The sequence below is a fragment of the Gadus chalcogrammus genome, chromosome 8, assembly GCF_026213295.1.
Source record: "Gadus chalcogrammus isolate NIFS_2021 chromosome 8, NIFS_Gcha_1.0, whole genome shotgun sequence".
NCBI lineage: Eukaryota > Metazoa > Chordata > Actinopteri > Gadiformes > Gadidae > Gadus > Gadus chalcogrammus.
This window is the reverse complement of record NC_079419.1, coordinates 21,755,446-21,826,217: the sequence shown is the minus strand read 5'-3', so window position 1 is coordinate 21,826,217 and position 70,772 is coordinate 21,755,446. Positions and strand designations below refer to the sequence as shown.

Genomic DNA, 70,772 nt, shown 5'->3' with positions numbered 1-70,772 from the left:
ATTAAAAGCCCACTAGATATTGAAATATGAGACATTAGATATGATTTAGATATGATTTTGGATTAAATTTAAAAGGAAACGCCCTGTTATTCCACACTCATTCCACTTCAGGGTCACAGTTTACGACACCATAGTGTCACCCAAGAAGTTTCAGGATATTCTGATGTGTAGTTTCAAATTAAAAGCCCAATAGATATTGAAATATGATACATATTAGATAAGATTTTGGATTAAATATAAAAGGAAACGCCCTGTTATTCCACACTCATTCCACTTCAGGGTCACAGTTTACGACCCTATAGTGTCACGCAAGAAGTTTCAGGATATTCTGATGAGTAGTTTCAAATTAAAAGCCCACTAGATATTGAAATATGAGACTTATTACATATTTCTTTGGTTTCAATGTAAAAGGGAAACTCCCTGTTATTCCAGACTCATTCCACTTCAGGGTCACAGCACAGTTTAAGACACCATAGTGTCACCCAAGAAGTTTCAGGATATTCTGATGTGTAGTTTCAAATTAAAAGCCCACTAGATATTGAAATATGAGACTTATTACATATTTCTTTGGTTTCAATGTAAAAGGGAAACTCCCTGTTATTCCAGACTCATTCCACTTCAGGGTCACAGCACAGTTTAAGACACCATAGTGTCTTTGGATTAAATTTATGAATTTGGATTAAATTTAAAAGGAAAAACCCTGTTATTCCAGATTTATTCCACGTCAGGGTCATAGTTTACAACCCCATAGTGACACCCAAGAAGTTTCAGGATATTCTGATGTGTAGTTTCAAATTAAAAGCCCACTAGATATTGAAATATGAGACATATTAGATACGATTTTGGATTAAATTTAAAAGGAAACGCCCTGTTATTCCACACTCACTCCACTTCAGGGTCACAGTTTACGACCCTATAGTGTCACCCAAGAAGTTTCAGGATATTCTGATGTGTAGTTTCAAATTATAAGCCCACTAGATATTGAAATATGAGACATTAGATATGATTTAGATATGATTTTGGATTAAATTTAAAAGGAAACGCCCTGTTATTCCAGACTCATTCCACTTCAGGGTCACAGCACAGTTTAAGACACCATAGTGTCACCCAAGAAGTTTCAGGATATTCTGATGAGTAGTTTCAAATTAAAAGCCCACAAGATATTGAAATATGAGACTTATTACATATTGTTTTGGTTTCAATGTAAAAGGGAAACTCCCTGTTATTCCAGACTCATTCCACTTCAGGGTCACAGTTTAAGACCCCATCGTGTCACCCAAGAAGTTTCAGGATATTCTGATGTGTAGTTTCAAATTAAAAGCCCACTAGATATTGAAATATGAGACATATTAGATACGATTTTGGATTAAATTTAAAAGGAAACGCCCTGTTATTCCACACTCATTCCACTTCAGGGTCACAGTTTACGACCCTATAGTGTCACCCAAGAAGTTTCAGGATATTCTGATGTGTAGTTTCAAATTAAAAGCCCACTAGATATTGAAATATGAGACATTAGATATGATTTAGATATGATTTTGGATTAAATTTAAAAGGAAACGCCCTGTTATTCCAGACTCATTCCACTTCAGGGTCACAGCACAGTTTAAGACACCATAGTGTCACCCAAGAAGTTTCAGGATATTCTGATGTGTAGTTTCAAATTAAAAGCCCAATAGATATTGAAATATGATACATATTAGATAAGATTTTGGATTAAATATAAAAGGAAACGCCCTGTTATTCCACACTCATTCCACTTCAGGGTCACAGTTTACGACCCTATAGTGTCACGCAAGAAGTTTCAGGATATTCTGATGAGTAGTTTCAAATTAAAAGCCCACTAGATATTGAAATATGAGACTTATTACATATTTCTTTGGTTTCAATGTAAAAGGGAAACTCCCTGTTATTCCAGACTGATTCCACTTCAGGGTCACAGTTTAAGACACCATAGTGTCACCCAAGAAGTTTCAGGATATTCTGATGTGTAGTTTCAAATTAAAAGCCACAAGATATTGAAATATGAGACTTATTACATATTTCTTTGGTTTCAATGTAAAAGGGAAACTCCCTGTTATTCCAGACTCATTCCACTTCAGGGTCACAGCACAGTTTAAGACACCATAGTGTCTTTGGATTAAATTTATGAATTTGGATTAAATTTAAAAGGAAAACCCTGTTATTCCAGATTTATTCCACGTCAGGGTCATAGTTTACAACCCCATAGTGACACCCAAGAAGTTTCAGGATATTCTGATGTGTAGTTTCAAATTAAAAGCCCACTAGATATTGAAATATGAGACATATTAGATACGATTTTGGATTAAATTTAAAAGGAAACGCCCTGTTATTCCACACTCACTCCACTTCAGGGTCACAGTTTACGACCCTATAGTGTCACCCAAGAAGTTTCAGGATATTCTGATGTGTAGTTTCAAATTATAAGCCCACTAGATATTGAAATATGAGACATTAGATATGATTTAGATATGATTTTGGATTAAATTTAAAAGGAAACGCCCTGTTATTCCAGACTCATTCCACTTCAGGGTCACAGCACAGTTTAAGACACCATAGTGTCACCCAAGAAGTTTCAGGATATTCTGATGAGTAGTTTCAAATTAAAAGCCCACAAGATATTGAAATATGAGACTTATTACATATTGTTTTGGTTTCAATGTAAAAGGGAAACTCCCTGTTATTCCAGACTCATTCCACTTCAGGGTCACAGTTTAAGACCCCATCGTGTCACCCAAGAAGTTTCAGGATATTCTGATGTGTAGTTTCAAATTAAAAGCCCACTAGATATTGAAATATGAGACATATTAGATACGATTTTGGATTAAATTTAAAAGGAAACGCCCTGTTATTCCACACTCACTCCACTTCAGGGTCACAGTTTACGACCCTATAGTGTCACCCAAGAAGTTTCAGGATATTCTGATGTGTAGTTTCAAATTAAAAGCCCACTAGATATTGAAATATGAGACATTAGATATGATTTAGATATGATTTTGGATTAAATTTAAAAGGAAACGCCCTGTTATTCCAGACTCATTCCACTTCAGGGTCACAGCACAGTTTAAGACACCATAGTGTCACCCAAGAAGTTTCAGGATATTCTGATGAGTAGTTTCAAATTAAAAGCCCAATAGATATTGAAATATGATACATATTAGATAAGATTTTGGATTAAATATAAAAGGAAACGCCCTGTTATTCCACACTCATTCCACTTCAGGGTCACAGTTTACGACCCTATAGTGTCACGCAAGAAGTTTCAGGATATTCTGATGAGTAGTTTCAAATTAAAAGCCCACTAGATATTGAAATATGAGACTTATTACATATTTCTTTGGTTTCAATGTAAAAGGGAAACTCCCTGTTATTCCAGACTGATTCCACTTCAGGGTCACAGTTTAAGACACCATAGTGTCACCCAAGAAGTTTCAGGATATTCTGATGTGTAGTTTCAAATTAAAAGCCCACAAGATATTGAAATATGAGACTTATTACATATTTCTTTGGTTTCAATGTAAAAGGGAAACTCCCTGTTATTCCAGACTCATTCCACTTCAGGGTCACAGCACAGTTTAAGACACCATAGTGTCTTTGGATTAAATTTATGAATTTGGATTAAATTTAAAAGGAAAACCCTGTTATTCCAGATTTATTCCACGTCAGGGTCATAGTTTACAACCCCATAGTGACACCCAAGAAGTTTCAGGATATTCTGATGTGTAGTTTCAAATTAAAAGCCCACTAGATATTGAAATATGAGACATATTAGATACGATTTTGGATTAAATTTAAAAGGAAACGCCCTGTTATTCCACACTCACTCCACTTCAGGGTCACAGTTTACGACCCTATAGTGTCACCCAAGAAGTTTCAGGATATTCTGATGTGTAGTTTCAAATTATAAGCCCACTAGATATTGAAATATGAGACATTAGATATGATTTAGATATGATTTTGGATTAAATTTAAAAGGAAACGCCCTGTTATTCCAGACTCATTCCACTTCAGGGTCACAGCACAGTTTAAGACACCATAGTGTCACCCAAGAAGTTTCAGGATATTCTGATGAGTAGTTTCAAATTAAAAGCCCACAAGATATTGAAATATGAGACTTATTACATATTGTTTTGGTTTCAATGTAAAAGGGAAACTCCCTGTTATTCCAGACTCATTCCACTTCAGGGTCACAGTTTAAGACCCCATCGTGTCACCCAAGAAGTTTCAGGATATTCTGATGTGTAGTTTCAAATTAAAAGCCCACTAGATATTGAAATATGAGACATATTAGATACGATTTTGGATTAAATTTAAAAGGAAACGCCCTGTTATTCCACACTCACTCCACTTCAGGGTCACAGTTTACGACCCTATAGTGTCACCCAAGAAGTTTCAGGATATTCTGATGTGTAGTTTCAAATTAAAAGCCCACTAGATATTGAAATATGAGACATTAGATATGATTTAGATATGATTTTGGATTAAATTTAAAAGGAAACGCCCTGTTATTCCAGACTCATTCCACTTCAGGGTCACAGCACAGTTTAAGACACCATAGTGTCACCCAAGAAGTTTCAGGATATTCTGATGAGTAGTTTCAAATTAAAAGCCCAATAGATATTGAAATATGATACATATTAGATAAGATTTTGGATTAAATATAAAAGGAAACGCCCTGTTATTCCACACTCATTCCACTTCAGGGTCACAGTTTACGACCCTATAGTGTCACGCAAGAAGTTTCAGGATATTCTGATGAGTAGTTTCAAATTAAAAGCCCACTAGATATTGAAATATGAGACTTATTACATATTTCTTTGGTTTCAATGTAAAAGGGAAACTCCCTGTTATTCCAGACTGATTCCACTTCAGGGTCACAGTTTAAGACACCATAGTGTCACCCAAGAAGTTTCAGGATATTCTGATGTGTAGTTTCAAATTAAAAGCCCACAAGATATTGAAATATGAGACTTATTACATATTTCTTTGGTTTCAATGTAAAAGGGAAACTCCCTGTTATTCCAGACTCATTCCACTTCAGGGTCACAGCACAGTTTAAGACACCATAGTGTCTTTGGATTAAATTTATGAATTTGGATTAAATTTAAAAGGAAAACCCTGTTATTCCAGATTTATTCCACGTCAGGGTCATAGTTTACAACCCCATAGTGACACCCAAGAAGTTTCAGGATATTCTGATGTGTAGTTTCAAATTAAAAGCCCACTAGATATTGAAATATGAGACATATTAGATACGATTTTGGATTAAATTTAAAAGGAAACGCCCTGTTATTCCACACTCACTCCACTTCAGGGTCACAGTTTACGACCCTATAGTGTCACCCAAGAAGTTTCAGGATATTCTGATGTGTAGTTTCAAATTATAAGCCCACTAGATATTGAAATATGAGACATTAGATATGATTTAGATATGATTTTGGATTAAATTTAAAAGGAAACGCCCTGTTATTCCAGACTCATTCCACTTCAGGGTCACAGCACAGTTTAAGACACCATAGTGTCACCCAAGAAGTTTCAGGATATTCTGATGAGTAGTTTCAAATTAAAAGCCCACAAGATATTGAAATATGAGACTTATTACATATTGTTTTGGTTTCAATGTAAAAGGGAAACTCCCTGTTATTCCAGACTCATTCCACTTCAGGGTCACAGTTTAAGACCCCATCGTGTCACCCAAGAAGTTTCAGGATATTCTGATGTGTAGTTTCAAATTAAAAGCCCACTAGATATTGAAATATGAGACATATTAGATACGATTTTGGATTAAATTTAAAAGGAAACGCCCTGTTATTCCACACTCACTCCACTTCAGGGTCACAGTTTACGACCCTATAGTGTCACCCAAGAAGTTTCAGGATATTCTGATGTGTAGTTTCAAATTAAAAGCCCACTAGATATTGAAATATGAGACATTAGATATGATTTAGATATGATTTGGATTAAATTTAAAAGGAAACGCCCTGTTATTCCAGACTCATTCCACTTCAGGGTCACAGCACAGTTTAAGACACCATAGTGTCACCCAAGAAGTTTCAGGATATTCTGATGAGTAGTTTCAAATTAAAAGCCCAATAGATATTGAAATATGATACATATTAGATAAGATTTTGGATTAAATATAAAAGGAAACGCCCTGTTATTCCACACTCATTCCACTTCAGGGTCACAGTTTACGACCCTATAGTGTCACGCAAGAAGTTTCAGGATATTCTGATGAGTAGTTTCAAATTAAAAGCCCACTAGATATTGAAATATGAGACTTATTACATATTTCTTTGGTTTCAATGTAAAAGGGAAACTCCCTGTTATTCCAGACTGATTCCACTTCAGGGTCACAGTTTAAGACACCATAGTGTCACCCAAGAAGTTTCAGGATATTCTGATGTGTAGTTTCAAATTAAAAGCCCACAAGATATTGAAATATGAGACTTATTACATATTGTTTTGGTTTCAATGTAAAAGGGAAACTCCCTGTTATTCCAGACTCATTCCACTTCAGGGTCACAGCACAGTTTAAGACACCATAGTGTCTTTGGATTAAATTTATGAATTTGGATTAAATTTAAAAGGAAAAACCCTGTTATTCCAGATTTATTCCACGTCAGGGTCATAGTTTACAACCCCATAGTGACACCCAAGAAGTTTCAGGATATTCTGATGTGTAGTTTCAAATTAAAAGCCCACTAGATATTGAAATATGAGACATATTAGATACGATTTTGGATTAAATTTAAAAGGAAACGCCCTGTTATTCCACACTCACTCCACTTCAGGGTCACAGTTTACGACCCTATAGTGTCACCCAAGAAGTTTCAGGATATTCTGATGTGTAGTTTCAAATTATAAGCCCACTAGATATTGAAATATGAGACATTAGATATGATTTAGATATGATTTTGGATTAAATTTAAAAGGAAACGCCCTGTTATTCCAGACTCATTCCACTTCAGGGTCACAGCACAGTTTAAGACACCATAGTGTCACCCAAGAAGTTTCAGGATATTCTGATGAGTAGTTTCAAATTAAAAGCCCACAAGATATTGAAATATGAGACTTATTACATATTGTTTTGGTTTCAATGTAAAAGGGAAACTCCCTGTTATTCCAGACTCATTCCACTTCAGGGTCACAGTTTAAGACCCCATCGTGTCACCCAAGAAGTTTCAGGATATTCTGATGTGTAGTTTCAAATTAAAAGCCCACTAGATATTGAAATATGAGACATATTAGATACGATTTTGGATTAAATTTAAAAGGAAACGCCCTGTTATTCCACACTCACTCCACTTCAGGGTCACAGTTTACGACCCTATAGTGTCACCCAAGAAGTTTCAGGATATTCTGATGTGTAGTTTCAAATTAAAAGCCCACTAGATATTGAAATATGAGACATTAGATATGATTTAGATATGATTTTGGATTAAATTTAAAAGGAAACGCCCTGTTATTCCAGACTCATTCCACTTCAGGGTCACAGCACAGTTTAAGACACCATAGTGTCACCCAAGAAGTTTCAGGATATTCTGATGAGTAGTTTCAAATTAAAAGCCCAATAGATATTGAAATATGATACATATTAGATAAGATTTTGGATTAAATATAAAAGGAAACGCCCTGTTATTCCACACTCATTCCACTTCAGGGTCACAGTTTACGACCCTATAGTGTCACGCAAGAAGTTTCAGGATATTCTGATGAGTAGTTTCAAATTAAAAGCCCACTAGATATTGAAATATGAGACTTATTACATATTTCTTTGGTTTCAATGTAAAAGGGAAACTCCCTGTTATTCCAGACTGATTCCACTTCAGGGTCACAGTTTAAGACACCATAGTGTCACCCAAGAAGTTTCAGGATATTCTGATGTGTAGTTTCAAATTAAAAGCCCACTAGATATTGAAATATGAGACATATTAGATACGATTTTGGATTAAATTTAAAAGGAAACGCCCTGTTATTCCACACTCATTCCACTTCAGGGTCACAGTTTACGACCCTATAGTGTCACCCAAGAAGTTTCAGGATATTCTGATGTGTAGTTTCAAATTAAAAGCCCACTAGATATTGAAATATGAGACATTAGATATGATTTAGATATGAATTTGGATTAAATTTAAAAGGAAAAACCCTGTTATTCCAGATTTATTCCACGTCAGGGTCATAGTTTACAACCCTATAGTGTCACCCAAGAAGTTTCAGGATATTCTGATGTGTAGTTTCAAATTAAAAGCCCACTAGATATTGAAATATGAGACATTAGATATGATTTAGATATGAATTTGGATTACATTTAAAAGGAAACGCCCTGTTATTCCAGACTCATTCCACGTCAGGGTCATATTTCACAACCCCATAGTGATACCCAAGAAGTTTCAGGATATTCTGGTGTGTAGTTTCAAATTAAAAGCCATATGAGACTTATTACATTTACATTTAGGGCATTTTGCAGATGCTTTTATCCAAAGCGACTTACATCGGTTAATACACACATTGACACACCGACGGCAGAGTCAACCATGCAAGGCGACAGCCAGCTCGTCAGGAGCAATTAGGGTTAATTGTCTTGTCCAGGGACACATCAACACTCGGCTAGGAGGAGCTGGGGATCGAACTAGCAACCTTTCGTTTACAAGTCAACTGCTCTACCTCCTGAGCAATTTGAGACCTATTACATGTTTTTTTGGCTTCAATTTAAAAGGAAACGCCCTTTTATTCCAAACTCATTCCACTTGAGGGTAATGGTTCACAACCCCATAGTGTCACCCAAGAAGTTTCAGGATATTCTGATGTGTAATTTCAAATTAAAAGCCCACTAGATATTGAAATATGAGACATATTAGATATGATTTTGGATTAAATTTAAAAGGAAACGCCCTGTTATTCCACACTCATTCCACTTCAGGGTCATAGTTCACGACCCCATAGTGTCACCCGAGAAGTTTCAGGACATTCTGATGAGTAGATTTTTTAAACCCGTCTCCATGTAAATATTTCTGATGTAAAACATTTTCTATGTTGAAATATGAGCGGCAGTAGCTCAGGTGGTAGAGCGGGTTGGCTGGTAACCTGAAGGTTGTTGGCTCCCCGGCTTCACCAAGCAGAGTGTCGAGGTGTCTTTGACAAAGCACCTAACCCTGACTGATGTCGCGATGTGATGTCGAATCCAGACATCCTGCTGATGCTGGAACAGAGACTTCCAACTCTCCAGCAGAAGCCCAAGGCCATGAAATGCGCCGAGCGGGAAAAAATGATGATATGTGTTTAGAATAGTTATTCCTGTTTGATTTCCCATTTTTGCTTTTGGCCCTATTCCTCCAGCACGTGGGCTTCATTGCTGTTCACGTTTGTTAAATATTTGAATGCTTTTCTCTTTGTAGGATCACAGTGGAATAATAATATACTTGATACTTGAATAAATAAATGATGAAGATAAAGATTGTAAAAGCCAACAGGGCTAAAAGTTAGGACCACAGTCCAGATTGTGTAGGGGGGGTAGTATTAACTAAGTAGACAATCAGATGGACAGTGGCTATACAGTATAGCTAGTCTAGCTTTCCAACCCATTTTTGTGTAGCCCACCTTCGTGAAATGTGTGGGACAAAATGTGTGATAAACAGGAAAAGGCCCTGCCACACTTACCTGACACCTGGAATGGGGTAATCTTGGAATTACTTTTGAATTAGGCTATGTGTTCACCCGGCTATGAACTGAGACTTGATAAATAATATTCCATAAGCACTGACCTAGATTACATCTGACAATTTTGAAGACAAAGATGTGAGGAAGAAGTGCGAAGTGGCTTTGAGGAGAGAAGGATTCACTGCAAGTGATCGTTCAATTGTCTGCAGTCAACATTTTAAGCAGGCTGATTTTGACAGGACAGGTCAGTAGTATATACTAACCCCCCTCTGTGCTGGTTCCTATTTACAGCCACTTCCGGTTGGGGGGGTGCAGGGAGGAGGGGGGGTTTATGATGGGCAATAAAACCATAAACCATAAACCATAAAACCATAACTTGTATAATGCCTGTGTTGAGGCTGTAGGGATCGGTGGGGTGTGGGTCTGTATAAGTGCAGGGAGGTGTGGGCCTGTATTGTGTGTGTGTGTGTGTGTGTGTGTGTGTGTGTGTGTGTGTGTGTGTGTGTGTGTGTGTGTGTGTGTGTGTGTGTGTGTGTGTGTGTGTGTGTTTGTTTTGGGGTATATAAGGACAGATTTCAAGACATTTCAAAGAGTTACGAGGCCCCTCCTGTATATGAGGACAGTTTGCTGTCCTCATAAAAATAAACCTTTTTAAACCTTTTCTCAGCATGTTTTAATACCCAAAAAGTGGTTTCCTCAAAAGTCCTTATGTACCAAAAACCTGACAGATTTTGTATATTTGTGTGTCCGCCACTGCCCCTATCGGTGGTCGTGGTCCCTGCATGCTGCGACACACAAGCGCGGGAAATTATACACAACGCGGGAGATTATACACAACGCGCGAAATCAGACGCTTACTCAACACTGCGCATGCTCATTTTGATTGGCTGGATAGAAGAGAGCTACTACGTCTGTGATCCCCAGATTCATTTGCTGGGAGTTCTGGAAATGCACGTTGTGGAGAGCAGGTAAGAAATGGTAAATGGAAATAGTTTGGTAAGATTAACACTATTGTATTTAGGACATTGCTAGATTGCTAGCAGCTAGCTGAAAACGTATTTTGTTTTTGTTTGCTTTTCATCAGAGGCGTCAGACTTTTACTAACGTCAATTCCGCTAGCAAACTACATTAAAACGTTGCTATTTATGCTTAGCATTAGCTTGGTAGAACGCTTAGCCTAAACCACGAACGGCACAGTGGTATTGAGGGAGGGGGAGAGGGGGTTACAATGGTGACTATCAATGTTGTTCAACTTTATTTGAAGTCTGAATTGTTCCAGTTTCTCTGAAGAGGTAGAGGGACTCGCCCATCTAGAAAACTAATGGACTAAATATTAAGTAGCCCAACATTAACTCCCACGTGAGGAAAGTATAGCCAGAGGTTATGGCTTGTCAAGCTTAATGTCCAGCGCTAGGGTTGTGCCGATGGACAATGTCATCGTCCATCGTGATGGCTGACCGACATCACGATGGAGAGCCACCATCGTGATGCCCCCCCCGCCATCAGACACACACTCATCCTCCTAGTCTCTTCTATAGTTAAGCTAAAAACGTTGCAGGGATTGCTCTGTAAATTAAATTAAGAATATAACTAATGCATATGCATGCTATTTTAAATACGGTAGCCTATGCCAGCGACGGGACTTCCGCGGTCTGATCGCATTTCTCGAGGCAGATTACAGTGCCATGTCGCCAAACTATGACTGTGCGGCTGGAGAAGATGTACAGCGAAGCAGAAGCCTCGCTCCGTGAGATCCTGTCCATAACGGAGAAAGTTGCCATCACCACCGATGCTTGGACAGCGTTGACTACGGAGGCGTATGCCTACGGGACCGAGACCAGCATTAAGTTAGTTTAATATTCAACATTCATTTAACATTCAAAATACAAACCTATAATGCGCTTCAACCATTTTAGTGAATGATGTCTAACAAACTGCGCAACATACTGATTAATGTCCCTCATGTGCCACAAGGCTTATTTTTCCAAAAAAAAAAATTCATTGATTTTTTACTTCTTTTTTTTTTAAACTTATTATGCTCCTTGACCTTTTGACCTCAAGATGTCAAACCAACTGTATAATACAGACAATAATAACCCCCATGTGCCACAAGGCTTGTTTTTCAAATATATAATTTCAGCATTTTTTAACAATTAATATAACATTTATAAATAAACGTATTATGCTCCTTGACCTTTTGACCTCAAGATATCAAACCAACTGTATAACACAGATAATAATAACCCCCATTTGCCACAAGGCTTATTTTTCAAATATATCATTTGGGCAATTTTTCACAAATAAAATAAATAAATAAACGTATTATGCTCCTTGACCTATTGACCTCAAGATATCAAACCAACTGTATAACACAGATAATAATAACCCCCCTGTGCCACAAGGCTTATTTTTCAAAAATATCATTTCGGCAATTTTTCACAAATAAAATAAATAAATAAACGTATTATGCTCCTTGACCTTTTGACCTCAAGATATAAAACCAACTGTATAACACAGATAATAATAACCCCCATTTGCCACAAGGCTTATTTTTCAAATATATCATTTGGGCAATTTTTCACAAATAAAATAAATAAATAAACGTATTATGCTCCTTGACCTTTTGACCTCAAGATATAAAACCAACTGTATAACACAGATAATAATACCCCCCATTTGCCACAAGGCTTATTTTTCAAATGTATCATTTTGGCATTTTTTCACAAATAAAATAAATAAATAAACGTATTATGCTCCTTGACCTTTTGACCTCAAGATATAAAACCAACTGTATAACACAGATAATAATAACCCCCATTTGCCACAAGGCTTATTTTTCAAATATATCATTTGGGCAATTTTTCACAAATAAAATAAATAAATAAACGTATTATGCTCCTTGACCTTTTGACCTCAAGATATAAAACCAACTGTATAACACAGATAATAATAACCCCCATTTGCCACAAGGCTTATTTTTCAAATGTATCATTTTGGCATTTTTTCACAAATAAAATAAATAAATAAACGTATTATGCTCCTTGACCTTTTGACCTCAAGATATCAAACCAACTGTATAACACAGATAATAATAACCCCCATGTGCCACAAGGCTTGTTTTTCAAATATATAATTTGGGCAATTTTTCACAAATAAAATAAATAAATAAATAAAACGTATTATGCTCCTTGACCTTTTGACCTCAAGATATCAAACCAACTGTATAAGACAGATAATAATAACCCCCCTGTGCCACAAGGCTTATTTTTCAAAAATATCATTACGGCAATTTTTCACAAATAAAATAAATAAATAAACGTATTATGCTCCTTGACCTATTGACCTCAAGATATCAAACCAACTGTATAACACAGATAATAATAACCCCCATTTGCCACAAGGCTTATTTTTCAAATGTATCATTTTGGCATTTTTTCACAAATAAAATAAATAAATAAACGTATTATGCTCCTTGACCTTTTGACCTCAAGATATAAAACCAACTGTATAACACAGATAATAATAACCCACATTTGCCACAAGGCTTATTTTTCAAATATATCATTTGGGCAATTTTTCACAAATAAAATAAATAAATAAACGTATTATGCTCCTTGACCTTTTGACCTCAAAATATAAAACCAACTGTATAACACAGATAATAATAACCCCCATTTGCCACAAGGCTTATTTTTCAAATGTATCATTTTGGCATTTTTTCACAAATAAAATAAATAAATAAACGTATTATGCTCCTTGACCTTTTGACCTCAAGATATCAAACCAACTGTATAACACAGATAATAATAACCCCCATGTGCCACAAGGCTTGTTTTTCAAATATATCATTTGGGCAATTTTTCACAAATAAAATAAATAAATAAACGTATTATGCTCCTTGACCTTTTGACCTCAAGATATAAAACCAACTGTATAACACAGATAATAATAACCCCCATTTGCCACAAGGCTTATTTTTCAAATATATCATTTGGGCAATTTTTCACAAATAAAATAAATAAATAAACGTATTATGCTCCTTAACCTTTTGACCTCTCGATGTCAAACCAACTGTATAACACAGATAATAATAACCCCCATGTGCCACAAGGCTTATTTTACAAATATATATTTTCCGCAATTTTTCACAATTAAAATGAAATAAATAAAATATAAATTTTTAGTGAGGTGTGTGTTGTTAGTACCACATAGTAGGACAGTGATGTGTCTGCATACCCCTCAGAAAGTAGGTAGTTGCAACTTGTACGCGTGTGACGGCGCTGAAGTTGGCATCCGATTCGCAGCATCCGATTCGGCAGCTGGTCCACTTTAAATCGGTCCTGATTAAAAACCACTACACCTAGACTCTTCAAATCTGGACTTAATTTTCACAGTGAGGCTATACATTATGTAAAACATAGTTTCAGATTTGTGAAACCTTTACCCTATTTGTGAAAATGCAATACAGGCTCATTTAGGGGTCCTGACCGCATTGCATTTTCACAAATAGGGTAACGGTTTCAAAAATCTGAAACTATGTTTTACATAATGTATAGCCTCACTGTGATAATGTAGTCCAGATTTGAAGAGTATAGGTGTAGTGGTTTTCAATCAGGACCGATTTGAAGATTCTAAGTGGTTTTCAAGCCGAATCGGATGCTGCGAATCGGATGCCAACTTCAGCGTCGTACGCGTGTGTGTGTGTGTGTGTGGTCAGTGTCGTCAGCAACAGATACGTGTGTCAGACTCATCTGTTATTAGTCGCATCGTTCATGCTTAACTTGCGTAGTTTCGATTATATAGATATTGTGTTGACTTTTATTTGGACCTGATCTTATGTTTTATTTATGTTTTTGTTATAATGCACACTGTTTTATCGACTTCATGCCTGTCTACTTCCAACTCGTGCTGCGTGCATGTTGCAGCAAATGTGCAACAGCGCCCTCTGGGGTCACACTTTTCGATGGGTCGCAGAATTCAGTGTAACACCGGCGTGATGTCAGACTTAATAGTATGGCAGTTTAAAATCCAAAAAATAGTGGGGAGCCTAATAGTAGTCAGGTTCATTATGTTTGGATTTGAACTTCCGTTGGCTTTTTGTGGAGAGTATGAAAACTATACATTTTTGGAAACCTCATAGTATAAGCAATCAGAAAAACAATGTTTCCAATTGCCTCAAGTCCTATATGGCCGCAATCTTGGACTTTACAAAATGGCTGCCGTGAAAAAGGGTTTCGTCGATATCTCAGCTTCTAAAGAACCTAGAGCTTTTATTTTGACAGCTAAACTAACATTTTCAGTGCCAATGAATTTAATGGTAACACAATAAATAAGCTATAATCAACCTAAAACTTAATTGACTGAAATTTCTAGTTTTGATTTAATGTTTTACAGGTAATCAATCATGAACGTTCCACTAAGTTAATGTCCATTACAGTTTTTTCAATTGCTTGAACACATTTTGCAAATCTTGGCTCATTGTGTCAATACTCTACACACCAGAAAATAAGACACAACACTGAGGAATATGCCATTCACATCAATGTCAAATTGAAACTCTTCTAACAAAACCTAACAATCCCTTGTAAAAATGTCACTCTGATGCCAAAATGATACACACTTGTATAATATGAATACACTTTCAGATCAGCAGCAACACACTAGTCTACTTTATATAAAACACTGCAGTCTTCCATATTTACTGTTTCAGTTCCACAGGAGGCACGTTTTCACCCCAACCAAAAAAAATCAAATACTCAAAACTGTACATTGCAGTACGGTACTTTACAGTGCAATAAATTCAGTTGAATCAAAAATAAACCAAAAATACACAACTGTACTGTAAACACAGAAAAATATGGCAATTGTGCGTGGGTTGGCTTATGGTTCCTAGCCTTAGCTACCTCCTACCCTTGGAGCTCTGAGACAACATGAGAGTCCATATCCAAGCCAGAGTATGGGGACAGGCCAGCATTGCTCTGCAAGATTCTCAGATGGATCCCCTGCAGAATGGCTACCACAAGGAGTCTGATAGCCAGCTGAAACCATCCATGACAGATGCCCTTCCAGCTCCAAAGGCCATCATTGAGATGGTTAGCTGTCAATGCAAAAGAGACTGTTCTTCTGATGTTCTTGCTGAAAAAACAACTTCTCCTGCACCGATCTTTGCCAGTGCGGCAGTGCGTGTCAGAAGGATGAGGACACACAGAATAAGTATGAAACTGATGATGACGATGATAGTGATGATATAAAGACTCCTTGATTGCCTTAAACATTAAACACATTTCTGTCATGAGGAGCAGGTTGGCTCTTAATGGACATTAACTTAGTGGAACGTTCATGATTGATCACTTGTAAAACATTCAATAAAACTACAAATTTCTGTCAATTAAGTTTTAGGTTTAATCGATCTTATTTATTTTGTTACCATTGGATTTCTTGGCCCTGAAATGATGGTTTAGCTCTCAAAATAAAAGCTCTAGGTTATTTTGAAGCTGAGATATTGACGAAAACCCTTTACACGGCAGCCTTTTTGTAAAATCCAATATGGCGGGTATATCGGTATCAGGGCAAATTGAAACATTATTTTTCTGATTGCTTACACAATAAAGTTTCCAAAAATGTATAGTTTTGATACTCTCCACAAAATTCTGGCGACATTACATAGTGAAACTGACTATAATGATAGTGCTGTAAAAATAATGATTATTATTACTTACTTTGGCAAAAGTACTCAATTATGAGTATTAGTTAACTTGTTAATTTGTCAGTGTTGCTCTGCACTCTTGAGGATAGTAACTTTATTCCATTTTTATTCCATTTTGGTGTACAGACATGCCCAAAAAACGGAAAGGCAAGGGATCCTCCAGAGATGATCTCTGGTCAATAGCTGGAGGAGAGCAATTGATTGTGGAGCATTTCCTTTCATTGAATATTTTAGATCAAGACCAGTCATACTGTTCAGATGTGTGGTCAAATTTGTCCCAAAAGATTTTTGGCAATGTAAAAGAGAAAAACAAGAAATGGCTCCACTGTCTATGGACATACGATCGGCGAGATATTAGGGGAAAGGTCAAGGCAACATCATGCATTTCAAAAGGTCCAGAGTTACCCACAGATCAAGATTCTGTCGAAAGTCAGAGGGAAATGGTGGAAGAGCTAGACACAGAAGACTCTGACAGTGCAGTGTCCCCAAAAAGTGGCAGATGTGATGCTTCCATTAGCGATCAAGAATCGGCACTAAAAGAAGGATTGAGTTGTGTTAAAAAGAGGCACAGCAAGAAAAAAGCTGTTGTGTTGCAGTACACAGATGACGATTCTGAAGAAAGTCAGTGGGAAATCGCAGAAGGGCAAGAGTCAGAAGACTCTGACAGTGCAGTGTCCACAAAAAGTGGCAGATCTGATGCTTCCATTAGCGATCAAGAATCTGCACTAAAAGAAGGATTGAGTTGTGTTAAAAAGAGGCACAGCAAGAAAAAAGCTGTTGTGCTGCAGTACACAGATGACGATTCTTCAGAAAGTCAGAGGGAAATCGCAGAAGGGCAAGAGTCAGAAGACTCTGACAGTCCAGTGTCCCCTAAAAGTGGAAGATCTGATGTTTCTTTTAGTGATCCCGAGCCAGAGAAGGTGAGGCAGAGAAAGGCAAATGCAAAAGGACATTTATCTGAATTTTTTCTTGTAAAGAGTGATGGAGTGTTTAGAAAGGTGCCATCCACGGCCAAGAAATTCACAATTTCACTTACACAAAATCAGTGGAGCAACATCTCACCTCACAGTGGTGTCAACAAACTTAAAAAAACATGGACAAATGTAATTCACAGTGAATTTAAAAGAAAAAACCCGAGCTGTGTCCTGCATTTTACATACCAGCATGTCCGTGTTCATGGCAGCAGGAAAAGAAATGCACCATATTTAACTTTGCTTGCTGTTTGCAAATTCTCCACCTGTCAGGCAAGGTACATTATTAGGATGAAAAACAAGCCTAGTCGGCGTCAACCCACCATTAGAATGGCTGTTATTCGTCAGGGAGAAATTAAACATTTGAAAAATGAGACACGGTTCAGGCCAGCAACCAATATTCGCAGGGGCAAAATCGCGAAATCTGTGGTCACAGGAGTGAGTGCAGAGTACTACAGGAGACTGCGCACCACTCCAGTTTCAGAACTTGTGTCAGGCAACCTGACAAAAAGTCTCAATAAGAACATCTTGAGAGTAATCGCTGCAGAAGTGCAGAAAAGCAGAAAATTACACGACAATGTTCTCCTAGAAATGCAGCTTATGCAAGGCATAATGAGGGAATGTGACAGCAGCTATTATACCATGCCAGGATATGTACATCATCTTCAGGTGAACCCCTTGGGGATACACCTGTACACAGAGACAGGCCTAAGCATCTTGGTGCATCACCTGAGGATGAAGAAGCCTGTCTCTTTGTACCTGGATGCCACAGGGGGGGTGGTGTCAAAGCCTCCTGAAGACAAGCGGAGAGTCCTTTATTATGCAATGGCCTTGCCAGGACATGGTCAAGATGCCCCGCCCCTCCCAGTCACCGAGATGATCTCCAATGAGCACAGTGTACCTCCCCTTGCTTTTTGGCTGATGCAGTTTCTTTTGAAATTGTCCAAATATACTTCTCTCAGGGTACATAAGGTAGAGACAGATTATAGTTGGGCATTAATTCAGGCTGTACTATTAGCATTCAACAAGGAAAGCATAGATGCATACCTGAAGAGAACATTTCACATTATCCAGAGGCAACAGAAATGGGTCGATATAAAACCCTTCACAGTGCTTCATCTGTGCTCTGCCCACATAATTAAAGCAGTGAATTGCAGCATTGGTAGGAAAACCAATGACAAGTCCCTCAGAGAGTTCTCAACCTTCATTTTTGCAAGACTGCAGAACACAATTGATTTTAAGACTGCATGTCGCATTTTTAGACACTTCTGCATTGCTTTGCTGACAGAACATCTGAATGACGACGTCCAAAGCAGTTTGGATTTTCTGAAGGCACTTATCTACAATAGCAAGAGTCAAGAGCAGGAGGATCATATGGAGGCAGAGTTGTACAGTTGGGAGGATGCAGAAATCGGGAGGTCTGTCAAAACACTTGTTGGAAGCTCTCCATACACAAGAGAATTCAAAGGAATCTATGAGGAAGTAAGATCAGCGGCAGAAGGACAGCAGGAAAATGTTCACGGTTCAAATCCATACCATTGCCCCAGAATAATACAAGTTCTTCTGGACAATTACATGGCCATTTACCCTCTTTGGAGTGGTGCCATGTTGGGAGACCTACAGAGGTATGCCACAGACAAAACACACAGAGAAAACGACCTGGAACAAGGCCAAACTAGAGACACAAATTGCCATATTGAGAATTGGTTTAAGATTGTTAAACACAACATTCTCCACAAAAAACGATACCTCAGATCATCAGAATTCATCCGAAAAATGTATTGTTCACTCAAAGGAAGATATACTGAACATATCCTCAGACATCAACTTCCAGAGGACCTCCTTATCAGACCACTATGTCCCAAAAATTATGTGGATTTAGCTGAAGAGAGATGGGCAAAGCGCGGATCCCCAAGACAAGTTGACAAATCCAAATACTATGGTGCACCTAAAAGTGAACAAAAAACAAAAAGAAAAGAGATAGAGAGCAGGGCAAAAGCAAAAAAAGGCAAATTGACATCAGAAACAAAGACAAGAGCAAAGCAGAAACAGGATGGCAGAGAAAAAGGAGAAATGACAGAGATAGGGACAACAGCAAAGCAGAAACAGGACTGCAGTGAAAAAGGAGAAATGACCGAGATCGGGACAAGAGAAAAGCAGAAGCAGGACAGCAGGCAAAAAGGAGAAATTACTTCAGAGATAGTGACGAGAGAAAAGCAGAAACAGGACAGCAGGGAAAAAGGAGAAATGACTTCAGAGATAGTGACGAGAGAAAAGCAGAAACAGGACAGCAGGGAAAAAGGAGAAATTACTTCAGAGATAGGGACAAGAGCAAAGCAGAAACAAGACAGCAGGCAAAAAGGAGAAATGACTTCAGAGATAGGGACAAGAGCAAAGCAGAAAAAAGACAGCAGGCAAAAAGGGAGAAATGACTTCAGAGATAGTGACAAGAGCAAAGCAGAAACAGGACAGCAGGGAAAAGGGAGAAATGAGAGAGAAAGGGACAAGAGCAAAGCAGAAACAGGACAGCAGGGAAAAGGGAGAAATGACAGAGAAAGGGACAAGAGCAGAACAGGAACAGGACAGCAGAGAACAAGGAGAAATGACTTCACAAACAGATACAATAGGCACAGAAAAACAGAAGTGGAGAGAAGAGGTATTTGTAAACACAAAATTAGTGTTACAGTAGGAATTAAATGAACAAACTGTGAACCAGGCAAAATCACCATAAAGCATTTTCATTGTCATTTCCCATACTGTAGGTAAAGATGCTGTGGGAACAACCTCAAACAGAAGTAGTAGTGGCAGTTATTAAATCACCTCCTCATGCCTTTACTTTGAGGCATGCAGACTTGGTAACACTACGACCACATGAACTTCTTAATGGTGAGGTAAGTAATCAAATTTAGACACAGCAGAAATGATTTAACTTTTACAAATGAATGTAATGAGGAGTTAACAACAAGTGTCGTTTGCAGTGATAAAAGCACACTACCACTACCCCTTTATATACACCTGATTATCAGTGTCAGAGGAAGCAGTGATAATCACTGGCACTGATAATCAGCTGTATATAAAGGGTTAGGTAGATTCATTCAAATATTTGGAATCCTTAAAGAAAACCTCATACATGTCCATAGAAACCAATAGAGTTGTAAAGTGAGTAAACTGGAGTTTATTGACCATTATAAATGGGCTTATATTTCTCAGGAATGATACCACAGCTGACGTCTGACTGCCTATAACGGTAGCACTGGATTTTAACAATGAAAAGTTTGCTTTTAGCACTGCAAAAGACACTTGTTGGGAAGGGTGCCAATACTTTTGACCATGCAGTGTTCACTTCCAACAACAATTGGTGGCGCTATTTTGTGTTGAATTTGGGGGAACCAATTGTTGTTGCAGTTGTGTTGAGCTATTGACACTATCCTGGTTTGGTTATTTCATCAAAAAACCTTAAAGTGTGTGAATTTTGCTCAAAAACCAACACTTCCGGAGGGGTGCCAATACTTTTGGCCATGACTGTATGTATAATATAGCAATAAACATATACTGTCATCTTTCAGAACTTTCCCCCAGTGGCTCTATCTACAGATATGTAATGCTATGCACTGACGATTATTGCAGTTTTCTACACACAATATTTTAGGAATCTGTTGGAACACAGTCATTTGCTTCTTAATCATTGAAATGTTTTACATGTTGATGTGAATAACTAAATGTTTCATCCCTGCAGGCAATCGAATGCTACATTCGGGCTGCTCTTAATAAATTTGAAAAGTCTGGACGTCTGCTCCAGATGGATCACTATGTTACTGGTGTGATCCTTGAAGGCACAAGACAACAAATGTCTCGACACCAAATGAAAAAAGTATATTTTCAATTTCTATGTCAATATTAAGGTATCCCAGTAACTGTACAAACACAGCAGATTATGTCATTTTGTAAGAGTGGATTGAGCTGAATTCACTGAGCATTATTCAAATGTATGGCCTTGTTGTTTACACAGGTGGACTTTGACTGTTTTGATGGTGCAGTGTCTTTTGTAAATATCAATGACAGTCACTGGAGGTTTGTGGTGAGTAATAAGGATATAGTATGGCGAGCACCATGTAATGTTGTTCTAAAGTTCACCTGACATACCCCCAACATGCCCACCTGTGATGACATAAGGGGCAGTTTTCCGAAAGCTTTTTTCCAGGGGTAGAGTAAAATAGAACCCAGGGAAAATATACGCTCCCGTTTTAAGCGTGTTTGACCCACAACAACAACGTTTTTAATGGATAAGCGTAGTTCTAATATTGTTCTCCTTTCATGTATGATCATCAGTATCTTCATGCTCCGTCAGCCCAAGTGTTTGTCATTGACCCTGCTTCTTCAGAGATTGACCATGACATCTCAAATAAGGCTGCAATGACTTACCGGTAAAGTATTTCTGCCTGTGACTTTCAAACATACATTTTGATGAGAGCATTCACCCAAAATAACCGATATTTGCAGATTGTATTTCAAAATGCGCCAAAACATACAAGGCAGGCAGCACTGGAGCAGCATTAAGTGGACAGCAGGAACCATAAAGCACAATGAACAAAAGGACAGCACAAGTTGTGGAGTGTTTGTGATGCAGGTAGTACCGCACAACAATCAGCAGTTATCTCACGTGACCTTAAACACTATTATGTAACAAAGACTCTTGTACCAAATGTTTTGTAAATGTGCATAAAGACGTATTTCTGGATTTCCTTAGATGGCAAGAAAGGTTGCTGAAAGTTTTCCACAAATTCCTGCATCAATGACCATAAATCCAACAAGCAGCAGCATAAGAAAGCTGCGGGCTGAAATGGCAGAGACAATGCTCTCTTCCTCAGGTATACATACTACATAATACAATTTTCGTAATATATTTACTATGCACACAAAACAACAAAGCTTGTCCAGTAAAGTTCACTTGTGTCCTTTGCCACTGTAGAACCAAGAGATGAGTATTGCTCAATCTGTGGACTCAAAGATGTCCCAAAAACGGCAACAACTGAAGCAGTTGTTATTGACTGGGTAACTACTCCTGCTGTCTTTTGTGTAACATCAGGTCACATTATATCAGACACATAATATTAGATGTTTGCACTGACTGAAACATATGTGGATTGCATAGTCCAACTTAAAAACCCAAACATGCCACTCTGTTCAATTGTACGCACACTCACCCACACAAACATGTACAAAGGCACATAAGCAAACATTATCAGATTGTCTCTCAAGTTATTTTTGACCCCTAAGGCAGAAATTATTTGACCAAACATACATACATGCCTTCAAAAAAAACTCAATAAACGTAACTGGTGTTCAAATGTTTTATTTTCTAGACCCAATGTGAGACATGCAAGCGGTGGTTTCACGATATCTGCATTACCCTAAATAAAAGTAACTCCCCAGAAACTGACTTGCCATGGCACTGTCTTTTATGTTAAGACAGAATGAAAAAGGTATGTGAAATAATGAAAATAAAATCTCTGACTGCACCCTAACCCTAACCCTAACCCTAACCCTAACCCTATTGTGTTCATTAAAAATTATTTTGAGTCAATACAAACTTTTTAATGCTTTAAAATGAGTAATTACATTTTTCTATCTATAGGCACCAGGACACAAGGAAAGTAAGAAGACGGAAAGAAAACTAAATATAGAGTTACGATAGAGATCGTCAATGTTACATTTTGATGTGATTTTGAAAATAATAATAAATTAAGAGAAAGAAATGTCTGATTTCTTAGCCATTTATCGGATCTCAGGACAATCAGCCCAAATAGAAAAGGATACTTTTAAAGCCCTTTGAAGAGGATGGATAATAGGTTATTCAACTGCAAAAAATAAGAAAATGCTGGACAAAAAATAATCTTATGACTGAATTAAAGATTTTAGTAACTCAACCAATGTTTCCAAAAACGTTCTACACTTAAGATTTCACGATTACTGACAAGATCAGCCTTGCAAGCAGTTATACATGAGAAGTGAAAATTTACTGTTTCAACTTGGCATGTTCCATACTACCCACATACTAAAAAGCTGAAAAGATATATTTGAAAAATAAGCCTTGTGGCACAGGGGGGTTATTATTATCTGTGTTATACAGTTGGTTTGATATCTTGAGGTCAAAAGGTCAAGGAGCATAATACGTTTATTTATTTATTTTATTTGTGAAAAATTGCCGAAATGATATTTTTGAAAAATAAGCCTTGTGGCACAGGGGGGTTATTATTATCTGTCTTATACAGTTGGTTTGATATCTTGAGGTCAATAGGTCAAGGAGCATAATACGTTTATTTATTTATTTTATTTGTGAAAAATTCCCGAAATGATATATTTGAAAAATAAGCCTTGTGGCACATGGGGGTTATTATTATCTGTGTTATACAGTTGGTTTGATATCTTGAGGTCAAAAGGTCAAGGAGCATAATACGTTTATTTATTTATTTTATTTGTGAAAAATTCCCGAAATGATATATTTGAAAAATAAGCCTTGTGGCACAGGGGGGTTATTATTATCTGTGTTATACAGTTGGTTTGATATCTTGAGGTCAATAGGTCAAGGAGCATAATACGTTTATTTATTTATTTTATTTGTGAAAAATTCCCGAAATGATATATTTGAAAAATAAGCCTTGTGGCACACGGGGGTTATTATTATCTGTGTTATACAATTGGTTTTATATCTTGAGGTCAAAAGGTCAAGGAGCATAATACGTTTATTTATTTATTTTATTTGTGAAAAATTCCCGAAATGATATATTTGAAAAATAAGCCTTGTGGCACACGGGGGTTATTATTATCTGTCTTATACAGTTGGTTTGATATCTTGAGGTCAATAGGTCAAGGAGCATAATACGTTTATTTATTTATTTTATTTGTGAAAAATTCCCGAAATGATATATTTGAAAAATAAGCCTTGTGGCACAGGGGGGTTATTATTATCTGTGTTATACAGTTGGTTTGATATCTTGAGGTCAATAGGTCAAGGAGCATAATACGTTTATTTATTTATTTATTTTATTTGTGAAAAATTGCCGAAATGATATATTTGAAAAATAAGCCTTGTGGCACATGGGGGTTATTATTATCTGTGTTATACAGTTGGTTTGATATCTTGAGGTCAAAAGGTCAAGGAGCATAATACGTTTATTTATTTATTTTATTTGTGAAAAATTGCCGAAATGATATATTTGAAAAATAAGCCTTGTGGCACAGGGGGGTTATTATTATCTGTGTTATACAGTTGGTTTGATATCTTGAGGTCAAAAGGTCAAGGAGCATAATGCGTTTATTTATTTATTTTATTTGTGAAAAATTGCCCGAAATGATATATTTGAAAAATAAGCCTTGTGGCACAGGGGGGTTATTATTATCTGTCTTATACAGTTGGTTTGATATCTTGAGGTCAATAGGTCAAGGAGCATAATACGTTTATTTATTTATTTTATTTGTGAAAAATTCCCGAAATGATATATTTGAAAAATAAGCCTTGTGGCACACGGGGGTTATTATTATCTGTGTTATACAATTGGTTTTATATCTTGAGGTCAAAAGGTCAAGGAGCATAATACGTTTATTTATTTATTTTATTTGTGAAAAATTCCCGAAATGATATTTTGAAAAATAAGCCTTGTGGCACAGGGGGGTTATTATTATCTGTCTTATACAGTTGGTTTGATATCTTGAGGTCAATAGGTCAAGGAGCATAATACGTTTATTTATTTATTTTATTTGTGAAAAATTCCCGAAATGATATATTTGAAAAATAAGCCTTGTGGCACAGGGGGGTTATTATTATCTGTGTTATACAGTTGGTTTGATATCTTGAGATCAAAAGGTCAAGGAGCATAATACGTTTATTTATTTATTTTATTTGTGAAAAATTGCCGAAATGATATATTTGAAAAACAAGCCTTGTGGCACATGGGGGTTATTATTATCTGTGTTATACAGTTGGTTTGATATCTTGAGGTCAAAAGGTCAAGGAGCATAATACGTTTATTTATTTATTTTATTTGTGAAAAATTCCCGAAATGATATATTTGAAAAATAAGCCTTGTGGCACAGGGGGGTTATTATTATCTGTGTTATACAGTTGGTTTGATATCTTGAGGTCAATAGGTCAAGGAGCATAATACGTTTATTTATTTATTTTATTTGTGAAAAATTCCCGAAATGATATATTTGAAAAATAAGCCTTGTGGCACACGGGGGTTATTATTATCTGTGTTATACAATTGGTTTTATATCTTGAGGTCAAAAGGTCAAGGAGCATAATACGTTTATTTATTTATTTTATTTGTGAAAAATTCCCGAAATGATATTTTTGAAAAATAAGCCTTGTGGCACAGGGGGGTTATTATTATCTGTCTTATACAGTTGGTTTGATATCTTGAGGTCAATAGGTCAAGGAGCATAATACGTTTATTTATTTATTTTATTTGTGAAAAATTCCCGAAATGATATATTTGAAAAATAAGCCTTGTGGCACAGGGGGGTTATTATTATCTGTGTTATACAGTTGGTTTGATATCTTGAGGTCAAAAGGTCAAGGAGCATAATACGTTTATTTATTTATTTATTTTATTTGTGAAAAATTGCCGAAATGATATATTTGAAAAACAAGCCTTGTGGCACATGGGGGTTATTATTATCTGTGTTATACAGTTGGTTTGATATCTTGAGGTCAAAAGGTCAAGGAGCATAATACGTTTATTTATTTATTTTATTTGTGAAAAATTGCCGAAATGATATATTTGAAAAATAAGCCTTGTGGCACAGGGGGGTTATTATTATCTGTGTTATACAGTTGGTTTGATATCTTGAGGTCAAAAGGTCAAGGAGCATAATGCGTTTATTTATTTATTTTATTTGTGAAAAATGCCCGAAATGATATATTTGAAAAATAAGCCTTGTGGCACAGGGGGGTTATTATTATCTGTCTTATACAGTTGGTTTGATATCTTGAGGTCAATAGGTCAAGGAGCATAATACGTTTATTTATTTATTTTATTTGTGAAAAATTCCCGAAATGATATATTTGAAAAATAAGCCTTGTGGCACACGGGGGTTATTATTATCTGTGTTATACAATTGGTTTTATATCTTGAGGTCAAAAGGTCAAGGAGCATAATACGTTTATTTATTTATTTTATTTGTGAAAAATTCCCGAAATGATATTTTTGAAAAATAAGCCTTGTGGCACAGGGGGGTTATTATTATCTGTCTTATACAGTTGGTTTGATATCTTGAGGTCAATAGGTCAAGGAGCATAATACGTTTATTTATTTATTTTATTTGTGAAAAATTCCCGAAATGATATATTTGAAAAATAAGCCTTGTGGCACAGGGGGGTTATTATTATCTGTGTTATACAGTTGGTTTGATATCTTGAGATCAAAAGGTCAAGGAGCATAATACGTTTATTTATTTATTTTATTTGTGAAAAATTGCCGAAATGATATATTTGAAAAACAAGCCTTGTGGCACATGGGGGTTATTATTATCTGTGTTATACAGTTGGTTTGATATCTTGAGGTCAAAAGGTCAAGGAGCATAATACGTTTATTTATTTATTTTATTTGTGAAAAATTGCCGAAATGATATATTTGAAAAATAAGCCTTGTGGCACAGGGGGGTTATTATTATCTGTGTTATACAGTTGGTTTGATATCTTGAGGTCAAAAGGTCAAGGAGCATAATACGTTTATTTATTTATTTTATTTGTGAAAAATTGCCGAAATGATATATTTGAAAAATAAGCCTTGTGGCACAGGGGGGTTATTATTATCTGTGTTATACAGTTGGTTTGATATCTTAAGGTCAAAAGGTCAAGGAGCATAATACGTTTATTTATTTATTTTATTTGTGAAAAATGCCCGAAATGATATATTTGAAAAATAAGCCTTGTGGCACAGGGGGGTTATTATTATCTGTCTTATACAGTTGGTTTGATATCTTGAGGTCAATAGGTCAAGGAGCATAATACGTTTATTTATTTATTTTATTTGTGAAAAATTCCCGAAATGATATATTTGAAAAATAAGCCTTGTGGCACACGGGGGTTATTATTATCTGTGTTATACAATTGGTTTTATATCTTGAGGTCAAAAGGTCAAGGAGCATAATACGTTTATTTATTTATTTTATTTGTGAAAAATTCCCGAAATGATATATTTGAAAAATAAGCCTTGTGGCACACGGGGGTTATTATTATCTGTGTTATACAATTGGTTTGATATCTTGAGGTCAAAAGGTCAAGGAGCATAATACGTTTATTTATTTATTTTATTTGTGAAAAATTCCCGAAATGATATTTTTGAAAAATAAGCCTTGTGGCACAGGGGGGTTATTATTATCTGTCTTATACAGTTGGTTTGATATCTTGAGGTCAATAGGTCAAGGAGCATAATACGTTTATTTATTTATTTTATTTGTGAAAAATTGCCGAAATGATATATTTGAAAAATAAGCCTTGTGGCACATGGGGGTTATTATTATCTGTGTTATACAGTTGGTTTGATATCTTGTGGTCAAAAGGTCAAGGAGCATAATACGTTTATTTATTTATTTTATATTAATTGTAGAAAATTGCTAAAATGATATGTTTGAAAAATAAGCCTTGTGGCACAGGGGGGTTATTATTATCTGTGTTATGCACTTGGTTTGATATCTTCAGGTCAAAAGGTCGAGGAGCATAATAAGTACATGTATTTATTTTATATTAATTGTAGAAAATTGCTAAAATGATATATTTGAAAAACAAGCCTTGTGGCACATTGGGGTTATTATTGTCTGTATTATAGTTGGTTTGACATCTTGAGGTCAAAAGGTCAAGGAGCATAATACGTTTATTTATAAATTTTACATAAATTTAAAAAAAACGCTGAAATGATATATTTGAAAACCAAGCCTTGTGGCACATGGGGGTTATTATTGTCTGTATTATACAGTTGGTTTGACATCTTGAGGTCAAAAGGTCAAGGAGCATAATACGTTTAAAAAAAAAGAAGTAAAAAATCGATGAAAATATATATTTGAAAAATAAGCCTTGTGGCACATGAGGGACATCAATCCGTATGTTGCACAGTTTATTTGACATCATTCACTCAAATGGTTGAAGCGCATTATAGGTTTGTATTTTGAATGTTAAATGAATGTTGAATATTAAACTAACTTAATGCTGGTGGGACCGAGACCGTTCACTTTTTTACTGACTGGGTTGTGCAGAGTGCGATCCTGTAGACCCGCTCAATGCCAGAGAGGCACACTGCGGAAAACATGTTCGGCTAACATTTTTCGTTTCCAAATATTTATTTAAAAACGAAAATATCTGTTTTAGTTTTTGTGTGTTAAATTAAATGGTTTTATATCTTAAACAAATTCCGTTGCAAATAGGAGGCACGCAGCTATCGCTTGTTAGTGCCAACAATCATAACCAAAAAACAGAAGTCACTGCTTGGTGGTCTTCAATCTGGTTTTTAGTCAATCGTGTCTCTCTCCCAGATGATGACAGCAAGCTTATCTGAATGTTTTGTAGATTCCCCCTACTGTTACAAGCACTGCTGCCCAAGAGTCTATCAAAGACCGTTTCCAAGCCCAAATCATGCCACCCACAGTCCGTATTGAAGGTCAGTGACTGTTTGACTAAATGTTTTATCTAGTTGTCAATGGTGTGCTATAGATGATTGAGAAACATTTATGCCACATATGGCCATGTTTACTGAGATGTTTTTTACATTAGTTATGGTGGCTGTATAAACATATTGTGTCTATAAAGAATGTGAACCAGCGACAGTGTGGTTGCTTCTAGAGTGATGCACAACCCCACCCTCCCTGGCCTTCTTCATATTCTTTCCTGTATTCTACAGAGACCAGAGAAAGACCAGAAGTCCAGTCCTGCAATATGACATCAGGCAGCTCTGCTTGTGAGGTAAGGTTGAATACGGCTGTCCCATTGTTTTACAATGGCTAAGGAAAGAAGTAGGTCACAACACAAAGCATCACCATGTACACCTGGCATAGTTTTATTGTACGAGGGCACAGGAAAATGTAGTGAACTATTCGTAAACAACAATTCTTCCGCGAAATATATTTTCTCTAGCTGAATTGTCGGCAAGTAATTCACAAATGCAGACAACGTAACTTTTCTAAGGTGTACTAACATAGAACAAAATGCAGAGATGTGATGGGAATTTCACAACAGGATCAAATGTGATCCAGCCGCTCGTATTCAAGGGTCATTTTAAATTGTTACTCTGTTTTAGCCAGTTCAACTGTACAATAACACAATTGTGTAATTGATGTCCAGTTCCATGGAACACAATTTTCAGTGTTTTAGTAAACATCTTGCAGCTACAGTGGAAATGTCCTCTATTCAGTATGGATGGTTTACTAACCATGGTGTCCTCTCAACACAGTTTTTTTTTCTGAGTGTGCCATACACTGGGAGTTCAATAATGGAAATGTCTTCTATTCAGTATGGATGGTTTTACTAACCATGGTGTCCTCTCAACACAGTTTTTTTTCTGAGTGTGCCATACACTGGGAGTTCAATAATGCAAGACTTAGAGTTGATCAAGGATGTCATTGAAAGTCCGAAGGACAGTGTCCTTGCATACCATGAGGTTGTCTGTGTTACAAACTGTCCTCACATAACATGAATATTCCCCTGTCTCACATACAGATGTAGAAACTACAGCACTGGCTTGTAAAGTGGCTAGTTAAGGAATATCATTTCTTTCTCTTTAATGCACATTCTTACTTGTGGCATCAATGTGTACCTATATGGTGCATTTTCAGCTGTTTCCTGCGGCTTGATGCTGAAATTTTTTATGCAGTGACATGCCTCCCTTATCCAAAATGATTGCTAAATCTTGTTAAATATTCTGTCTTTGCACATACTGTATGGAGTATTCCCATCTTTACCAGTTGATGCCTGTTCATCTTTGCATATTGCTGTTCATTTTCTTAGGTGCACTGTGTGAGAGGTCAAAGTGGCACTTCTTCTGCGAAAGAGGGGATTGGAGAAGTTGGTGTCCAGCACCAGGAGGTGTCATCCCCTGTGTTCTCAGCAGACCTTGCCAGTGGTCAGTTACAGTTTTGAGTAAACGTTGTTAACTTCTGGCAATGCATGTCATGCCTGCTAAGGGGTTGCAGCATGAATAATGTGGCGAAATCAGGCCATTGTTCTATGTCTCTGCCTATATGTGGTTTTATGACTTGAGGAAAGTCGAGCACTGAATCTCCCTGTGCTCTCTTGTACAGAGACCGAATCAAGATCAGGGTCTCAATCATCCAGAGCTGCGCCAAATGACTCTGCTTGTGAGGTGAGTTTGAATTTACCTGTGTTTTGAAATTGACCAATGGTTAGAAGTACTGTGATGTTCCATGGAACACAATTTTCAGTGTTTTAGTAAACATCTTGCAGCTACAGTGAAAATGTCCTCTATTCAGTATGGATGGTTTACTAACCATGGTGTCCCCCCAACACTGTTTTCTTTCTGAGTGCGCCATACACTGGGAGTTCAATAATGGAAATGTCTTCTATTCAGTATGGATGGTTTTACTAACCATGGTGTCCTCTCAACACAGTTTTTTTTCTGAGTGTGCCATACACTGGGAGTTCAATAATGCAAGACTTAGGGCCCTATTTTAACGGTCTGAAACGCAAGTGGGAAGCGCAAAGCGCAAGTAGCTTTGTGGGCGGTTCTACGGCGCTATCGCTATTTTACAGGCGGATAAATGACACTTGCGTCGCGGCGCAAGTGTCAAAAGGGTTGGTCTGAAGCAGCCTAGTTACCCGTAGGTGTGGTTTGGGCGTAACGTCCAACAAACCAATGAGAGTGCCAGCTCCCATCCCCTTTAAGAGCCATGAGCGCATTTGAATCGGACGAGTTGATATTCTGACAGCGCGTCTGCAGTCTCCGATGAGACAGATGCACATGAATTTCAAACTGCAAATGGCTCAGTTTATTGCCAAATAATATGGCCTAATTCACACACGGAATAAGGGGTTTTCTTCCACAACTTCAGAAATACTGAGTCCTCAAATAAATTTCGGCAAAGAAAACGTAGGCTATATGATATAACATATGATAGGCTATGCGGTAACTGTGGTTCTATTGAATGATATACGCAATACATTATAAACATTGTTTCTTATCAGTATTGTATGCTATCCTAATATGCATGTGTCCCCGCGGTAATAGTCACATTGCCATTGATTGTATTATGCGTTACGTGTTTAGTTTGCGTGTGTTTAAACAGAGCACACACGCGCGCCCGCATTCATTCATTCTTTTTAACACTCACTCGCGGTAAAACAATGTTTTTCACGATCAAATACTCATCAATCCTAAAAGTTATGGGCATGTAGGCCTACACGATGTCTCTGTCAAGAAAATATGTGTTTGCTGTACGGTGTTTGCAGATGCATTGATTTAGAAGTACAACTTATTACCGCTGCATCGGCTGTTCTTTCCCAAATAATTTACCAAGAATGTGCGGCTAGGTAGATGGGAGAAGCAAAGTGTATGCGCGAGGTGCACAAGCAATCCGTATGCATGCGCCCTTAAAATAGCATCTGAACAACGCGCCACTGACTTTAAACCAGGTATTTCCTGGTCTGTAGCGCAATGGTATTCAGAAACTGCAAAATACCGTTTGCGCCAGAACACGCCTCCTCCTTCCGCCGAACCGCCCCTTGGGGCGCATGATCAATCCCTAATTTACCGGCGAGTGGCGGTGGTGGGAAAAGAACGCTCTGCGCCAGTTGTAAACTAGCAACGACACATGCGCCAGTGACTAAAGGTGCGAACACACCAAGCGCGTACCTCGCGTACCATGTACGCGCGTAACGCAGCTAAAATGTTGCTTGACCATTTTGTGTCAAAAATGGTCAGATACGCGCGTATAGATGAGACCGCCCAAAACTTTCCCCCCCCAGCCTGTGGCTGCGCTGGATTTAGGAGTCCGAGGAAGGAAACCCAAACGCCGCCGTGTTTGGGTGGATGATAGAGCTTGGATCGGGTTAGATTAAAGAATCTCGGATATAAATAACAATAATCGGGTTAAATAACTTCACATGGTGTGTCTGGTGTGTTTCCAGCATTCGTAGTGTTGATCAGCAGAGAAATAGTCCGCCAAGACGTTGAGGTTGCTTAGCAATCAGAGACTCTGTCCATGCAAGTGAACGGAGCGTTCACTCTTCGTCATAACTATCAAACCAAACATCCTTCACATTCACCGAGCGAACATTATGAAAGTAAAATGCACATTTCTCGCTGGAAATGTTTCCATAAACGCATTTAATGGCGTAACTATGCTACTATTTACACCCAGAATAAAGAAAGTTGCCGGCCGTGGCTGCCATGGACATGGCTGCGCTGGAGTCCGAGGTAGGAAACCCAAACGCCGCCGTGTTTGGGTGATAGAGTTTAGATCGGGTTAGATTAAATAATCTCAGATATAAATAACAATAATCGGGTTAAATAACTTCACATGGTGTGTCTGGTGTGTTTCCAGCATTCGTAGTGTTGATCAGCAGATATATAGTCCGCCAAGACGTTGAGGTTGCTTAGTAACCAGAGACTCTGTCCATGCAAGTGAACGGAGCGTTCCCTCTTCGTCATAACTATCAAACCAAACATCCTTCACATTCACCGAGCGAACATTATGAAAGTAAAATGCACATTTCTCGCTAAAAATGTTTCCATAAAAGCATTTAATGGCGTAACTATGTTACTATTTCCACACAGAATAAAGAAAGATGTCGGCCGTATGCTTCTGTCCAAGCTCACTACTCTCTGCCAGTGACGTCGGGTCAAGCTCAACGCTGATTGGCTATTGCGGCGCGTATGAGCGTAAAAAGTTCAATTTTTTGAACTCCTCGCGTACGCGCGTATATGTACGCGCGTATATGTACGCGCGTATATGTACGCGCGTATATGTACGCGCGTATATGTACGCGCCTCATACGCCCCTAACGCGAGTAAAATGTTGCTTATACGCATGTAACGCGTGTACGCGTCTCATGCGCGCGTAAACCAATGGTTCCCTATGGAAAAAATGGCGATTTTATACGCGAGGTACGCGAGATACGCGTCTGGTGTGGCCGCACCTTAAGTCACTTGCGCCGGATGCAAGATAGGGCCCTTAGAGTTGATCAAGGATGTCATTAAAAGTCCGAAGGACAGTGTCCTTGCATACCATGAGGTTGTCTGTGTTCATGGTTGCCGCAGGTTTTTAAAAGGTAGTAAAAGGTAGTAAATTAAATTAGGCCAAATTAAAGCCAGTAAAAAGTAGTAAAAAGTAGTAAACGTCATCTGACGAGGTAGTCAATTTTCGAACCCTAATCCAACTGGACCAATGCCTTTTTCAATTAATGTTACTTACGTGAAGGCCTAGCTTCTTCAATAAACTTGCGTGAATATATTTTTATGTTGCGAGTAGGACCTGTGACCTAGGATTCACGTGTACCCCGCGCGCGCGTTAAAGTCAGTTTGGGTACCCGCCCGGCTGGCTTGCTACCAAACCTCTCCGTGAGTTCGCATCAAAATGGGTAAATGTAAATTTTCAGACCTCTGGCTGGAGGAATCAGCCTTTAAAGACTGGCTTAGGCCAGTAGCTGGCAACAGCCGAGAGGCGTATTGCAGTGTCTGCAAAAAGACCGTTAATATTACCTGGATGGGGGTGAAGGCGGTCAAATCGCATATGGAGTCTGCCAGTCACCGAGCCAGGATGCGGGGACGTAGCGCGCAGCTACCGCTGTCGCTGTTTTGCGCTAGCACGACTGCTAGCTCTACGCCCTCAACCTCCACTGCTCCCTCAACTTCGTCTGCTCCCGCCCCGCAATCCACCGCCAGTATTCCTACGACCAGCACACAGATGCTCTGCGCTTCCACCTCTACACTGCAGGCCGAGGTACTGTGGTGTTTAGATTTAGCAGTAAAACACCACTCGTTCAAGTCAAACGATAACATAGGAGAGCTGTTCCGCATGATGTTCCCGGACTCCCAAATCGCAAAATCGTTCGCGTTGGCCAAGGACAAGACCGGCTACATCATCAAATTTGGCATTGCCCCCTATTTTAAGAAGCAACTGGTTGAGGCCATCAATCATGCTGGACCGTACGTCCTGATGTTTGATGAGAGCCTCAACCAGTCGTCAAAGAAAAAACAAATGGATATACACATTCGTTTTTTGGAAGATGGTTGTGTACAGTCCAGATATTTTGGCTCACAGTTCCTGGGACATGGAAGAGCTGACGATCTGTTGCGGCACATCAAAGTAAGTTTATTTTATTTTACTTACACTTATTGGTTACATAGGGGACATTGTTTGCATTTTAACATTTTCATGGATATTTGATAATTGTATTTATTTATTATTATTATTAAATTATTATTATTATTATTTAGCCTATCGTTGAATTTCTGTAACACAATATTGGAAAAGTGTCTAATTAAAAAGTGTTATAGCCAAACTGTTATGCTTAATCTGAAGGTTGAGCATGGCTCAGATAAAGTCAGATCTACATTATTGGGATTTTGTTTACAGTGAGCCACATTTGGAGAACCAATGATCTAACTTTGGCAAAGCAGTCCTTGATATAGGCCTAATATCTATCACTGTCAAATGTATTCCAACACCTGACTTGTGTTTTACTTTAGGATAGTAAAGCTAAATGTTTGATTTGAAGCATATACAGTATTACTGTCTGTATATTGAATGTGGTTTCAATGTTATTTAATCAAACTTTCTTCTGTGTGATAATTCACAGGAATGTGTTGCACAACTCAACATGAGGGAGCTTCTCTCAGTTGGAATGGATGGCCCTAATGTGAACTTCAAAGTCCTGGATCTCCTTCAAAAGGAGCATGCTGAGCTGTACGGAGGTTCTCAAGTCCTGATGGTTGGGAGCTGTGGACTGCACACCCTCCACAATGCCATGAAGGCAGGCTTCACAGCCTGGCAAATTGACAAACTCCTGCGCGCGCTCCATTTTCTCTTCCACAACGTTCCTGCCCGAAGAGAGGACTACACCAACATAACCGGATCATCCTGCTTTCCCCTCTCTTTCTGCGGCCCCAGATGGGTCGAAAATGTGCCGGTTGCAGAGAGATTCCTGGAAGTTTGGCCCATGATTCAGAAGTATGTTGATGCTGCTGAGGAGAAGAAGGTCCAAAAACCGAACACGGCCTCTTATGACGTCATCCTGGCAGCACTAAGAGATGCACTCTTAATGGCAAAGCTTCAATTCTTCCTCGCCATTGCGAGAAGTTTTAACCCATTTCTTGTTAAATACCAAACAGATGAGCCAGTGTCGCCTTTTTTGGCAAAAGATTTAACTGAGCTTCTGTTGGTAAGTAAGATTTTGATTAATTATTTTAAAAGTAAACCTGTATTAATTGATTGAATGGCTGGGTAACTATCTGCTTGTTATCATCATCAGAGTTTACTGAGGCGGTTCATTAAAAGGGAGCTCCTACAGGACCAAAGCCCCCTGCAGCTCATTAATTTGGACATCTCTGAGGAGAAGAACTGGGTCTCCCTCAAAAGGGTAGACATAGGCTTGGGGGCTGAATCTGCCATCAAATGTATTTTCAGTGTTTATTTGTTTTGTGAGTTGAATTTGTGAATGATGATGCCTGCACAAATCAACTAGCAATTACAGTTTGTTCAGTATTAATATTATCATTAGTATTATGTAAACATTTCCTTTCAAAGAAAGCATCGACTATATGTTTCTTAATGTTTCTTGATAGGCACTCCTGGGCAAACCAGGAACCAAGATAGGGGAACTATCTGTACTCAGCCTGAGAAAAGAGTGTTTGCAGTGTCTGATTAGGATCGTGAAGAAACTGCAGGAAAAGTCCCCGTTGAAATTCCCCATTGTTAGGCAGATTTCCTGCCTGGATCCCACAAAGATGGTCAAAGATCCAGAGTGGTGCATCGTACAGATGAAGGCATTAGTACATACTTTCATCCAGGGGCAGCAGCTGACAGGTGGCATTGCAGCTGGTAAGAAAATATTGTATAGGGACAGTAGAAGTGGATAGGTTATTCAAATTGAGAACCAATGCTTTAGATACTGTTGTGTATCTATGATGTACTGTATGTACTTTTGTTGAATGGATGATGAAGCAGTTGACTGGAATGTTATAAATGTAATGAATATATCTTAATTTGTACCTGTCAATGTTGCAGGTGATGTCATCATTCAACAATTCACATCCTTTCTCTCTGTCGTGGGCAGAGAAGATGAGTTTGTTTCCTTCCAACCCCTGAGGCAGCGTCTCGATGTCTTTCTCCACTCTAAGCTCTGTACGTCCCACCCTGACCTGCTAAAGTTCTGCCAAAGTGCTCTCCTCCTTTCCCATGGACAGGCCACAGTAGAGAGAGGCTTCTCGGTGAATAAAGAGGTAGAAACGTGTAACCTCCGTGATGAATCTCTCGAAGCCCTCAGGTTAATCTGTGATAAGGTAACTGTTTGTGGTGGCATTCTTAAAGTTCCTCTGACCAAGGAGCTCCTGGCCTCTGCTGCTTCAGCGAGGTCACAATACAGGCTATACCTTGAGAGTGAGCGGAAAAAAAAGGAGAGCGCCACACAAGGGCTTAAGAGGAAAGCAGCAGAGAAGGAGCTTGAGGACCTCCGGAACCAGCGGCAGGTACTCAATAGCGTGTGCCATTCACTTGAAAATGATGCCGACAAGTATGCAGAGATGGCTGAGGGAAAGGCAGGAACAAAGATGGCTGAGCTCATCACAAAATCCAACTCTCTTCGGAGAAGACACAGGGATTTTAATTAGCAACTCGTATGTTTGCCTGTTGTTAATATGATTGGTTATGTTCTCTCTCTCTTGGTCATTTTTTGTGTCCAGTGTTGAAGTTATTAAGTTATTAAGTTGTTTGTTAAAAATACTATTACAGTGTAAAGTTGCACTTTATTGCCATTTTTTTTAGGCCCTAATTTAACCATTTTGTTTCAGATTCCAATTCAGTGTAGCTGTTCATTCTAAAGGTCCAGTCTGTCTTCTAATTGTCATGGAATTGTTACTTTTTGACATTAAGTAAAAACCTATGGACCAAGGCCGGTGGGGACATCTTGATTAATCCAACTCCTATGTTAGAGTTCCCTCTTACTTCAATGTAGCTCTCTCGCTGGCCCTAACACAAACACTCACATACACCGTGTGTGTGTGTGTGTGTGTGTGTGTGTGTGTGTGTGTGTGTGTGTGTGTGTCTGTGTGTGTGTGTGTGTGTGTGTGTGTGTGTGTGTGTGTGTGTGTGTGTGTGTGTGTGTGTGTGTGTGTATATATGTATATATACTTTAAGCTGCTACAGTTGAAGCTTGAAGTCGTGCTGGTAGTAAAAAAAATTGTGACGGTGGTAAAAACGGTAGTAAAAAGGTAGTAAATTCAACTTAAGAATCTCTGTATAAACCCTGACACACACACACACACATATATACACACACACTATGCATGCCCACTCCCAACATCAAGGACTCATCCACAATCCGCATTGGACGTCTGTGTGGACTTCAAACAGAGGTGACGAGCATCATGCTAACGCACCTTCAGCCCAATCTCTACGATATTGTATGCATGCCCACTCCCAACATCAAGGACTCATCCACAATCCGCATTGGACGTCTGTGTGGACTTCAAACAGCGGTGACGAGCATCATGCTAACGCACCTTCAGCCCAATCTCTACGACATTGTATGCATGCCCACTCCCAACATCAAGGCCCCATCCCCAATCCGCATTGGAGGATGGGTGTACATCAAACAGAGCTGACGACCTGACAGTTACCACACACCTTCACCCCAGTCTCTAAGGCAATGCATATCCCTAACACACACACACACACACACACATACCCGTTTGTCGGGCTATAGGGACAATTTTCGATTTTTTGCTCAAATCAGACTGGGCATAGGTTTACGAGGACACCGGGTTCCGGTTGTGCTAGAGCTACAAAAAACATATGTAAAATCATGAAAAAAATCTGCGAACCTATACACGACTTAAAATTAAAAGATTTTCTTTGCACAACTGAGATATAAGAAATGGCTGTTTTTCAGACTTTCTGGTGGTTTGTAAGGACTTCTCTGTAACACGGTCTATAAGGACAGTGTGGTATACAAGGACAGTGATGTCATCATACACACACACAAAGTATAACCTGTTTTGAAAGGACAAAAGGTCTGTAAGGACAGGTCACCATACACATACACCAAATATAACCTGTTTTGAAAGGACACATGGTTTATAAGACCAAAGTGACTGAGGCACACCATTATAATAATATGGAATATATTAAGGTCATTTTTGTTTTCTTTGTTGACCTCTGTTGTGCATTACAATTTGGCACATAAGTTGAACTAAGTGTAAATAACTCATCACATCGAGACATCATTTGCAGATGATGTACAGAAAATGAAGAGCACAATCACTCCATTCTACACTTCTTCCTCTCAAAAGTTTACAGATAACACCACGGCTCTTATCTGATGGGGTCTACCTACCGGTGGGCCAAGTGTCATTAAATCAACTAGGAGCATAACACAAAAACAGTGCTTGCATCCTATAGGACGAACTCAACCCCACCAGCACATATCATTGCATCCTTGCTACCTAGTATTATGTCCTGAACCAACTGCTAACCTGCAATCATGTTTCTCTCACTTTCTGATCAAACACGATAACATTTTACTGGCCCATAGCCCCTAAAATCGACCTTTAGAAGTGACCTGGACTTTTAACATCAACATGAATAAAGGAATCTAATTTCTCCAAATATAACTAACTACACTTGCTCCTTACCAACCCACTCTTCAAAAACATGTTTATCTACTTTGGGATATTATCACTAATTACAAAGTGAGGGTATACACTCACCTAAAGGATTATTAGGTACACCATACTAATATTAACTTAACTCATCTACATTTAAGCCACATTTTTTGAAAATAATTATTTATTATATAATTATCATGTTTGTCATTATTAACACACAACACAACATTTGTTTAATCACTGACTTATATTTGATTTAATTCCCTCAAGAATCTCTTCCTTAACAAAGGACAGCATTTTAAAATGAATAAAGTAAAATAAAAGTGAATCCTGACATTAAAAGGCCCAGGCTAACCACAAAGCAAAACAAACGAACAAAAAAATGCCTGTGAGCAAAATAAATGAAGTGACCTAACCCATTTCTGAACACAGGACACCAACTTGTAAAAAATGCCTAGAAAGGCTCAAGCTATCCAAAAGTGCATTTAGCGTTTAGAATTTGAATGCCTTTTAAAGGCCAAGCCTCTGTTGCGTACAAAATCTCGAATGTTTTGAATGGATCTTGTCTCCAAGATAGGGTGTTCCTTTTCCTTGCACTGCAGGCACTGCCCACTGGTGGCAGTGACACCGTTTTCAACAAAAGGCCTCAGATGTTTCATCACGGCTTGTATCTCCTCACCAGACCATGGTCTCTTCATACACCGCCTTGATGAAACACGGAAACCTGAACAATTAAAAAAAAGATTAGAAGATAAAAAAAGATGTACTTGCAAGGATGTACTTGCAGGTAGGGATGTTGCTGTTCAAAATTGCCAAACAAACTGGAACTTGTGTAGACAAAATATGTGTGGTAATAAATTGACTAGATCTGCTAAAAATGAAGTTGGATTGTTTTCATTAACATGATATTTCATTACACTGCTTGTTAAAAACAAAATACACCCAGCTCCTTTATATGATTTATGTGTGTTGACTGTACATTAGCAAGTGTGCCTAGTGTGCCTAGTCACCGCATTTAAATAATACCTTGAGTAACTGAGTCAGGGAGATGAGGTGAACCAGAAGTTACACAGGCAGAGTTCCCCTGGTCATCTAAAAAAAACATTGCACAGTATAAATGTATGGGCTTAAAGAGCCTGTCTGCCTACCAATCAATGGGGAATATGAGCCCCTTCAGGACGAAGCTAGACCCCTCCGCTTCTTGTCGGGGTCCAGTTCGCCCTGTCTGGGCTAATATTCCCCATAATGACTGGCTTTCTATACATTATCCCTTACATATGTCTAACCAAACATAATGTAAGTGTTGACTGCACATTGGCAAGTGTGCCTTGTGTGCCTAGTGACCGCATTTAATTAATACCTTGAGTAACTGAGTCAGGGAGATGAGGTGACCCAGAAGTTACACAGGCAGAGTTCCCCTGGTCATCTAAAAAAACATTGCAGGTATAAATGTATGGGCTTAAAGAGCCTATCTGCCTACCAATCAAACACCATAGGGGATACATGTAAAACTGTAATATATTCTATTACCATGCACATGACAAGCAGACAGCCATTTCTATATTATAATAACTATGCTCATGGCAAAGTTGTTGCCAGAAGTAAACAACATTTACTCAAAACTGTAACTGACCACTGGCAAGGTCTGCTGAGAACACAGGGGATGACACCTCCTGGTGCTGGACACCAACTTCTCCCCTCTTTCGCAGAAGAAGTGCCACTTTGACCACTGACACAGTGCACCTAAAAATAATGAACAGCAATATGCAAAGATGAACAGGCATCAACTGGTACAGGGAATACTCCATACAGTATGTGCAAAGACAGAATATTTAACAAGATTTAGCAATCATTTTGGATAAGGGAGGCATGTCACTGCATAACAAATTTCAGCATCAAGCCGCAGTAAACAGCTGACAATGCACCATATAGGTACACATGATGCCACAAGTAAGAATGTGTATTAAAGAGAAAGAAACGATATTCCTTAACTAGCCACTTTACAAGCCAATGCTGTAGTTTCTACATCTGTATGTGAGACAGGGGAATATTCATGTTATGTGAGGACAGTTTGTAACACCAGGGTTTATACAGAGATTCTTAATTTGAATTTACTACCTTTTTACTACCGTTTTTACTACCGTCACAATTTTTTTTACTACCAGCACGACTTCAAGCTTCAACTGTAGCAGCTTAAAGTATATATACATATATACACACACACACACACACACACACACATTCTTGTCTTTCCCAATTGTGGGGTCCACACGTTATTCACCCAAGTGTGGGGTCCACCCTTTCCAGTGCTCCTACAGCTCTGTAAAAAATCAGGGAAGCTAAAAAAAAAATATTTTTAATTACCAGCACTTCAAATGTAAAGATTTCCAAACTTTTGTCCAAAAAGTTTTTTGCCCACTTATGTGGTCCGGTTTCTAGCACAAAGACCTTGTGAGGTCCAATTGTACACACACATATTACTAGCACAAAAACGTTGTGAGGTCCACTTGTACACACATATTTCTAGTCTTTATATCTTCACGAGGCTCAAAGAAACTAGCAGAAGACATTAGTAATTTCCATTGTTTCAACTTTATTCTCAAAGAATAACATTTATTTTTTACTAGTCAACTCCCTTCAAACAGAACAGAACAGAACAAAAGGTGTAGAGCCTCAGAGATGAAGCTAAGCAACTACTGACAGATACACATAACAAGCTGCAGCGACTAGCAGAGCTGGTGAAAAACTGAGGAGAACCAGAAGAACTTGCTGTTAATCTGCATTCTCCTCGACATACAAAAACTGTACAATAGACAAAAAAGGCGATCAAACTATGCCTGGGGGTGTTCCTCAGCACCTCTAAACATCATCTCCTTGATCTTCTCATGCAACTCTTAGCTGTTATTGGAGTAATGGTGTAATGAGTAATGATGTAATGGTGTAATTATTTTGGTTGAACTCCTGAACAAAACCAACTGACGAGTCGTTGAACACAACAGTGAGCTAAGTTAGCTTCCTTAGCTTGTTCTTATATTTTAAAGCTATGTTTTTGCTGTTTTCCCTAAAAGATTAAATAAACACTTGAAGATAATAAGCTTGAAGATAATACTATTCGGGAGTTGGGTTAGTGGTGCAGTGGTTACTGGTTTGATGGTGTAGTGAAGTGTCAATTTGAACTGTGTTTTGAGAATAAAGTTCGGATAAACATCTCTCAAAAGAAAAAAATAACAAAAGGTTCAACGTTTTCCCACCATGACATTCAGGGAAAGGTGGATAAGAGAGAAAACAACTGTTCACTGAAGTTTCCGTCTCATGGCAGAGATTCGATTTTTTATGAAATATTTGACGGCTTTCCAGTCTCTGGTTTCAAGGACTTCTGATTCGGCAGCAACGCAACTTTCACAGTCACGTTTACCTGGTACTTGGTTCCTTCTCATAAACCTCCCCAGATGCCTTTCCACTGCAGCACTTTCCTCTTGTGTCCAGCTTCGCTTTTTTACAGTTTTTTTGCCTAATGAGACAGAGTGCATTTTAATTATCAGATCATTACAGCAACATGTATGTTTTCTGGATTTAATGCTAATATACTGGTGAAGCAGCCACAGCGACTACAGGATCAACAACACAACTACTGCATGGAGATGGAAAGGAGTAAGATAGATGTGGTCAGAAGGTTTGGCCTAATCAGTGAGATAGAGCTATTTCAGAAGAGAGGAACATGGATCGTCCTGTGTGAATTCACCATACGAAAGTTCACATGAGACATTTACTTTGCCATTTCTATTCTGCACTGTAGTCTACACAATTGGTGCATTTATAGGGTTGCCTGATTCATATACAATCTGGTTTTACATAGGACAAATCGTACCCACTGAACTACATAAGGATGGAAGCACTCATCATTTTGTTATATTTCATTTTATTTGTTAATATGGGCCTGTTTTCGGTGTCTGAAATAAAGACTGGATTTAAATAAATGAAGGAATTGCACTTGGCTGGCTCAAATCATAGACGGAGATTAATGTCAATAATGACGTTTAACAAATATTTGTCTCCTATCTGCAAACAAAAGTTAGCAATAGGGTTCCGCAGTGTTTTGTGCGAATCTGACGATACGACAGTGAGCCATCCTTATTGAAAAAGTGATAAGGGACCTAAAGGATGAAAAAAGGCGCACTGACCCACAATTGGATCGAAATTGTGTGCTCTGAGCTCACCTCTCTTTCTTGCAGACTCTCTTCCTTCCGCCTCTGTCTCACAGGCATCTAGGTGAAGACAATACTTAATTCAGTAAAGCTAAACAGATATTGATTTAAAATATTAAGTGGCTGTGAGTTGACTGTATTAGGATATTGATAATAGAGAACTTGTAACTTATTGAGCAGCACTGTCTCCGGATGATGTGCCATCCAATGTATGACTTCAAAGTCTTATAATTATGTAATTTGAAGCATATACAGGTATGGTGCATGTCACAGTATATTAACATTCCTTAAACTTGTTGTTCTACTTTAAGAAAGTGTATTGTGCAAACTAAAACCTTTTTCTCTACTCTAGAAACAACACTTCTGTGAAATACAATAAAACCAAGCCATGCAAAGTGAAAATAAAAACGGATTTATAGTGCAGTTAGAGTAAAGGCAGGGCAGGATGTATCTGTAAATCAACTATAACACAATTTAATAAAATCAAGGGTAACAAACTTTGTCGACAGGCTCTTCTATATTTCTGTAAGAGCAAGATATAAAATGTTATGGACATTACAACGAGACACTAAGGGAACTCGGATTAGTCCGCCGGCCTGCGATAACACCGGACTCGACTGCTACCCCTCCCCTGAAAAGGAGGCGTCACAAGCAGTGTGCAAGGAAACAGAATAGGGGCAAGCACGCATGTATCCGGGCTAGGCTAGCAGCTAGTCCAACCCGCCCAGCCATACCCTCCATCATCCTGGCTAATGTACAATCCTTGGACCACAAAATGGATCATATACAACTGCTGAGATCAGTGAATCGGGCAGTAAATAACTGCTGTGTGCTTGTTTTCACTGAAACATGGCTTAATGATAACACCCCCGACTCCGCTGTACAACTGGAGCAGCTAACATACAATCGAGCATACAGAGCCCTCATAAATGGGGGTAATAATAATTGTTCTTATTCCTGTTTTTTTTAGTCTTCAATATCAAGTTATCTTCGGGGTTTAATAAAGTTTAATCAATCAATCAATCAATAACTCAAAACAAAATAAAGAACAATGAGATGCACATACCTTCCTTCTCCTGTAAACAGTCCATGTCTTCTTCTGAACCCTCCATCTCCTGTGAACTCTTTTGCGAACACTCTATAGCAGCAGTCTCACCCCGTCTACAGCTCTTTGGACAGCCTAAGGAGTAGCCGCAGCAAAAGACAACAGCAGCCCAGAAATGAAAAGGAGAGGTTCAGCAAGTCTGTTCTGTCTGTGGCTACCAGACTCTAACACACATGTAGCTCCAGAACTTTGCACTTCACTGATTTATACATGTCTGCTATCTTTTAAGTGTGTTCTTAACTTGTCTTTTTATAAAAATTTAAAGAAAAATCTTGTGTGACAATCTTCAATATCAAATTATCTTAGGGGTTTAATAAAGTTGAAATCAATTAATCAATCAATAACTCAAAACTAAATACAGAACAAAGAGATGCACATACCTTCCTTCTCCTGTGATCCGTCCATGTCTTCCTCTGAACCCTCCATCTCCTCTGAACGCTTCTGCGAACACTCTATATCAACAGTCTCTAAAATGATAATTGACAGAAAATGTGTTATACATAATTTGTAATCGACCACAAAAATCCTGATTTTGTAAAGCCTACTACAGTCACCACTGAATATGCAACAATGCGGCGCCTAAGTGCCAGAGATGTAAAACTCAAATATTTATTAATTGACGGTTCATCTGAGAAAATTATTATTTTACAAAATTGGATTTATGCACTCCATCCTTCCCATAGACACTGGCTAAATGAATTAATACCCTATACTAGTACACCTCAAAAAAATTATGAGCTATGAGTGTGAGGAGGAATTACCATTCACATCAAGCTGGATCTCATCCAGACTCTTGCCCTTGTATTCGCCTAGCCTTCCCTGTTCTAATGCCAGGAGAACTTTGCTTATTTTGGCCAACTGTAGGGTACCCTCTGGAAGGCGGTAGTGCTGCCTGTGGACAGCAATGTTATGTCCAAGGAAATCCGCCAACTGGTCAAGTTCTGTAGTTTTGAGATTGAGGACAGCTGAGAGAGTGGCAATGTGTTTTCTTAATTTTGTTGAGGTAAGCGCCTGGGGATTTCTGATGTCTTCACATTCCTTCACAAACTGCCGAATGCAGTCTGATCCCCGGAGGTAGTGGATAGAATGGGGCAGGGCAAACAAGTATTCATTTTCCTTCAGCACTCCACATTCTTCTCGCTTCTCTGTTAGAGTGTCAAGTGATTCTCTCATGAGTGGAGTTATAAGAACCGGTACTTTCCTTCCTCTCTTCCCTACTATAGTCATGCGTAAAAAATGTTTGCAAAGTTTCTGCTCAAGCGCTGTTAGGGCCAAATTAACATCTTCATGTGTTTCTGATGTATCCTTGGATAAGTACACAGACAGAGGCATTCTGGATACCTCTCCTGCCCGACGGCGGTTGAAGAGGATAACCTGTGTCAGCGATACTTTGGCAAGCTTTTTCCATCTTGAAGGTGACGGGTTTTCTTTCAGGGCATTCAAGTCCTTCAGCTGTTTTTCAGACAAAAAGGAATGAAGATTTTTTACATCTTCTGTAAATGGTAGGAGTTGAGGGGCGTTCCATTTGGTCTGGTCAAGCTGAGTTTTCGCTAGACCTCCAATATCAAATTTCCAGCTTTCCTTGTACAGAGCTGCAAAGTCATCAGCATCTTGCACAGCCTGTTTGTCATTTTCCTTTAATCCTTCAGATTTGAGATACATGGCTAAGGAATGTAAACTATGTCCAACCTTGCGAGCCAGTGATGGTATTTTATATGTTCCCGTTTCTTCATTCAACCCAGCAAGACATCCAGTAGCATTGACAACTCGATTATACTCCCCAGGTTTTATGAGGTCCCTTATGGTCTTAACAGGTTTACTTTTAGTCACCTCTAGGAGCAATCGGCCAAGCTCTCGCAGTTTTTGGCGGACAAACTGGTGTTGGCTGATCACTTTCTCAACCTTCCTGAATAATCTGTAGCCATACTTTAGGAGGCAGGGGTCTTTCTTCACTGCAACTGCAATGTTGTCTTGGTTCATGTTGCTTAGGAACTTCCAGTATGCATTGCTATATCCTTGTGGAACAGGTTCAGCAAATGCACACAATGCTTGAACTCTTGTTTTACCCTGTTTTGAAGGATTACTCTGGGGCTTGAATTGGCAGACTTGAAAATGTCGCCACATCACTCGTTTTGTGAACAATCCGTAGCAGTACACACAATGAGCAAATTTTCCTCCTTCACTTTTTTTTGTTGGTTGTTTACATGGGATAAGCTTGCCTCTTTTCTTCTCCAAAACATCAATGTTGTGTTCAAAATTCCCCTTATTTCGGATGTAATCTAACTGCCGCCTTCTTTCACTGGAGTTCTTTGGCAAACTACATGCCTTTGCTACATCTACTTGATCACTGTGCTTGCGCAACAAGTGTCTGGACATTTTCTGAACAACTTGTCCACAGTAAAAGCAGCGATGTTTCTTGTTATATTTCCTTGATCCATCCTCCCCTTTTAAAACTGGGTTAACATAAACACATAGCTCTTCTTCAAAGGGCAGTGGAACACTTGAATCCTCATTAATATGTGTTTGCACCACTGTTTCCTCATTCTCATCAGCTATTGTTACAAAGTTCTGTTTTATGCTTTTGCTGGACCCAGAGCTGCTCTGGTTTGACGCCTTACTTCTTCTCTGACTGGGTGCAAACCCTTTTTGACTGATGGACTTACTTCTGCTTTTGACATTGGATGTAACTTTGTTCTTTTCTTTATCTTTTATGGATGACTCTAAGCTGCAGTTGCTGTCTGTGCTGGACTCACTTGGTTGTGGAATACACTCATCTCCAAAGCTTGTACTCTCTCTGGACCCACTGTTGTTGTGGCTTGCATTCTTACTGCTCTGACTGGTGGACTTACTTCTGCTTTTAACAGCAGATGTACTTTTTTTCTTGCCTTTAGCCTTCATAGATAATTCCAAGCCGTCACTGTCTGTGGTTTCCTCACTGGGGTGTGGAATATAGTCATCTTCACTGTCAAAACTTGAGTCATCTGATCCAATAAGTGTCTTTTGAAGAAGAAAAAATCAAATCAAATTAACACAACCTCTGAATTTCTGACTCCAATTGAAAAACGGACACTTTTCAATATTTAATAGCACAGATCTAATGCATGGTCTATAAGCAGGGTCTAGGCAGTAAACCTAGTGTTGAATTCAGTAATGTGACATTTCAAGGATTATGAACAAAGGGACTCACAGGACAGCAGCGGTCTCTCCTTGGCCTTTTGGCCCCCATTTCACTCTTGGGAGAATTGCACTCTGTGATGTCATCAGTTGAATCATAGAGACTATTGGAAAAATCTGGTACTCTATCCTTCATCTGCAAAAAAATAGTTTTGTCAAGGTTATCCAAATTTTTTAAATTAAATAAATTAAAAGTTAAAGACGTGAGGGAGAATGTGACTTCAACTATCTTATGTTATTCAGAGATTCAGATGCCTACCAGAATACTATTGGTCCTTTTCAGCATTGGCACGAAATATGATTGCTCACTGGAATGAGCTTTTAGAGAATCAGGATCGTCAGTTTCATCAACTAAAGTTGAATCTGAATGGTACTGGGGTCCTGAAGAATCTGATTCACTATCCAGCTGGTGATAAATGTATGTCAATGTATTGTTATCCACTTTTCTTGACATCGTTTGGAAAAAGATAAAAAGTGAAACACTTATGAATCATATAATGGCATTCACAGTATCTATGTAAATTCATGTTTACTTTCCTTACCTTTTCTGGAGCAACTTCCATGGAATCATCACTGTCAGAATAATCCACTAGGGAAGTTACTTGGGAAGTAAACACCTGAACATACAGAAAATAATCAATTTGTGAGCAAGCATGACTTGACCCTTGTTACATTTGACCTGCTCAGGAAGCTTGACAGGCTTTTTCTCAATTAAGTAAAATCAATTTTAGATTGATTAAAACGGGAGGGCCGCATTAGGCAAGACTATAAAAGAGTGTGTAACACTGTCCTCCTGACATGGAACTTTGAAAAAAAACATTTCAGCTCATGGCAGTAGATAATTTTCAAAATACCCTTGTTAAACTTGCACCTGCTCAGGCAGCTTCAAATTGCATCTCTAGAAATTTGAGTTTAGATATTGACAGGTGTTTTCTTAATGAAGTAAAATCCATTTCATGTAGATAAAAACGGGAGGGCCCCATAAGGCTAGACTAGAAAAGAGTGTGTAACACTGGCCTCCTGACCTTGAAAGACAGATTTCAGTTTCAGGGGCCCCACAAGGAAAAAAAAAGAAAGGTACGAGTGTGCGTTGTTACACTGCTCCTGTACTAACCCCCGGTTAGTATTTCTGATTGGAATACTTTTGAAAAATGAGATGTCAACATCCTCCTGAATTGCTAATTTACTGAACAATCCGAGTTTAGGACTGCATGGGGTAGTTTGTGAACAAACATGATGACTTTGAAAATCCGGAATGTAACACAGTTTCAGGAAGCAGTGTCATCCCTTCGCTATTACCTGTGTCCCAACATTATCCGCAAAATCGGACTCGGTAGGTGAAGTGTCTTCTGCAGCAGGGAGCTTCTTGGTCTCTACTTCCACTGCAGGAAACGGACTGATCGGCACCTGGAATATGAGATCAAAACACAATGTATTCAGAGGAAACCGATATAAAGCACTTTATTTTGATCGTTTTATGGTAAACACGTTAATTTATGTGAAAACGGTTGCTGAACAGCACAGAACCTAAAACCAAGCACATGACATGATCCCATGTAGAGGTATCAGCACATCTCAGGACAAATACAAGAGGATGCAGTGGATATTTTCAAAATACCCTTGTCAATCTTGCACCTGCTCAGGAAGCTTCAAATTGCATATCTAGAAACTTGAGTTTAGATATTGACAAGTGTTTTCTTAATGAAGTAAAATCAAGTTCACCTAGATAAAAACGGGAGGGCCCCATAAGGCAAGACTAGAAAAGAGTGTGTAACACTGGCTTCCTGAAAGGGAACTTTGAAAAAAGATATTTCAGCTCATAGAAGTAGATTATTTTCAAAATACCCTTGTTAGACTTGCACCTGCTCAGGAAGCTTCAAATTGCATCTCCAGAAATGTGAGTTTAGATATTGAAAGGTGTTTTCTTAATGAAGTTAAATCAATTTCATGTAGATAAAAACGGGAGGGCCCCATATGGCAAGACTAGAAAAGAGTGTGTAACACTGGCCTCCTGACAGGGAACTTGAAAGACAGATTTCAGTTTCAGGGGCCCCACAAGGACATAACAAGAAATGTACGACAGTGCGATGTTACACTGCTCCTGCACTATATCCCGTTTAGTATTTCTGACTGGAATACTTTTGTAAAATGAGAAGTCAACATCCTACTGAATTGCTAATTTACTTAACAATCTGAGTTTAGGACTGCATGGGGTAGTTTGTGAACAAACATGATGACTTGGAAAATCCGGAATGTAACACAGTTTCAGGAAGCAGTGTCATCACTTCGCTATTACCTGTGTCCCAACATTATCCGCAAAATCAGACTCGGTAGGTGAAGTGTCTTCTGCAGCAGGGAGCTTCTTGGTCTCTACTTCCACTGCAGGAAACGGACTGATCGGCACCTGGAATATGAGATCAAAACACAATGTATTCAGAGGAAACCGATATAAAGCACTTTATTTTGATCGTTTTATGGTAAACACGTTAATTTATGTGAAAACGGTTGCTGAACAGCATAGAAAGAACCTAAAACCAAGCACATGACATGATCCCATGTAGAGGTATCAGCACATCTCAGGACAAATACAAGAGGATGCAGTGGATATTTTCAAAATACCCTTGTCAATCTTGCACCTGCTCAGGAAGCTTCAAATTGCATATCTAGAAACTTGAGTTTAGATATTGACAAGTGTTTTCTTAATGAAGTAAAATCAAATTCACCTAGATAAAAACGGGAGGGCCCCATAAGGCAAGACTAGAAAAGAGTGTGCAACACTGGCTTCCTGAAAGGGAACTTTGAAAAAAGATATTTCAGCTCATAGAAGTAGATTATTTTCAAAGTACCCTTGTTAGACTTGCACCTGCTCAGGAAGCTTCAAATTGCATCTCCAGAAATGTGAGTTTAGATATTGAAAGGTGTTTTGTTAATGAAGTTAAATCAATTTCATGTAGATAAAAACGGGAGGGCCCCATATGGCAAGACTAGAAAAGAGTGTGTAACACTGGCCTCCTGACAGGGAACTTGAAAGACAGATTTCAGTTTCAGGGGCCCCACAAGGACATAACAAGAAATGTACGACAGTGCGATGTTACACTGCTCCTGCACTATATCCCGTTTAGTATTTCTGACTGGAATACTTTTGTAAAATGAGAAGTCAAAATCCCGCTGAATTGCTAATTTACTTAACAATCTGAGTTTAGGACTGCATGGGGTAGTTCGTGAACAAACATGATGACTTTGAAAATCCGGAATGTAACACAGTTTCAGGAAGCAGTGTCATCACTTCGCTATTACCTGTGTCCCAACATTATCCGCAAAATCGGACTCGGTAGGTGAAGTGTCTTCTGCAGCAGGGAGCTTCTTGGTCTCTACTTCCACTGCAGGAAACGGACTGATCGGCACCTGGAATATGAGATCAAAACACAATGTATTCAGAGGAAACCGATATAAAGCACTTTATTTTGATCGTTTTATGGTAAACACGTTAATTTATGTGAAAACGGTTGCTGAACAGCACAGAACCTAAAACCAAGCACATGACATGATCCCATGTAGAGGTATCAGCACATCTCAGGACAAATACAAGAGGATGCTGTGGATATTTTCAAAATACCCTTGTCAATCTTGCACCTGCTCAGGAAGCTTCAAATTGCATATCTAGAAACTTGAGTTTAGATATTGACAAGTGTTTTCTTAATGAAGTAAAATCAAATTCACCTAGATAAAAACGGGAGGGCCCCATAAGGCAAGACTAGAAAAGAGTGTGTAACACTGGCTTCCTGAAAGGGAACTTTGAAAAAAGATATTTCAGCTCATAGAAGTAGATTATTTTCAAAATACCCTTGTTAGACTTGCACCTGCTCAGGAAGCTTCAAATTGCATCTCCAGAAATGTGAGTTTAGATATTGAAAGGTGTTTTGTTAATGAAGTTAAATCAATTTCATGTAGATAAAAACGGGAGGGCCCCATAAGGGAAGACTAGAAAAGAGTGTGTAACACTGGCCTCCTGACAGGGAACTTGAAAGACAGATTTCAGTTTCAGGGGCCCCACAAGGACATAACAAGAAATGAACGACAGTGCGATGTTACACTGCTCCTGCACTATATCCCGTTTAGTATTTCTGACTGGAATACTTTTGTAAAATGAGAAGTCAACATCCTCCTGAATTGCTAATTTACTTAACAATCTGAGTTTAGGACTGCATGGGGTAGTTTGTGAACAAACATGATGACTTTGAAAATCCGGAATGAAACACAGTTTCAGGAAGCAGTGTCATCACTTCGCTATTACCTGTGTCCCAACATTATCCGCAAAATCAGACTCGGGAGGTGAAGTGTCTTCTGCAGCAGGGAGCTTCTTGGTCTCTACTTCCACTGCAGGAAACGGACTGATCGGCACCTGGAATATGAGATCAAAACACAATGTATTCAGAGGAAACCGATATAAAGCACTTTATTTTGATCGTTTTATGGTAAACACGTTAATTTATGTGAAAACGGTTGCTGAACAGCACAGAACCTAAAACCAAGCACATGACATGATCCCATGTAGAGGCATCAGCACATCTCAGGACAAATACAAGAGGATGCAGTGGATATTTTCAAAGTACCCTTGTCAATCTTGCACCTGCTCAGGAAGCTTCAAATTGCATATCTAGAAACTTGAGTTTAGATATTGACAAGTGTTTTCTTAATGAAGTAAAATCAAATTCACCTAGATAAAAACGGGAGGGCCCCATAAGGCAAGCCTAGAAAAGAGTGTGCAACACTGGCTTCCTGAAAGGGAACTTTGAAAAAAGATATTTCAGCTCATAGAAGTAGATTCTTTTCAAAGTACCCTTGTTAGACTTGCACCTGCTCAGGAAGCTTCAAATTGCATCTCCAGAAATGTGAGTTTAGATATTGAAAGGTGTTTTGTTAATGAAGTTAAATCAATTTCATGTAGATAAAAACGGGAGGGCCCCATATGGCAAGACTAGAAAAGAGTGTGTAACACTGGCCTCCTGACAGGGAACTTGAAAGACAGATTTCAGTTTCAGGGGCCCCACAAGGACATAACAAGAAATGTACGACAGTGCGATGTTACACTGCTCCTGCACTATATCCCGTTTAGTATTTCTGACTGGAATACTTTTGTAAAATGAGAAGTCAACATCCTCCTGAATTACTAATTTACTTAACAATCTGAGTTTAGGACTGCATGGGGTAGTTCGTGAACAAACATGATGACTTTGAAAATCCGGAATGTAACACAGTTTCAGGAAGCAGTGTCATCACTTCGCTATTACCTGTGTCCGAACATTATCCGCAAAATCAGACTCGGTAGGTGAAGTGTCTTCTGCAGCAGGGAGCTTCTTGGTCTCTACTTCCACTGCAGGAAACAGACTGATCGGCACCTGGAATATGCGATCAAAACACAATGTATTCAGAGGAAACCGATATAAAGCACTTTATTTTGATCGTTTTATGGTAAACACGTTAATTTATGTGAAAACGGTTGCTGAACAGCACAGAAAGAACCTAAAACCAAGCACATGACATGATCCCATGTAGAGGTATCAGCACATCTCAGGACAAATACAAGAGGATGCAGTGGATATTTTCAAAATACCCTTGTCAATCTTGCACCTGCTCAGGAAGCTTCAAATTGCATATCGAGAAACTTGAGTTTAGATATTGACAAGTGTTTTCTTAATGAAGTAAAATCAAATTCACCTAGATAAAAACGGGAGGGCCCCATAAGGCAAGACTAGAAAAGAGTGTGCAACACTGGCTTCCTGAAAGGGAACTTTGAAAAAAGATATTTCAGCTCATAGAAGTAGATTATTTTCAAAATACCATTGTTAGACTTGCACCTGCTCAGGAAGCTTCAAATTGCATCTCCAGAAATTTGAGTTTAGATATTGAAAGGTGTTTTCTTAATGAAGTTAAATCAATTTCATGTAGATAAAAACGGGAGGGCCCCATGAGGCAAGACTAGAAAAGAGTGTGTAACACTGGCCTCCTGACAGGGAACTTGAAAGACAGATTTCAGTTTCAGGGGCCCCACAAGGACATAACAAGAAATGTACGACAGTGCGATGTTACACTGCTCCTGCACTATATCCCGCTTAGTATTTCTGACTGGAATACTTTTGTAAAATGAGAAGTCAAAATCCCGCTGAATTGCTAATTTACTTAACAATCTGAGTTTAGGACTGCATGGGGTAGTTCGTGAACAAACATGATGACTTTGAAAATCCGGAATGTAACACAGTTTCAGGAAGCAGTGTCATCACTTCGCTATTACCTGTGTCCCAACATTATCCGCAAAATCGGACTCGGTAGGTGAAGTGTCTTCTGCAGCAGGGAGCTTCTTGGTCTCTACTTCCACTGCAGGAAACGGACTGATCGGCACCTGGAATATGAGATCAAAACACAATGTATTCAGAGGAAACCAATATAAAGCACTTTATTTTGATTGTTTTACGGTAAACACGTTAATTTATGTGAAAACGGTTGCTGAACAGCACAGAACCTAAAACCAAGCACATGACATGATCCCATGTAGAGGCATCAGCACATCTCAGGACAAATACAAGAGGATGCAGTAGATATTTTCAAAATATCCTTGTCAATCTTGCACCTGCTCAGGAAGCTTCAAATTGCATATCTAGAAACTTGAGTTTAGATATTGACAAGTGTTTTCTTAATGAAGTAAAATCAAATTCACCTAGATAAAAACGGGAGGGCCCCATAAGGCAAGAGTAGAAAAGAGTGTGTAACACTGGCCTCCTGACAGGGAACTTGAAAGACAGATTTCAGTTTCAGGGGCCCCACAAGGACAAAACAAGAAATGTACGACAGTGCGATGTTACACTGCTCCTGCACTATATCCCGCTTAGTATTTCTGACTGGAATACTTTTGTAAAATGAGATGTCAACATCCTCCTGAATTGCTAATTTACTGAACAATCTGAGTTTAGGACTGCATGTGGCAGTTCGTGAACAAACATGATGATTGAAAATCCCCCAAGGAATGTCACAGTTTCAAGAAGCAGTGTCATCACTTCGCTATTACCTGTGTCCCAACATTATCCGCAAAATCGGACTCGTTAGGTGAAGTGTCTTCTGCAGCAGGGATTTTCTTGGACTCTGCTTCCACTGCAGGAGACTGACTGATTGGCACCTGGAATATGAGATCAAAACACAATGTATTCAGCTCATGCCAGTAGATTATTTTCAAAATACCCTTGTTAAACTTGCAGATGCTCAGGAAGCTTTATATTGCATCTCTAGAAACTTGAGTTTAATTGATTTGAACAATCAGAGGTTAGATTGCACAAGGCAATCACTCCACGTGTAATCACTAGAAGAAAATAGTTAAAAATAAAGCTTAGTATTATCTGTATGGTAACATCTCTTTTTGAACATGCATGTGACAACTTGTTCTTGTTCCAAGTTATTCGCAATTTTTTTGCAAAATATATCAAAATCAAGATGCTTAATACAACCAACTTACCTTATTACGCCACGGCCACTTCGAATCTCCATAGCTGTAATCAATTTCCGTTCCTATTTCTATTTTCTTCACAGCAAATAGGCATAAGTGGGGCCTGTTGTTTACTGCGATTTGTTTAATGGTGCAATTTGGAGATTTGTTGTTGTCATTGACTAATCTTCCCAGCGATCCATCTTCTTTGGATGCGTCAATACTAAAGGATGTGAGAAAATGATCTGTTAAAAGAATTATCTAAATATTCATTAGAACAGACATTTAAACATCATAGTACACTAAATAACATTATTAAATATGATGTGGAACGGTCCTAACTAGGGATGGGCATGATCAATCGACGATCGACTAATTGATCGTTAAGAATTTTGTTGATTACGTAAATTTTTCATCGATTAAACTAATGCAGTGCGCAATTAAACATTTTACCACACAGGGGCAATGTTTAAATTTGCGGCTCCTCCCCCGCAATAAACATCCTGCTTTGAACGGTGAACTCTTTACGCCTAGCAGCTATAAAATCTCAAAAATTGACTATTAATGCAGGCTATGTGGAAAATGCGCCGACTTTGGCTCAGCCTGGCTCAGGCCTCTTCCGCTACGTAGCTAAGATGGCTGCCGTTGAGTACGAAAAGTGTACATCGCTACACACTTCGCGATTTGACCGTTTTCAGTACACTTATTTTCGCCCGATCTGAATTGGAACGCCCTACGTACACAAGCTTAGACTAGTAACTACGGATAGTATGGATATTGGAACATTGCGATGTAATCATGAAGCGGACGAGGCCACAGCGAAGACTGGTGTGGGACCATTACCCTGGGATTCCACCGGACGCGTTACGGTAACGTTACGGCTGCGGCACGGAACGGCTGCGACTCTGCCCTGCTTGCATTTCCACCGGGCGCGTAACGGCAGCGCAGCATTGCCTTGCGAGCCTGCCGTATTCACACGAGATCACGAGATCACGCGATAATCCTAAACCTAATGTACTCACCTTCCACTCCCAAAACTACTGCAATTAAATGCCACGCTTTGTCCTTCCGGCCTTTGCCCTTATAAAAAGGATGATTTGGTACATAAATGACGTTGTGATAGCCTACATGAGCTGAGTATTGTGTTTTATTTTGAAAATTGACCGGATGCTTTATGGCTTTTACGTATTCACTTCCTGCCCTGCTCGATCTGCTCTGTTGAAATTGACGCGGTTCAGCAACGGTTTGCGGCAAAAATAGAAATGCTACGGAATGATAGCGCTGCGGCACGGCAAGCCGCTCCTGGGACGTTGCTGAGACGTTCCGCAGCCGCGCCCGGTGGAAATGGTCTCATTGATTAGAGTGGAACCTATCTGCTGCGGAGACCGCGGCCAAGATGTGCCGCAGCCGTAACGTTGCCGTATCGCGTCCGGTGGAATCAGGCCTTTATGATTTAAAAAATGACTTCTTGGGGAGCACTATAGGCCTACCACTCAAGGCGAGGTTGGCATCGAAGCCCCTGGATTGTGGAAAGTTGTTCCCCCGCCTTGCCAAGTTAGCACGGAGGTATTTGTGCATCACGGCAACGTCGGTTGTTTTTTTGATATTATTATTGTTATTATTTTGGGAAGAATCTTGGGTTGTGTTTATTTTTAGTTATGTTTATGAGCACCGGCTTCGAGCTGCATGCTCCTTTGCTTAGAGCAGAGTAGCGCATAACTATTGAACGGATCCTGTTTAACTGAGTTGTTCATCTAATAATAATGATCCCAATGAGGAAAACACGCTCCATTTGTATTTTCATTTCATTTTGAATATATATACATTTTCTAATTTTAATGTAAAATATTAACGATTAATCGACTAATTTATCTTTAATTCTCCCGACGATCGCCTTATAAAACTTAATCGAATGCCCATCCCTAGTCCTAACACAGAAAATGTACTATATTAGCCCCAAAATGTCAAGTTACAAAAAAAACTAATGGGAGGCAGGGCGGTTAACGCCACTTAGGTTTTTTAAGCATACGTCCTGTCTTCTTATTGCAAATCGCAATAAGTGTTGGGTCAGGTTCTGCAAACTTAACTATATTAACTTTAAATGTGACACAAAGCATTGTAGGTTATTATCCAATGTCAAGAACAAATTAAATAAATCAATAATTACTTAAACATTCAGTGATACTGAGATCAGCAATCGGTGAGCAGTAATTGGCCCAAAAAACCCTAATTGAAACCCAGCTAATTTTGCTGCTTTATTTAACAACTTTCCAAAAAATCTACAAATTGCACATTTCCGGAATGCTCACCAATAGCGATGTTTCTGCCATTCAAACTCAAAAAGAAATGTACTCTCCGTCTCTGAGTATTGTCTTGATTGGCATTCCTCCACCGATATAAGGTCTCCTTTATACTCCACGACAAAGGCACCTGGTTCGATGGGCTGGGTAGCAAAAACTCCTCTTCCTATAAGTACATAAATTAATAGATTGCTTTCATACTTCTTTGCAAAAAATATTTTGTCGTCTCATTCTTTGACATAGAGATTCATCCACATCTCTGATAAATTAATAACCATAAAAATAAATATATATTGTAACCATTTACAATAAAATCGTATACAAATTTTAACCATAGCTGGTTATATTGGCTTCAACAAAAACAGCAGCTAAATAACAGCTTTTAACCACAAATATTAAACAAGTTATTTTTTTTGTGTGTATGTGAAAGAAAAGTAGAGAGAAATGAACTGGTGTAATATCTGCTGCCTTCTACCTTTTTCGCTATCAATGTATTTTCCTTCAATTCCTGGCTTGTCCTTTGAGAGCAGAATGAATGATGTTGCTTCCTCAACAGGCTTTATTCTTTTTTTTCGGGTTGACATGGCTCCCTGAAAGTGATTTGGAAATCATAAACCTTACACAGTAACCCAACATGCAAGAACAGCATCCCTATTGACTGACTCATGATCTGTTTCGAGCAGTTACCAGAACCACAGTAGTTATCCAAAAAGGAAAAAAATAAAATGGTTCATAAACTGACTCTGATCTTCAACATTCCAGGGCTAGATGCTTCCAGTGAAGCCATAAAGATCCATGTGTAACATGTACATGGTTTATCTCTAAACACAACAGCCACAATAAAATAGGAGTTGTAGGAGAAAGTCAAGAAGTTAACACAAAGACTTCACTGACTTGTTAATTTATCACTATTTAAATAATTCAAATTCATAAATATACTTATATGTGTATATTATATATAATATGTGACTATAACGTCAAAGTCTAGCTAGCCCAATGATTCTGGTAACTTGTAGACAGAAAATTGTAAAAGCAAGGATAAATATAAATTGATCTGTTCAACATAATAAACGAATACAGATAACGTTATCTTGCTCCTTTAACGTTTCTGAGTAAATCCTCTTACCTTGAAAAAGTACATGCATTCTTATTATGGCCACACCTGGCGTACTAGTAAATCAACTGTGATCAGATTGGTTAAAAAAAAAGAGGCTGCGTGTGATTTCAGTTCCGGTTCAATGCATTTGTAATGAGGGGCCGCACTTCTGTGCAGTGTGCACATTAGTCGTCGTTGCCAGCAGGCTGCACCCGACAGCCAAGGGATTTACATGTGGCATAGCAAGGTAAGCAGCAGAATTGTTTCCAAATTAAGCGTAATTTAGAAATGGAGTTGAGTATTATGGTTTCATGAAAGCAAGGACAGCACTCGGTTGCTTTCGAAACTTTGAATCGCCAACAACGGACGTTTCGGGCCGCGCGCCCTTCAGCGTGTTATGGCTTCTTCACGGCCATTACACGCTGAAAAAGGGAAACGTCCGTTGTTGGCGATTAAAAGTTTTGAATGCAACAGTGCTGTCCTTTCTTTCAGGAAATAATATTACGATACGTTGGATTCAGCACGCAGTTAAGTTACATAAAGAAGTCTAGTTAGTGTGAGCGCGTTACTGCATATATTCGATTTTTTTTCTTGCCCTTCTGGAGGCTTGGGTGAAGGGTCATTAATATTTGGTTTTATTTAGTATTATGGTACAATATGTAGCTGGGCCGACATGTCCACGGGTCGATTTCCCGTAGTATATTGATCATTTTAATGATTTGGATTTCCCCGCGACGGTTTCGCGGGATTCAGCTGCTAGTCAGGGACGCAGCGCGTGACCGTGACAACGTTATTTATTGGGAAATGGGACTAAAACGAATATAATGGATGACATTCATAGTATTATTGGTATAACAATTCCATTACTTGTAGTACAGCAAACGAACAATTTTGTAAACATGAAATCGTTAATAATTTATCAATGTCCTTCTAGAATCTGTCATGAACTTTGATAATCAAATCAAACGATGTCTCGAGCGCAATAGATGTCTCTGATATAACGGACATTTAGCTGCTATTCTTTGGCAATTTGACATTTTAAGTTGGCCATATGAGCAATGTTGTTTCTTAATGTTACTCATATATGAACGTAGTCTAATATAAACATAGACTACGTTAATGTGAAGTAAATATACACAGCTGTGATAACCGCAATAACTTATCCTGGCATAGCAGTAGCCATAAGCAATTTGGCACAGAGTTTAGCTGAATGTCATTGATGATAAAGCTAACGTTAGTTAGTATATCTAGTTAGTCATCTATGAACGAATATGGTCGAACTAAAGTTGCTAACAGACCGACAGTCAAACATGATCGCCATTCGTGTTATTCTACTTACCAAGAGTTGTATATAATATGAAATAATTAATAGGTTATTGCTGTAAATGTCAGTACGACCGTAGTTGCCAACTACATCAACGGAAGATGAGCATCTTCCCTGGGGAGGCTCGTGCGCCTGGTTCAGGAGCAGTGTATAGCTCGAGCAGTCAACTGCTCTTGAACCTGACGCTCGAGGCTCCCCAGAAACTGGAACGTCAAGGTTAATGTTCGTTTTACCTTATTTGTGTATTTTGCTTGGGTGCCATTTTATGTTTTTGCCAGGATCAATTCATGTACCCGTCATTTCAAGGTTATTTTCCCTCACAAAAGCTAGAACTTGTTTGGGCAATTTAGTTGTGCAGGACATTATACATTGTAAAAAGCCTGTAGTAAGAGAGAAAATAAAAGACATGATTATGTGTACTGTGGTCAAGACACCCAAGTGGTTTGACATATTTGGTGTAACTGATGTTTTTCTTTTACTCTTGCAACTTTCCCTTTTAGTCTCTGAAGCAGTGTCTCACACTCGAGTCCTGACCGAGGGCCTTGAAACTGGCATGCCTGTTCAAAACATCTCCAGGACAACAAGGTTATTTTGTGTTGACGTGTATTGAATTCTTAAGGGCAAAGGTAGCTCTTAACAGGCCAATTCTGCAGAAACTCCATAAAAAGAAATATTAACTCACTAAGACCATTCATGAAACATCAGTAAGCTGCAGTTTGCATAGCCAGTCAGTAATATTTTAGTTCTTGCAATTGCGACTGCTTGTAAAAAAAAAAATTCAATGATGCCACCAACAATAACAATACAATGTTGTGCCAGATAACCTCAAATATAATTAGCCTACTTCCTATTTGTGCAAACCCATCAGATACCTTTGAAAAAAACAAAAGTGCAAAGATGCTTTGTCTGAAATTAGTTCCCTTACCGTTTAATTTGGAGCAAGTGAAACAATCACGGGCTTGTGTTATCTGTAGGGTCTCCGTTGTTGTCAACTGCTTCTCGGAGAGCTGGATGGAGAGGGTTTGCAGCGTCTCCACTCCAATTGGTTGTCAGGGTTTTTGCATTGGAAATGCATCAGTGAACAAATCGCCTGCTTGTGCCATTCGTAAGGTCTTCGTTGTCAACTTCTTGTTGGAGAGCTGGATGTAGAGGTTTTGCGACGTCTGTATTCAGATTAGGGCTGCACGATATGGGCTAAATATCATATCCCGATATTTTTTGGCTGACTCGCGATATACGATATATATCTCAATATTTTCTATAGAATGGGATAGATGGCTTTGTCGCATTGTCCTGCGTACTACGGTGAGGGTTTCAGTGCGCCCTAACTTTAATCCCCCGCCCCCTCCCTTCTCCGTTCCATTTGGGAACATGTTTGGTTTAATTTTGCTTGTTTCGTATATTTTAAGGGCGCCTCCAGAGGGCGCCCCAACACATTGGATCGGCCCTCCGCTTTGGGGCTGCATTATCATCTAGAACGTGTATTAACTTTTGATAGTCTAACGTGGTCCATTATCCCTTACTTGTTGCAAGACACAGTAGTCTACACATACATCTATACATAAGGTTTCTGAGAACAGCAGGACAAGTTGGCACATCAACATTCACAAACGGAAGGCTTGCGCTACTCCATCTAGGCACTTTGAGTTGTAGCCTCATACCATAATTGAATGCCGCTTCTTTTGTAGCAAGAAGCAGCAAGTGTTATTTTCACAGAAGATGAACACATACCAAATTTTCTGATAAGCATATTAGCTTGTGCATACATCATACGATACTGCCTGCAAATTTCACGGTCATTAGACTGGTCGTCAGTTATGTAATGTTATACGTTTTTAGCCTCATTACATATGTTAAGGACTGTGCCAGGAAAGGAGAAATCAGTAGTTATCAGTTTCTTATCTGCCTTACTTCATGAGCATCAGCTGTATGTGGCCTTAGTGCCTAGATTTAATATGACAACCGCCACTGTTCTTTGGACAGGCGGGTAGACGTAAACTGGCAGATAAATCTTAAGTGTTGTGATTTCTCTTATTCATTTCTTATGTTTGCATTTGTGTCTTGCAGAAGATGAAGGAGAATGCGTGCAGTGGGCTGAATGGAGAATTCGTGAATCAAAGGCAACACCATCAAATGCATTATGAAATTAAGCACTATCAGGTTGTCAAGGCTGTAGCTCAGCCAACACATTGGATCGGCCCTCCGCATGGTCCTGTATACCTGATTTTTTTTTTTTTTTAACTATTTATATATGGAATCTGAATGCACTCTCCAATAAATGCTGCAGTTCTTTGTGCCACAAGAGGCCAAGAAGCTCTACTACAAGAAGTTGAGGCAGAAGATGAAGATTATTACAAATTATCCAAGTCAGTTCCTTCCGACCAAGTAATTTGATTGGACAAGAGGCATTCCAGTGCTGATATAGAGTATAACAGCACTGGGTCTTTTAACTATCCACGTATCGCTCCGCTTTACGGGTGTTCTCATAACCGTTAATGTTATCAACAATCTTTTTGTAGCTTAGATTGCAGCTGAATTAAGTTGAATTAAGAATGGTCGCCAGAAGAGGAACAAGGGAACCTAATGTAATGCTAATGTGTTTGTGTTGCTTGGCAACAGTTCAGTCCAGTTGCGGATCTATTTGTGTTGGCGGAGCCAAATAAATCATTAATGAACCAAAGAAATCTGAACATAATATGTTGTTAATTATTATTGTTAACTAATGATTGGTGCTTGTAGAACTGTTGGATAAAAGCAATATCACTCAGGAGTGAGTGCTGTTGTACTACGGCTGGGAAGAGAATCACAGCCGTGCTGATATTCAGTACAACAGCACTCCCTCTTGTGTGATATTGCTTAATTATTCTGTTCCAAAATTCCATAAAAAGTCTCATTACTAAGAAATATTGATGTATAGTTACTTTTGTCAGTTTCAAGTTTTTGTTTTAACACGGGGGTACCAACAATGTGTATGATGTATGACTACCTTAAAGCATTTGTCGATGATCTCACCCAGCTGCTGAGAGAACCTTCAGAGGTAAACCTCTAAGGTGTGCTCCTTTATAAGCGATGCTCCAGCATGTGCTTTTCTCCAAAACAGTGTGCTATCCTCTGGTTCAGTCTTTATCATCTACAGTTGATTTAGGTACAAAAAAAGCCCATTTCACATATCCCATCGATTAAATGCACCTCTGCTGTTTGGGTGTAAATTTTGCCATCACTATTTCTTGTTACGGAGATGAAGACAACTACTTGTCTCTTTCATGCATCTCCTTTGTCCACATCTATGTTTGGGGAATGTAATTTGAAGCCATTCCGTAAGTGTTTGCTATGCCTCATTGTTTATTTTACTGCATACTACATTGGCACACTTGGGATTTTTATTTTATTCAATTTCTTCCCTTCTACAATGCGGCAGCATAATCATTACTACAGATTTATTTCCCCCACTTTATTCTGTTTTTTGGGCATTTCCTACCAGTGCAAAGATGTTTAAATTAGTCACTGAAAGCAGTGTTCTGAAATGATATCAAAAATAGTTGTGGCCTGTATATGTAAGCATGGCCTTCACATATTTTTTGTAAAGCTGTACATGTCTTTAAAGATATTGATGCGGACGTTTCCACATTTACACTTCTCAGTGCAAATGGTTTTTTGAATAAGTTTCTGAAAGTAGTGCTTTGAGATGTTTGAGATAACAAACATTTAATGTGTTGGAAATATTTTTGGTCGCTGTGTCATAATTCAGCTTAATATTTAATACATTGTTTCTTATGGCATATTAACGAGAAAATGTCAAACTGGCACTGAATGTTGAAAAGGTTGCTGACCCCTGGTTACTGTATTCCCTCTCCCGCTCCATTACATGTATGTTTGTTTATTTCAAGTTAACTTGTTTTTCTGTGTTATTACAACCTTGCAACACATTTCCATTAATGTAGTTTGTTTATTCCTTAACAGTTTTCAAAAAACACAATCAAATGGGTACTAAAACCTTAATCTTTGTCAAGCCAAACTCTTGAGTAATTATTTCAAAGAATAGGGGCGTGGAAATCAATAAGGTAAGTGGGCTTTGGGGCTTATCTTATGACTAACTTTGGATCTGAACTAATGTGAATCGTGAGTAGATCTCATGGTGTTTACATCGCTTTACTAGGATTTCTAAATTGCAGCTTCTGTGTTTTAACCCCTCTCAAATGCTACTGTTGTAATGGGGTTTTCTTAACCAGTGATCTTTATTGCATTTGTGAAAACTGTTTGTGTGAGCTTGCTAAAAGTATATGGACCAGTTTTCCTGCCAGAAATAGTTGTAGCTGCGACATTCAATGGCCATACCTGCAGATTATCTACAAGGATAAGCATTAATTGATCTCATTACAAAATGACAATCGAAATATCAGGAAAATTGCTAATATGCGTTACAACCTCAATTCAACGCCATTTCGACGTGTGGTAAATGACGTTGAAAATTAGCACGCAAATCATCGTTGAAACAACGTAGTATTTTCGACATTCTCCGACCGTCGAAATAACGACTATCCACCACGTTGATTCAACGGTGAATTTTAGTCGTCTGACGGAAACCGACTATTTTAACCAACAATCAACCCGTTTTCGACGCCCCATTGCTGTCTGGGATAGGTAATGGGACTTAATTGTGCTTCGCTTATTGTGGATCCACTCCACTTACACTTTGTTGGGTAGTATCAGTATTGGCGATTTGCTGGTTTGTGAGTGATATAGACGTACCCTCATCTGTACCATGTGAAAGAGTGTGTTATCCAAAGCAGGAGAAGTTGTTTATAAAATGAGAAATAGTCTGAACCCCAGCATAGTGGAAAATGTTTTGTTTCTAAACACAAATTTTTAAGTTGCACAAGCACATTCACTGCTCCTTACTTTGTTATCACACTGCGACAGTTTGAAAAGAATTGTTCCCTTCATTATGTGTTATTCATTTGACATAAGATATTTATTAGATCCCTCTGTATTGTCATGTTTCATACCCATAATAATACACTAAACAAAATATACATTTCATTTATATGAATGAATACATGAACGATGCATAAAATGTATTAAGATATATTGATTTATTTACTTGTCAGTCTTGCCATGTCTGGACTCTTGCAGGGCAGTATAGCCTATTGAGTGTATTACAAGTAAGGAATAATCACCGAGAGGCCGGGCAATAAACAGTTTGATATGCCCGGCTCGTGGACGGCTTACCTGGGTAACCTTCCGCGAGCCGGGCATATCAAACTGTTTATTGCCCTGCCTTGAGGTGATTATTCCGTTTATTCTACTTCGCGCCGGCCAACATAATAAAACAATTCAAATACTTTAATAATTAGCCTTTTTCTTATTCGTATTGCATGCTTATTAAATGTATACTCTGTTTAAGTTCATCTCCCTCGAAAAGTAGTTCCCTTTAGAACTACGGTGAATAACGTTAGCTCACCTGTAGGTAACTCGTTTCTATAGCAACCACACAAGGCTGGATCTGATCACTAGTTCAATAACGTAGTTGCTACATTCATATCAAGTCAGTTTTAATGACCTTCGATCAAACATGCACTCCTTGGTTTATTTTTACTATGGACTTCATGTTGGAAATGTATGCAATAGAAAACGATACAAGGGGCGTATTGATCTACTGTGCTCAGTCAGCAGCAAGTAGAACCGACAAGTCAGCGGGCAATATGCCGGATTAATGCACCCCTCCCAGCCAATCAGAATTGAGCATTCTTAAATGAAGTAGAATAAATTGATAGAATGACCTTTAATATATGTGACTATTTAACACTGGCTTCAAATAGTTTCACCACGCCATCACTATCAGCCCACCTCCTTCTTCTGTATTTGGCGGTTGACAATCCAACTTGGACTGGAGTGTGAACAAGAGATAAATGCGGAAAAAAGGAACAAATAAAAGTAAATATATTTAAACAAATTTAAAACTAGATTACTACAATTTCTCTTCGGAGCTTAATACTATTATGATATGCTTTGCCTGCTGTTTCCCCAAAAGCCCTGACAGTGATAGGTTGTTGTGTTTTGCCAATAAACCCTACAGAAGAACTGAAGAATAACTTTTACACACATTGGCCTACCTAGTTTTTGGCACTTTGTGGGGCCCGGAGTGTGTAAGTGTGTATCGGGTTCAGTACTGGGGTCCGGTAAAGGGGGCGATAGTGAGCACACACACTTTTACACACGTACCTAGTTTTTGTCACTTTGTGGGCCAAATTTCAAAAAGCTAAAAAAAAGCAAGAGACACATCAGGGGAGGCTCCTGAGCACAGAGGGATGAAAAACGGTGTGGGGCCCACCATTTTGGGCCCCACAACGTTTCAGGGCCCCACACCGTTGGTGTGCTCCAATAGCCTGGGCCCCACGTAGTGATAAATGCAAGTACACACACACACACACACACACACACACACACACACACACACACACACACACACACACACACGGTGTATGTGAGTGTTTGTGTTAGGGCCAGCGAGAGAGCTACATTGAAGTAAGAGGGAACTCTAACATAGGAGTTGGATTAATCAAGATGTCCCCACCGGCCTTGGTCCATAGGTTTTTACTTAATGTCAAAAAGTAACAATTCCATGACAATTAGAAGACAGACTGGACCTTTAGAATGAACAGCTACACTGAATTGGAATCTGAAACAAAATGGTTAAATTAGGGCCTAAAAAAAATGGCAAAAAAGTGCAACTTTACACTGTAATAGTATTTTTAACAAACAACTTAATAACTTAATAACTTCAACACTGGACACAAAAAATGACCGAGAGAGAACATAACCAATGATATTGACAACAGGCAAACATACGAGTTGCTAATTAAAATTGCAGTCACAAGTGTCCATGGGTTTTTTTACTTAATGTCAAAAAGTAACAATTCCATGACAATAAGAAGACAGAATGGACCTTTAGAATGAACAGCTACACTGTGAATTGGAATCTGAAACAAAATGGTTAAATTAGGGCCTCAAAAAAATGGCAATAAAGTGCAACTTTACACTGTAATAGTATTTTTAACAAACAACTTAATAACTTAATAACTTCAACACTGGACACAAAAAATGACCAAGAGAGAGAGAACATAACCAATCATATTAACAACAGGCAAACATACGAGTTGCTAATTAAAATCCCTGTGTCTTCTCCGAAGAGAGTTGGATTTTGTGATGAGCTCAGCCATCTTTGTTCCTGCCTTTCCCTCAGCCATCTCTGCATACTTGTCGGCATCATTTTCAAGTGAATGGCACACGCTATTGAGTACCTGCCGCTGGTTCCGGAGGTCCTCAAGCTCCTTCTCTGCTGCTTTCCTCTTAAGCCCTTGTGTGGCGCTCTCCTTTTTTTTCCGCTCACTCTCAAGGTATAGCCTGTATTGTGACCTCGCTGAAGCAGCAGAGGCCAGGAGCTCCTTGGTCAGAGGAACTTTAAGAACGCCACCACAAACAGTTACCTTATCACAGATTAACCTGAGGGCTTCGAGAGATTCATCACGGAGGTTACACGTTTCTACCTCTTTATTCACAGAGAAGCCTCTCTCTACTGTGGCCTGTCCATGGGAAAGGAGGAGAGCACTTTGGCAGAACTTTAGCAGGTCAGGGTGGGACGTACAGAGCTTAGAGTGGAGAAAGACATCGAGACGCTGCCTCAGGGGTTGGAAGGAAACAAACTCATCTTCTCTGCCCACGACAGAGAGAAAGGATGTGAATTGTTGAATGATGACATCACCTGCAACATTGACAGGTACAAATTAAGATATATTCATTACATTTATAACATTCCAGTCAACTGCTTCATCATCCATTCAACAAAAGTACATACAGTACATCATAGATACACAACAGTATCTAAAGCATTGGTTCTCAATTTGAATAACCTATCCACTTCTACTGTCCCTATACAATATTTTCTTACCAGCTGCAATGCCACCTGTCAGCTGCTGCCCCTGGATGAAAGTATGTACTAATGCCTTCATCTGTACGATGCACCACTCTGGATCTTTGACCATCTTTGTGGGATCCAGGCAGGAAATCTGCCTAACAATGGGGAATTTCAACGGGGACTTTTCCTGCAGTTTCTTCACGATCCTAATCAGACACTGCAAACACTCTTTTCTCAGGCTGAGTACAGATAGTTCCCCTATCTTGGTTCCTGGTTTGCCCAGGAGTGCCTATCAAGAAACATTAAGAAACATATACCGTATTTTCCGGACTATACGTCGCTCCCGAGTATTAGTCGCATCAGTCAAAAAATGCTCCATGACGAGGAAAAAAACATATATACGTCGCATCGGTGTATAAGTCGCATTTATTTTTAAACATTTAAACAAGAACGTTTAGTCTGGAGAGACTGAATAAAATTGCAATAGCAATATAGGTGTGTCGGTTCCACTCGTAGTTCTGAGAGTATACCGAATTCAGTGACACCGGGATTCCACCGGACGGGTATGCGCCGCGGTCCTAAACCTGAGCGCACGATCGGGAGGTGGAAGTTGCGCTTCCACCTAGATGCCTTCACAAGTCCAGCGGAGGGCTCCAGTTTTCGCCGGCCAAGTCATGCGCTGTGATATGTGTGACAGCTATGTTGCACAACATTGCAGCTAAGGCTGGGGTAGCTTTGGTTGAACCGGAGGACATTGAGGACGATGACGACGAGAATATAATTTATTCGGTGGTGCAGTAGGCTTGCAGCGTTCAGTTGTAGGCCTAATGAATGACGGTGCCATCTTGCGGCCGAAGATTATGTACGCACAATTTTGGCATATAAGTCGCTTCGAAATATAAGTCGCAGGGCAAGCCAAACTACAAAAAAACCGCGACTTATAGTCCGGAAAATACGGTAGTCGATGCTTTCTTTGAAAGGAAATGTTTACATAATACTAATGATAATATTAATACTGAACAAACTGTAATTGCTAGTTGATTTGTGCAGGCATCATCATTCACAAATTCAACTCACAAAACAAATAAACACTGAAAATACATTTGATGGCAGATTCAGCCCCCAAGCCTATGTCTACCCTTTTGAGGGAGACCCAGTTCTTCTCCTCAGAGATGTCCAAATTAATGAGCTGCAGGGGGCTTTGGTCCTGTAGGAGCTCCCTTTTAATGAACCGCCTCAGTAAACTCTGATGATGATAACAAGCAGATAGTTACCCAGCCATTCAATCAATTAATACAGGTTTACTTTTAAAATAATTAATCAAAATCTTACTTACCAACAGAAGCTCAGTTAAATCTTTTGCCAAAAAAGGCAACACTGGCTCATCTGTTTGGTATTTAACAAGAAATGGGTTAAAACTTCTCGCAATGGCGAGGAAGAATTGAAGCTTTGCCATTAAGAGTGCATCTCTTAGTGCTGCCAGGATGACGTCATAAGAGGCCGTGTTCGGTTTTTGGACCTTCTTCTCCTCAGCAGCATCAACATACTTCTGAATCATGGGCCAAACTTCCAGGAATCTCTCTGCAACCGGCACATTTTCGACCCATCTGGGGCCGCAGAAAGAGAGGGGAAAGCGGGATGATCCGGTTATGTTGGTGTAGTCCTCTCTTCGGGCAGGAACGTTGTGGAAGAGAAAATGGAGCGCGCGCAGGAGTTTGTCAATTTGCCAGGCTGTGAAGCCTGCCTTCATGGCATTGTGGAGGGTGTGCAGTCCACAGCTCCCAACCATCAGGACTTGAGAACCTCCGTACAGCTCAGCATGCTCCTTTTGAAGGAGATCCAGGACTTTGAAGTTCACATTAGGGCCATCCATTCCAACTGAGAGAAGCTCCCTCATGTTGAGTTGTGCAACACATTCCTGTGAATTATCACACAGAAGAAAGTTTGATTAAATAACATTGAAACCACATTCAATATACAGACAGTAATACTGTATATGCTTCAAATCAAACATTTAGCTTTACTATCCTAAAGTAAAACACAAGTCAGGTGTTGGAATACATTTGACAGTGATAGATATTAGGCCTATATCAAGGACTGCTTTGCCAAAGTTAGATCATTGGTTCTCCAAATGTGGCTCACTGTAAACAAAATCCCAATAATGTAGATCTGACTTTATCTGAGCCATGCTCAACCTTCAGATTAAGCATAACAGTTTGGCTATAACACTTTTTAATTAGACACTTTTCCAATATTGTGTTACAGAAATTCAACGATAGGCTAAATAATAATAATAATAATTTAATAATAATAATAAATAAATACAATTATCAAATATCCATGAAAATGTTAAAATGCAAACAATGTCCCCTATGTAACCAATAAGTGTAAGTAAAATAAAATAAACTTACTTTGATGTGCCGCAACAGATCGTCAGCTCTTCCATGTCCCAGGAACTGTGAGCCAAAATATCTGGACTGTACACAACCATCTTCCAAAAAACGAATGTGTATATCCATTTGTTTTTTCTTTGACGACTGGTTGAGGCTCTCATCAAACATCAGGACGTACGGTCCAGCATGATTGATGGCCTCAACCAGTTGCTTCTTAAAATAGGGGGCAATGCCAAATTTGATGATGTAGCCGGTCTTGTCCTTGGCCAACGCGAACGATTTTGCGATTTGGGAGTCCGGGAACATCATGCGGAACAGCTCTCCTATGTTATCGTTTGACTTGAACGAGTGGTGTTTTACTGCTAAATCTAAACACCACAGTACCTCGGCCTGCAGTGTAGAGGTGGCAGCGCAGAGCATCTGTGTGCTGGTCGTAGGAATACTGGCGGTGGATTGCGGGGCGGGAGCAGACGAAGTTGAGGGAGCAGTGGAGGTTGAGGGCGTAGAGCTAGCAGTCGTGCTAGCGCAAAACAGCGACAGCGGTAGCTGCGCGCTACGTCCCCGCATCCTGGCTCGGTGACTGGCAGACTCCATA

General features: G+C 38.9%; 2 protein-coding genes and 1 long non-coding RNA gene across 4 annotated transcripts; 2 read left to right on the top strand and 1 right to left on the bottom strand.

The window, feature by feature from the left end:
• The first annotated feature begins 20,125 nt into the window (after window positions 1-20,125).
• On the top strand, window positions 20,126-23,147 carry LOC130386896 (uncharacterized). The gene is made up of 9 exons (XM_056595757.1): window positions 20,126-20,249; window positions 21,095-21,229; window positions 21,368-21,436; window positions 21,688-21,782; window positions 21,859-21,985; window positions 22,106-22,226; window positions 22,328-22,410; window positions 22,722-22,841; window positions 22,994-23,147. The coding sequence occupies exons 1-8, from the start codon at window positions 20,127-20,129 to the stop codon at window positions 22,824-22,826; spliced, it is 858 nt and encodes a 285-aa protein (XP_056451732.1). The 5' UTR covers window position 20,126; the 3' UTR covers window positions 22,827-22,841; window positions 22,994-23,147.
• An 18,347-nt stretch (window positions 23,148-41,494) lies between these two features.
• LOC130386895 (uncharacterized) lies at window positions 41,495-59,252 on the bottom strand. Of its 2 annotated transcripts, XM_056595755.1 has the most exons (18): window positions 57,925-59,252; window positions 57,459-57,615; window positions 55,180-55,372; window positions 54,739-54,846; window positions 53,968-54,075; window positions 52,967-53,074; window positions 51,970-52,077; window positions 50,973-51,080; window positions 49,972-50,079; window positions 48,975-49,082; window positions 48,218-48,292; window positions 47,935-48,081; window positions 47,689-47,811; window positions 45,263-47,498; window positions 44,882-44,968; window positions 44,463-44,576; window positions 43,409-43,456; window positions 41,495-42,702 (listed from the first exon to the last, which is right to left on the bottom strand). In XM_056595755.1, exons 1-18 carry the CDS (start codon window positions 58,031-58,033, stop codon window positions 42,485-42,487), a joined length of 4,263 nt encoding a protein of 1,420 aa, XP_056451730.1. In that variant the 5' UTR covers window positions 58,034-59,252; the 3' UTR covers window positions 41,495-42,484. The 2 variants fall into 2 exon arrangements, with proteins under 2 accessions (XP_056451730.1, XP_056451731.1); XM_056595756.1 differs by lacking the exons at window positions 41,495-42,702; window positions 43,409-43,456; window positions 45,263-47,498 and having other exon boundaries at window positions 44,490-44,576.
• Window positions 58,581-64,123, top strand: LOC130386898 (uncharacterized). Its single transcript, XR_008896250.1, has 3 exons — window positions 58,581-58,792; window positions 60,370-60,454; window positions 61,937-64,123. It is a non-coding gene; the product is annotated as an uncharacterized LOC130386898 (long non-coding RNA).
• Window positions 64,124-70,772: the final 6,649 nt, after the last annotated feature.

Coding starts and splice junctions, on each gene's coding strand:
- LOC130386896 (XM_056595757.1), top strand. CDS start 20,127: ATGCTGTGGGAACAACCTCAAACAGAAGTAGTAGTGGCAGTTATTAAA. Junction 21,986..22,105: donor GTGGAGTGTTTGTGATGCAG/GTAGTACCGCAC, acceptor GGATTTCCTTAG/ATGGCAAGAAAGGTTGCTGA. Junction 22,227..22,327: donor GACAATGCTCTCTTCCTCAG/GTATACATACTA, acceptor TTGCCACTGTAG/AACCAAGAGATGAGTATTGC.
- LOC130386895 (XM_056595755.1), bottom strand. CDS start 58,033: ATGTCAACCCGAAAAAAAAGAATAAAGCCTGTTGAGGAAGCAACATCA. Junction 50,080..50,972: donor CGGATAATGTTGGGACACAG/GTAATAGCGAAG, acceptor CTCATATTCCAG/GTGCCGATCAGTCCGTTTCC. Junction 42,703..43,408: donor AGAGTCTGCAAGAAAGAGAG/GTGAGCTCAGAG, acceptor CTGTCTCATTAG/GCAAAAAAACTGTAAAAAAG.